The sequence below is a fragment of the Hypanus sabinus genome, chromosome 5 (assembly GCF_030144855.1).
Source record: "Hypanus sabinus isolate sHypSab1 chromosome 5, sHypSab1.hap1, whole genome shotgun sequence".
Classification (NCBI taxonomy): domain Eukaryota; kingdom Metazoa; phylum Chordata; class Chondrichthyes; order Myliobatiformes; family Dasyatidae; genus Hypanus; species Hypanus sabinus.
This window is the reverse complement of record NC_082710.1, coordinates 181440680-181512768: the sequence shown is the minus strand read 5'-3', so window position 1 is coordinate 181512768 and position 72089 is coordinate 181440680. Positions and strand designations below refer to the sequence as shown.

The 72089-nt window shown below is 46.6% G+C and overlaps 1 protein-coding gene across 1 annotated transcript; it reads left to right on the top strand.

Moving 5' to 3' along the window:
* The first annotated feature begins 21103 nt into the window (after positions 1-21103).
* Positions 21104-50228, top strand: LOC132393845 (proline-rich transmembrane protein 1-like). Its single transcript, XM_059969236.1, has 5 exons — positions 21104-21241; positions 32262-32557; positions 39759-39932; positions 47124-47801; positions 50011-50228. The coding sequence occupies exons 1-4, from the start codon at positions 21223-21225 to the stop codon at positions 47298-47300; spliced, it is 666 nt and encodes a 221-aa protein (XP_059825219.1). The 5' UTR covers positions 21104-21222; the 3' UTR covers positions 47301-47801; positions 50011-50228.
* The last annotated feature ends 21861 nt before the right edge of the window (positions 50229-72089 follow it).

Sequence of the window (72089 nt, the reverse complement as noted above, 5' to 3'; positions counted from 1 at the left end):
CTTCCGCCACCCGGGATTTCACTACGTTCCCCCCACCCCCATCACCGATCACATCACCTTCCGCCACCCGGGATTTAACTGCGTTCCCCCCACCCCGATCACCGATCACATCACCCTCCACCACCCGGGATTTCACTGCGTTCACCCCACCCCCATCACAGATCACATCACCTTCCACCACCCAGGATTTCACTGCATTCCCCCCACCCACATCACCGAACACATCACCTTCCACCACCCGAGATTTCACTGCGTTCCCCCCACCCCCATCACCGATCACATCACCTTCCACCACCCGGGATTTCACTGCTTTCCCCCCACCCCCATCACCGATCACATCACCTTCCACCACCCGAGATTTCACTGCGTTCCCCCCACCCCCATCACTGATCACATCACCTTCCACCACCCGGGATTTCACTGCGTTCCCCACACCCACATCACCAATCACATCACATTCCACCACCCGGGATTTCACTGCGCTCCCCCCACCCCCATCACAGATCACATCACCTTCCACCACCCGGGATTTCACTGCGTTCCCCCCACCCCCATCACCGATCACATCACCTTCCACAACCCGGGATTTCACTGCATTCCCCCCACACCCATCACCGACCACATCACCTTCCCCCACCCGGGATTTCACTGCGTTCCCCCCACCCCCATCACCGATCACATCACCTTCCACCACCCGGGATTTCACTGCATTCCCCCCACCCACATCACCGATCACATCACCTTCCAGCACCCGGGATTTCACTGCATTCCCCCCAACCCGTTCACCGATCACATCACCTTCCAGCACCCGGGATTTCACTGCGTTCCCCCCACCCTCCTTACCGATGACACCACCTTCCACCACCCGGGATTTCACTGCATTCCCCCCACCCACATCACCGATGACACCAGCTTCCACCACCCGGGATTTCACTGCATTCCCCCCATCCCCATCACTGATCACATCACCTTCCACCACCCGGGATTTCACTGTGTTCCCCCCACCCCCATCACCGATCACATCACCTTCCAGCACCCGAGATTTCACTGCGTTCCCCCCACCCCCATCACCAATCACATCACCTTCCACCACCCGGGATTTCACTGCATTCCCCCCACCCCGTTCAACGATCACATCACCTTCCACCACCCGGGATTTCACTGCATTCCCCCCACCACCATCACTGATCACATCACCTTCCACCACCCGGGATTTCACTGCATTCCCCCCATCCCCATCACAGATCACATCACCTTCCACCACCAGGGATTTCACTGCATTCCCCCCATCCCCATCACAGATCACATCACCTTCCACCACCCGGGATTTCACTGGATTCCCCCCACCCACATCACCAATCACATCACCTTCCACCACCCGGGATTTCACTGCGTTCCCCCCACCCCCATCACCGATCACATCACCTTCCCCCACCCGGGATTTCTCTGCGTTCCCCCCACCCCCATCACCGATCACATCACCTTCCACCACCCGGGATTTCACTGGATTCCCCCCACCCCCATCACCGATCACATCACCTTCCACTACCCGGGATTCTACTGCATTCCCCCCACGCCCATCACCGATCACATCACCTTCCCCCACCCGGGATTTCACTGCATTCCCCCCACCCCCATCACCGATCACATCACCTTCCACCACCCGGGATTTCACTGCGTTCCCCCCACCCCCATCACCGATCACATCACCTTCCACCACCCGGGATTTCACTGCGTTCCCCCCACCCCCATCACCGATCACATCACCTTCCACCACCCGGGATTTCACTGCGTTCCCCCCACCCCCATCACCGATCACATCACCTTCCACCACCCGGGTTTTCACTGCATTCCCGCCATCCCCATCACAGATCACATCACCTTACACCACCAGGGATTTCACTGCATTCCCCCCATCCCCATCACAGATCACATCACCTTCCACCACCCGGGATTTCACTGGATTCCCCCCACCCCCATCACCAATCACATCACCTTCCACCACCCGGGATTTCACTGCGTTCCCCCCACCCCCATCACCGATCACATCACCTTCCCCCACCCGGGATTTCACTGCGTTCCCCCCACCCCCATCACCGATCACATCACCTTCCACCACCCGGGATTTCACTGGATTCCCCCCACCCCCATCACTGATCACATCACCTTCCACTACCCGGGATTCCACTGCATTCCCCCCACGCCCATCACCGATCACATCACCTTCCCCCACCCGGGATTTCACTGCGTTCCCCCCACCCCCATCACCGATCACATCACCTTCCACCACCCGGGATTTCACTGCATTCCCCCCACCCACATCACCGATCACATCACCTTCCACCACCCGGGATTTCACTGCATTCCCCCCACCCCGTTCACCGATCACATCACCTTCCAGCACCCGGGATTTCACTGCGTTCCCCCCACCCTCCTTACCGATGACACCACCTTCCACCACCCGGGATTTCACTGCATTCCCCCCACCCACATCACCGATGACACCACCTTCCACCACCCGGGATTTCACTGCATTCCCCCCATCCCCATCACTGATCACATCACCTTCCACCACCCGGGATTTCACTGCATTCCCCCCACCCACATCACCGATGACACCACCTTCCAACACCCGGGATTTCACTGCATTCCCCCCACCACCATCACTGATCACATCACCTTCCACCACCCGGGATTTCACTGCGTTCCCCCCACCCCCATCACCGATCACATCACCTTCCACCACCCGGGATTTCATGCGTTCCCCCCACCCCCATCACCGATTACATCACCTTCCACCACCCGGGATTTCACTGGATTCCCCCCACCCCCATCACTGATCACATCACCTTCCCCCACCCGGGATTTCACTGCGTTCCCCCCACCCCCATCACCGATCACATCACCTTCCACCACCCGGGATTTCACTGCGTTCCCCCCACCCCCATCACCGATCACATCACCTTCCACCACCCGGGATTTCACTGCGTTCCCCCCACCCCCATCAACGATCACATCACCTTCCACCATCCGGGATTTCACTGGATTCCCCCCACCCCCATCAACGATCACATCACCTTCCACCACCCGGGATTTCACTGGATTCCCCCCACCCCCATCACCGATCACATCACCTTCCACCTCCCGGGATTTCACTGCGTTCCCCCCACCCCCATCACCGATCACATCACCTTCCACCACCCGGGATTTCACTGCATTCCCCCCACCCCCATCAACGATCACATCACCTTCCACCACCCGGGATTTCACTGCGTTCCCCCCACCCCCATCACCGATCACATCACCTTCCACCACCCGGGATTTCACTGCGTTCCCCCCACCCCCATCACCGATCACATCACCTTCCACCACCCGGGATTTCACTGCATTCCCCCCACCCCCATTAACAATCACATCACCTTCCACCACCCGGGATTTCACTGCATTCCCCCCACCCCCATCACCGATCACATCACCTTCCACCACCCGGGATTTCACTGCGTTCCCCCCACCCCCATCACCGATCACATCACCTTCCACCACCCGGGATTTCACTGCATTCCCCCCACCCCCATTAACAATCACATCACCTTCCACCACCCGGGATTTCACTGCGTTCCCCCACCCCCATCAACGATCACATCACCTTCCACCACCCGGGATTTCACTGCGTTCCCCACATCCCCATCACCGATCACATCACCTTCCACCACCCGGGATTTCACTGCGTTCCCCCCACCCCCATCACCGATCACATCACCTTCCACCACCCGGGATTTCACTGCGTTCCCCCCACCCCCATCAACGATCACATCACCTTCCACCACCCGGGATTTCACTGGATTCCCCCCACCCCCATCAACGATCACATCACCTTCCACCACCCGGGATTTCACTGGATTCCCCCCACCCCCATCACCGATCACATCACCTTCCACCTCCCGGGATTTCACTGCGTTCCCCCCACCCCCATCACCGATCACATCACCTTCCACCACCCGGGATTTCACTGCATTCCCCCCACCCCCATCAACGATCACATCACCTTCCACCACCCGGGATTTCACTGCGTTCCCCCCACCCCCATCACCGATCACATCACCTTCCACCACCCGGGATTTCACTGCGTTCCCCCCACCCCCATCACCGATCACATCACCTTCCACCACCCGGGATTTCACTGCATTCCCCCCACCCCCATTAACAATCACATCACCTTCCACCACCCGGGATTTCACTGCATTCCCCCCACCCCCATCACCGATCACATCACCTTCCACCACCCGGGATTTCACTGCGTTCCCCCCACCCCCATCACCGATCACATCACCTTCCACCACCCGGGATTTCACTGCATTCCCCCCACCCCCATTAACAATCACATCACCTTCCACCACCCGGGATTTCACTGCGTTCCCCCACCCCCATCAACGATCACATCACCTTCCACCACCCGGGATTTCACTGCGTTCCCCACATCCCCATCACCGATCACATCACCTTCCACCACCCGGGATTTCACTGCGTTCCCCCCACCCCCATCACCAATCACATCACCTTCCACCACCCGGGATTTCACTGGATTCCCCCCACCCCCATCACCAATCACATCACCTTCCACCACCCGGGATTTCACTGCGTTCCCCCCACCCCCATCACCAATCAGATCACCTTCCACCACCCTGTCTGCATTGCCCACCAGTTAAAAGATGGCCACCGGTGAGAGCTGATGAGGTATTGTGGAGCCAAAGTCAACCAGCTGGAAGGCCTGAATGTGCCAAGCAGCAGCTGTGTTGCTTCAGATTTGTGGGTGAAAGTCTGCACTGGAACATCACAGGACAGCCCGTAGCAAGCTGCCAACGTTCATGATGAACGGGCAACAGCTAATGACATAGTACGCAAAGGAAACTGTTAGTGATCCGTGGAGAGAATGGGGATGTGTTAATAATCTGCTATTGTCAGGGAGCACCTGCTAACTACAGAATAGTGTGAGGAGATAATAGAATAGATGACGAGGTAATAGATTTAACTGTTGACCTCTATTGATGGTTAACTGTTGAATGTGCAATTATGATAGGGATGAATCATTCATGATACAATGGAGCCTTAATCTTTTGATATCATAGATCATTTTCATTAGACAAAGCTGAATTAGTCAATTCGGCCCATTGCGTCTGCTGCACCATTCCATCATGACTGATTTATTATCTCTCTCAATCCCATCCTCCTGCCTTCCTTCCATAATCTTTGACGCCTTGACTAATTAAGAACCTATCAACTTCCCCTTTAAATATACCTAATGACCTGGCCACCACTGCAGACTATCGGACCATAAGGCAGCAGATTGGAACTGAGAGGATAATTGAATCAGCCTTGATGAAATGGCGGAGCAGACTCAATGGGTTCCTATATCATATGGTCTTATAGTCGTAAAACTGTAAGAGCTAGGAGAAAAATTAGTCCATTCAACCCATTGCATTTGCTCTACCATTTACTCATGATTGATTTACTTGTGTAAATTGATTTACCCCCATCTCAAAAACTTATCAACCTCCACTTTAAATATACCAAATGATGAAGCCTTCATAGCCTTCTGCAGCAATGAAGCCCTCTCTCATCTCTACTCTAAAGGTGACCCGTCCGTCATGGGTAAAGTCCATTCCACCATTGAGCTCATCAACATGGAGCACTGCTGGAGGAAATCAGCATCCATCATCAAGGACTCCCACCACCCAGAGCGTGCTCTCTTCTCACTGCTGCCATCAGGACGGTGGTACAGGAGCCTCAGGTCCCACACCACCAGGTTCTGCAGCATTTATTATCCCTCAACCATCAGGCTTTTGAATCAATGGGGTAACCTCACTCAGTCTCACTCACTCCACCACTAAAATTTCTCACTTTCAAGGACTCTTCATCTTTTTTAGTACTGTATTTGCACAGTCTGTTGCCTTTTGCACATGGATTGCTTGTCTGTCCCATTGGGAACAGTCTTTCATTGATTCTATTGTGTTTTTTGGATTTACAGAGTTTGTCCGCAAGAAAATGAATCTCAGGTTCTATATATTTGTACTTTGGATTTTGAGCATTTACAGTAGAACAAGTAAAGATAATAGAACCAATGGAAAACTGTACACAAATAAATACTGACAAAGAACCAAACTGCAAAAGATGACAAACTGTGCAAATACATAAATAATAATAAAAAATAAGTAAATAAATAAATAAATCTGATCAGTGAGTTGTTCTGTTCTTGAAAGTGAGTCTGTAGGTTATGGAGCCAGTTCAGTGTTGAGGTGAGTGAAGTTCTGCATGCTGGTTCAGGAATCTGAATGTTGAAAGGTACTGACTGTCCCCGAATCTGGCGGTGTGGGTCCTGAGGATCCTGTACCTCAATCCTGATGGCAGCAGTGAGAAGAGAGCATGGCCTGGATGGTGGGGTGTTTTGAGAGACAGCAGTGGGAGAGCTACCCACCCAAGCTTTCCCTTGCTGGATTTCAGCCCTTGATCTTCTGACTCAGAGCTACGAGCTACCCACTGAGCCACAGCTGACACTACCGACGGACGTGTACCACGGGCAATCAGCTTCTTCATCTCTCTCTCACACACAGACAACTAGACATATACCCAGAGACATGTGTGCTCATAGACATGCGTGCACACACAGACAGACATACACACACACATACACACACAGACACACACAGACATATACCCACAGACACGTGTGCTGATAGACACGCGTGCACACACACAGACTTAGACATACACACTCACATCCAGACACACATATACAAACACACAGACAGATAATCAAACACACACACACACACACACACACACACACACACACACACACACACACACACAGACTTAGACATACACACTCACAACCAGACAGACAACCAGACATATACACACAGAGATGCACACACACAGATAGGGACACACACACACACACTCACAACCAGATGCACACACAGACAACCAGACACACACATACACACACACACACACACACACACACACACACACACACACACACACACACACGCATACTCACTCACACTCACAAACATACAGACAGACAGACACAAACACGCACACGTGCTCATCAGATACAAATGACTGAAGCCCATGTTATAATTAAAATCTGAAGAGCGACAGGGGTTTTTGCAGCCACCTGTCTGTGCTGAATGCCTCTCAAAAGAGATGGAGCTCATGGTGAGGCTGGAACACAAATGATACGCTGGCCCCTTCTGTGAGAGGAGAGGAGGGCAGGCATGAACATATCTTGCTGCGTACCTGCAGCATCACAGGGAGACCCCACCTGCAGTGTTGTACATGGTTTTATTTAGCCCGTTTATTTATTTCGGGATACCAGCAGCAACAGCTCCTCCTGACCTAACAACCCCACACCACCCAATTACACCATGTGACCAATTAATCTACTGAGGGCAGCCCATGAGTGTCACCTCTTCCAGTGCTCACAACTAACCAGTGTATCCGTGTAACTTGAGAGGGAATCCCTCCGTCCCAGGGAGAACATATAAAATCCTTACTGAAAGTAGCAGGAATTGACCCCAGCTCACTGGCACTGTAATAGCGTAATGCTAACCACCATGCTACTGTGCCACCCGTTTTGCTGCTAAGTTTAAAGGTTTACTGCCATTGGCAGAGTGCAACTAAGAGCTGCTTGTGTAGCTATTGTTTTTTTGTTATCAAAAAGGTTGCTTTGAGATATAGAAACCCAAGATCCATTACTGGTATTTCACTGAAGATATTCATTGAGTGTAGAGTGTAGAGGGGATCTACAAGGATACTGCCTGGATTGGGGAGCATCCCTAATGAGAATAGGTTGTGTGCATTTGGCCTTTTCTTCTTGGAGCGACAGAGGATGAGAGGTAACCTGATTAGCGATGTATAAGCTGATGAGAGGCATTGATTGTGTGGATAGTCAGAGGCTTTATCCCAGGGCTGAAATGGCTAACACGAGTGGGCACAGTTTTAAGGTGCTTGAAAGTAGGTACAAGGGGGATGTCAGGGGTAAGTTTTTCACACAGAGACTGGTGGGGCGTGGAATGCACTGCCCGTGACAGTGGTGGAGGTGGATTTTCAGAGACACTTAGATAGGTGCATGGAGCTTAGAAAAGTGGAGAGCTATGCGATAGGGAAATTCTAGGCAGCTTCTGGAGTAGGTTACATGGTCAGCACAACATTGTGGGCTGAAGGGCCTGTAATATGATGTAGATTTCTATGTTTCTGTGACAGTCCAGGCCTGCTTTCTTGAGAGCTTATAGAGAGACAACCTATATAATTATAGAGTCAAACAGGCCCCTTTGGTCCCATCTGCCCACTCTTGGCCACAAGATAAAGGAGCAGAATTAGGAAATTTGGCTCATTGAGAAAGCTCCATCAGGTCTGATTTACTTTCCTTCTCAAACCCACTGTCCTGGCTTCTCTCTGTAACCCTTGACGCCCTTACTAATTAAGTGCCTATCAACCTCCGCTTTAAATATACTCCTGTGGCAATGAATTCCACAGATTTGTCTCCCTCTGCCTAGATAAATTCCTCCTCATCTCTGTTCTCAGTGATGTCCTTCTCATCTGAAACTGTGCCCTTGGGTCCCAGACTCCCCCAGTATAGAAAACATCCTCCCCACATCCAGGCCTTTCAATATTCAATAGGTAGCAATGAGATCCTCTCTCATTCTAAACTTCAGTGAGTACAGCCCCAGAGAATTCAGAACCACTTCTATCGACGTTACTTATCCAGAGGGCATTCGAGTGTCACTAACGTGCCCGGCTCAACCACTGTTTCTGACAGCTCATTCTAAATATGCACCAGCTCTTGTGTGAAGAAGCTGCCCCTGATCTCCCTTTAACCTCTCACCTCTGTTCTTAACCCTATTGCTTCCCTGGGGAAAAGACCATGTGCTTTCACCCTGTTCATTGTATACCTCTTCAGGATTTATGAGCACTTGGAGAGACATAATCTGATTCAGAATGGTCAGCATGGCTTCGTCAAGGGCCTGCAATCTCCTGCCTCCCAGGAATTCCAGGGTCTATAAAACCTCTCCTTGTAATTCAGGCCCTCAAGTCCTGGCAACATCCTGGTATGTCCTCCTAAAGATTCAGAGGATTCCAAAGTTCAAAGTACATTTATTATCAAAGTATGTGTGAAGTAAACAACCCTGAGATTTGTCTTCCCACTGACAGCCACGAAACAAAGAAATTCCATGGAATCCACTCAAAGAAAAATACCAAACATCCGACACACAAGATAAAAGAACAAATCAGGCACAATGCTGGAGGACCTCAGCAGGTCGGACAGCGTCTATGGAAAAGAGGACAGTCAACACCTTGGGCCGAGACCCTTCATCAGGACCCTGTATAATGTTCATGAAGATCAGATCAGGTGGTGGTGCTAGTGTCCGCCGATGTCAGGATACCAGTGCAGGGACAAGCGCCTGGACAAGTGGTATGGACAAGCGCCACAAACAGGGGTTGCTCTTGGTTGCAGTGGGCGACCATGCCGCGTTCTGTGCCCTTCACTCTCCATGAAGTGCTGCAGTATGCCGTCCTGGCCATTGGATCTCGCTGTCGATATCATCTGCCCAGTCCACTGGAGCTGACTTCGCATGCTGGGACAGGAACGTTCCTACCTCACCAGGGTATCAGCCCACTGGCTACCCTCCTGTCGAAGCAGTGTACCGGGGTGTGGCCGCTGTCACATGCAAGCAGCTACTTGGAGCCACAGATGAGAGCTGCCCAGAATGGACATGACAAGCCCCTCACCATAGATGCTACCCCTCATGGACACCCCATTCACCCTGTATTGGGGTAGAACAGCTACGTAGAATCTGCCGTGCAAGTAAACAATAAGGTAGAAGATCAAAGCAAGGCAGACTATGAGATCAGGATCACAGCTTATTGTACTAGGGAACCATTCGATAGTCTTATAACTGTGGGTCAGAAGTTATTCCTGTGACTGCTGGTATTTGCTTTCAGGCATTTGTACCAGGGAATCAGAGGTGCCAGTGTCTGCAGCTATAAATTCCTCAGTATTCTCAGTTCAGAGGACCTGTCCTGAGACCAGCATGTAAGTGTCATTACGAAGAAAGCTTATCAGTGTCTTAGCAGGATTTATGAGCGTTTGGAGAGACTTAATCTCATTCAGGAGAGTCAGCATGGCTTTGTCAAGGGCAGGCAGTGCCTTATGAACCTGATGTAACAGAACACATCCATGAAAGTGGAGCAGTGGATGTAGCGTATATGGATTTCAGTAAGGATTTTGAAAGGTTCCCCATGCAAGCTCATTCAGAAAGTAAGGAGGCATGGGATCCTAGGAGATCTTGCTTTGTGGATCCAGAATTGGCTTGCCCACAGAAGGCAAGGGGTGGTTGTAAATGGTTCATATTCTACATGGAGGTCAGTGACCAGTGGTGTTCCACAGGGGTCTATTCTGGAATCCTTCCTCCTTGTGATCTTTATAAATGATCTGGATAAAGAAGTAGAAGGGTGGTTAGTAAGTTTGCTGAAGATCCAAAAGTTGGGGGTGTTGTGGATAGTCTGGAGGTTTGTCAGTTTACAGCACAACATTGATAGGATGCAGAACTGAGCTGAGAAATGGCAGATGGAGTTCAGCCCAAATAGGCGTGAAGTGATTCATTTTGGAAGGTCAAATTTGAAGACAGAATATAGTATTAATGGTAAGTCTCTTGACAGTGTGGAAGATCAGAAATACCATGTCCATTGAACACTCAAAGCTGCTGCGCAGGTGGACAGTGTTGTTAAGAAGGCGTATGGTGTGTTGGCCTTCATCAACTTTGGGACTGAGTTCAAGAGCTGTGAGGTAATGCTACAGCTACATAAAACCTTGGTCAGATCCCACATGGAGTACTGTGTTCAGCTCTGGTCGCCTCACTACAGGAAGGATGTGGATGCTATAGAGCGAGGGAAGAGGAGATTTACAAGGATATTGCCTGGATTAGAGAGCATGTCTTATGAGAATAGTTTGAATGAACTTAGCCTTTTCTCCTTGGAGTGATGGAGAGAGCAGTTTCTTGAATAAGTTTCATGGTCAGTTCAACATTGTGACTGAAGGGCCTGTAATGTGCTGTACATTTCTAAGTTCTATGTTCCATGTCTCCACTTCCTTAGAAGTTTGTGAAGGTTTAGCATGACATGTAAAACTTTGACAGGCAGTTTGAATGGGGCACGACTGCGCAAGCACAATAAGTTCGGCCTGTGAGAACAGCGGGAAAGTTTAAAAAGCGAGCAGATTAACGGAGTGGGCGACACAGTAGTGGGAGACAGAGTAGGAAGGCTTTGGCTCGAGAGGCTTCAGCGAGCAGAGGCTGAGGATGAGCTTTCTCCCAGTGAGGTAAGGCCGGGTAAGCTCCTTTAGTAACTCTAATTAGCTGAGGAGTAGGTAATGGAGGCAGCAGTCAGGGCAGTCGAGTGCTCCATTTGCAGTATGTGGGAAGTCAGGGCGAGCACAGCTGTCCCTGATGACTACACCTGCAAAAGGTGCATCCAGCTGCAGCTCCTGACAAACCGCGTTAGGGGACTGGAGCTGGATCTGGATGAACTTCGGATCATTCGGGAGGCAGAGGCAGAAATAGACAGGAGTTTCAGGGAGACAGTCACCCCTAGGAGTCAGGAGACAGGTAGCTGGGTGACTGTCAGGAGAGGGAAGGGGAATAGACAGGAAGAGCAGAGCACCCCTGTGGCCGTTCCCATCAACAATAAGTATACCGTTTTGGATACTGTTGGTGGGGATGACCTACCAGGGACAAGTTGTAGTGGTCGCGTCTCTGGCACCGAGACTGGACCCTCAGCTCAGAAGGGAAGGAGGGAAAAGAGGAGAGCAGTAGTGATAGGGGATTCAATAGTTAGGGGGACAGATAAGAGGTTCTGTGGGAGAGATTGAGAATCCCGGATGGTCTGTTGCCTCCCTGGTGCCAGGGTCTGTGATATCTCGGAATGAGCTCTCGGTATTCTCAGGATGGAGGGTGAGCAGCCGGATGTCGTGGTCCATGTGGGGACCAATGACATGAATAGGAAGGAGGAGGAGGTCCTGCCTCCTCCTGCCTTGGGGAGTTAGGTGCAAAGTTGAAGGACAGGACCTCCAAGGTTGCAATCTCAAGATTGCTACCCGTGCCACGTGCTAGTGAGGCTAGAAATAGGAAGATAATGCAGCTGTAACAAAACCCAATTTCCCTCAGGATCAATAAAGTATGTCTGTCTGTCTGAAATACATGGCTAAGGAGATGGTGCAGGAGGGAGGGCTTCATGTTTCTGGACAATTGGGCCTTGCTCCAGGGAAGGTGGGACCTGTTCCAACAGGATGGGTTGCACCGGAACTGGAGGGGGACTAACATCCTTGTGGGAAGGTTTGCTAGTGCTGCTCTGGGGAGGTGGGGGTGGTTAAACTAGATTTGCAGGGGGAGGGGAACCAGAGTGTTAGAGCAGATAGTGAGGTGGAGGAGGATAAAGGCCATGTGAGAACTGCAAGTATAGTGCATGGAGTAAAGCCAGATCTAACATATAGAGAGGCTTTGAGGAAAGAGAAGCAGAATAAAGGGTGTAAAGCTAGTAAGGTCGAAGGGCTAAAGTGCGTGTACTTCAATGCAAGAAGCATCAGGAACAAAGGTGATGAACTGAGAGCTTGGATACATACATGGAATTATGATGTAGTGGCCATTACAGAGACTTGGCTGGCACCAGGGCAGGAATGGATTCTCAATATTCCTGGATTTCAGTGCTTTAAAAGGGATAGAGAGGGGGGAACAGGGGAGGAGGGGTGGCATTACTGGTCAGGGATACTATTACAGCTGCAGAAAGGGTGGGTAACGTAGCAGGATCCTCTTTTGAGTCAGTATGGGGGGAAATCAGGAACAGGAAGGGAGCAGTTACTCTATTGGGAGTATTCTGTAGCAGAAGAGATATCAAGCAGCAGATTGGGAGGCAGATTTTGGAAAGGTACAAAAATAACAGGGTTGTTATCATGGTGACTTTAACTTCCCTAATATTTATTGGCACCTGATTATTTCCAATGGTTTAGACGGGGCAGAGTTTGTTAAGTGTGTCCAGGATGGATTCCTGTCACAGTATGTTGACAGGCCGACTGGGGGAATGCCATACTAGATCTAGTATTAGGTAACGAACCAGGTCAGGTCACAGATCTCTCAGTGGGTGAGCATCTGGGGGACAGTGATCACCGCTCCCTGACCTTTAGCATTATCAGTGAAAAGGATAGAATCAGAGAAGACAGGAAAAGTTTTAATTGGGGAAGGGCAAATTATGAGGCTATAAGGCTAGAAGTTGTGGGTGTGAATTGTGATGCACCATCAATAACTCTCAGAGACGTGAGGCGAGATATAGGCTTTTATTGGCTGGAAGAAAGAACAAGCAGCAGCAAGTGACCACTACACAACATCCTGGAGACTGAGGACGGGGCTGTGCCTCCAATCGCCTTTATACCACGGTCTGCGGGAGGAGCCACAGGAGCAGTCAGCGTGGGGGGGGGGGGGCATGTCCAGACAGGTATATGTAGTTCACCACGAATTGGGATGATGTTTTTTGCAGGGAATGTACTATGAAGTTTAGGTCTCTCTTGCAGGATGTTAGGGATAAATTTGTCCTGGAGAGGAAGATAAAGAATAGTAGGATGAAGGAACCAGGTGGAAGAAGGCAGCATACATGAGGTTTAGGAAGCAAGGATCAGATGGGTCTATTGAGGAATATAGGGTAGCAAGAAAGGAGCTTAAGAAGGGGCTGAGGAGAGCAAGAAGGGGACATGAGAAGGCCTTGGCGAGTAGGGTAAAGGAAAACTTCAATTATGTGAAGAACAAAAGGATGACAGGAGTGAAGATCGGACCGATTAGAGATAAAGGTGGGAAGATGTGCCTGGGGGCTGTGGAAGTGAGTGAGGAACTCAATGAATACAGTTTGTTGTCCATCCTGTTGGGTTCAGTCTTCAGCTGATTCTATTCTGTTTCTTCGATTTACTGAGTTTGCCGATATGAAAATGAACCTCAGGGTCGTATATGGTTAATATATTTGATAATTGATAATAAATAAATAAATAATAAATTTGCTTTGAACTCTGAACTTCTGCCAGATGAAAGGTGGGGGATGGGGGGGGGGTCAAGAGAGAATGCCTGTGGTGTGTGGGGTCTATGGTTATGCTGGCTATTTTACTGAAGCAATGAGAAATATAGACATAATCCGTGGCTGGTTTCTGTGATGCGCCCACAACTCTGCAATTTCCTGCAGTCACGGGCAGTGCAGTTGTTCTACCAAGCTGTTATTTATTTCAGTTCATGGTGTAGACAATGTCAGTAGGTTGACAGAAATAAAAATAATGTAGTCTGCAGATGATACTCTGGAGAGCAACCAACCATGAAAGTGAAAGGACTTGTTATATGTTTCATTCTGATGCACCCGTTGCCATAGATGCCAGCGTCTGACTGTTAACATGGTCACATGTCTGGAAGGGTTAATGTTGTCTCCTGACAACGAGCCAGAAAGAGCAAATAGAATTTAATGCATGGGTGGGTTGTCAACATCAGGCACTTGCTAAGGAAGCATTTATGATTATTGTGACATGGATTTAAAAACGGTTTGTATTTAAAAATTCCTTTGCTTGTTTGGAGCAATATTTAACTGAACTCCTCAGTCTGGCAATGTATTCACATTCCCAGCCTGTCCCTCTAGCCATCTGCCACCCTCACAGTTCATTGAGGGTTCTGTACTCCATGAATCTTGCGTTCGTACACGGTCTGGTGTGTCATCATTGCTCAGCAGGAAGCCTATTTGTAAGATGATTAGACTTTCCACTCTGGAATGCTAATCTTAACCCTTGCCATCCATTTCTATCTGTATCCCTGCTTTCAAAGTGTGACTTCATTGTCAGTCTAATGCCCTAATCTTCCTCTCAGTGTCAGTCCTTTCCACTGGGTAATGGGTTCAAGGTCCAATGGTGAGGATGATTGACAGTGCACCCACAGGCATTTGAAGTTCAGTGATACTGGCATGGGATGAAGGAATTCTGCAGCTCTGCACTGGAACGTCAGTGACATAGATGGGTGATGAAGAACATCTGCTCGAAGGCCTTAAGAGCAGGAGGCACAAGGTCTGGTCAGTTGGTGTGCCCAGTGTTTAAACCTGGAGTTTGGGGTCTCGTCATCAGCTAGTCTGCAGGTCAATGCGACAGATGAATGTTTCGATGTACATGTGATTAATAATTAAACCTAAATCTGGACTCAAATTTGAATATTGATGTCCTGGCAATGATATCCACTCTTAATTGTTCTTCAATTTCATACTTTTCAACGCTGAATGTAGAACAGTAGAACAAAGTGTTGACCCTTTAACCCACAACGTTCTGCTAACCTGGTGGATGAATCAGTCATTGTAAATTATCCTGTGATTAGATTAGGATTAAATCAGGGCATTGTTGGCCAGCATCGTTCGAAGGGGTGGAAGGGCTTATTCCGTGCTGTAACTCAATTAATAAAATAAATACAAACCTTCCTCATGCTTAATCTATCCCTTCCCTCTTTTCTTTTATCTATGTGCTTCTCTGAGGGTCTCTTCTATGTATTTAGTTGTTTACTTGTTTACATACTGAGATAGAACTTGGAACAGGCCCTTCTGGCTGTTCAAGCAGCACCACCCAGCAACTCTCCCCCCCCCCCCCCCCCCCCGGTTTAATCCTAGGCTAATCACAGGATCACTTACAGTGACCAATTCATCTACCAAATGGTATGTGAGCACCCGGAGGAGACCCACGTGGTGATGGGGAGAACATACAAACTCCTTACAGGCAGTGGTGTGAATTGAACCTGGGTCACAACAACTGTAAAGTGTTGTGCTAACCACTACACTACCATGCTACCCGAGATATATTAAATGCCCCTACCATCTCCCAACCAGGCACTTACCACTCTGTGTAAAAGTCCTACCTCTGACGTCCTTCCTAAAGTTGACTCCATTCACAGTAAGTGATGTCCTCTGTGTTGCCATTGCCACTCTGGGAGGACGGCGCTGGCTGTCCGCTCTACCGATGGCTCTACGTTGACTTTTATCCAAAGAGAAAAGCCTGAGCTCACTCAACCTTTCCACATAACACACGCTCACCGATAGAGTCAGAGAAAAGTACAGCACAGGAACAGGCCCTACAACCCAGCTAGTCCATGCTGAAACTTTTAAACCACCTGCTCCCATCAACCTGCATCGGAACCCTAGCTCTCCATATCCCTACCATCCATGTACCTAGCCAAACTTCTCTTAAACATTGAAATCAAGTTTGCATGCCTCACTTGTGCTGGCAGCTCATTCCACACGCTCACGACCCTCTGATTGAAGAGGTTTCCCTTCATGTTCCCCTTAAACTTTTCAACTTTCATCCTTAAGCTGTGACGTCTGGTTGTAATCCCACCCAACCTCAGTGGAAAAAGCCTGCTTCCATTTACCCTGTCTATTCCCCTCATAATTTTGTATCCAATGTTACAAGGAATAAAGTCCTAAACTATTCAATCTTTCCTTATAACTTAGTTATACCTTGTCAACATCCTTGTCAATTTTCTCTGTAATCTTTTAACCTTGTTTAGATGTTTAGATGTAATACTCTAAATTAGGCCTCACCAGTGACTTGTACAACTTCAACATAACAGCCCATCTCCTGTACTCAGTACTATGATTTATGAAGGCCAATGAGTCAAAACATTGAGAGGAATAGACAGAGTGGACAGCCAGCGCCTCTTCCCCAGGGCACCACTGCTCAGTACAAGAGGAGATGGCTTTAAGGTAAGGGGAGGGAAGTTCAAGGGGGATATTAGAGGAGGGTTTTTCACTCAGAGAGTGGTTGGTGCGTGGAATGCGCTGCCTGAGTCAGTAGTGGAGGCAGATACACTAGTGAAGTTTAAGAGACTACTAGACAGGTATATGGAGGAATTTAAGGTGGAGGGTTATATGGGAGGCAGGGTTTGAGGGTCAGCACAACATTGTGGGCCGAAGGACCTGTAATGTGCTGTACTATTCTACGTCCTATGTTCTAAAACCTTTCTTTATGACGCTATCTACCTGTGACACCACTTTCAATGAATTATGGACCAGTATTCCCAGATCCCTTTGAACTTCCACACTCCTCAGTGCCCTACAGTTCACTGTGTAAAACCTACCCTGGTTAATCGTACCAAAGTGCAACACGTCACACTTATCTACATTAAATTCCATCTGCCAATATTCAGCCCATTGTTCCAGCTGGTCGAGATCCAGCGGGATGTGTTGGATTTTGTGTTGGGTCATTTTCAGATGTGTTGGATTTTGTGTTGGGTCATTTCAGAGGATCATTTGCACTCCAGAGTATTGATAGGTCTGAAGGCAATTGATTGAGGAACATTACTAAAGAGGGTGAACCCTCACAAGGTGGAAGACCCCAATGGATTACCTGGTAAGGCTCTGAAAACGTGAGCCAACCAGGTAGCGAGAGTATTCAAGGACATTTTCAACCTCTCACAGCTGCGGGTGGAAGTTCCCACTCACTTCAAAAAGGCAACAATTATACCAGTGCCTAAGAAGAACAATGTGAGCTGCCTTAATGACTGTCACCCCGTAGCACTCACATCAACAGTGATGAAATGCTTTGAGAGGTTGGTCATGACTAGACTGAACTCCTGCCTCAGCAAGGACCTGGACCCATTGCAATTTGCCTATCGCCACAATAGGCCAACGGCAGACGCAATCTCAATGGCTCTCCACACAGCTTTAGACTACCTGGACAACACCTACGTTAGGATGCTGTTCATCAACTATAGCTCAGCATTTAATACCATCATTCCCACAATTCCGATTGAGAAGTTGCAGCACTTGGGCCTCTGTACCTCCCTCTGCAATTGGATCCTCAACTTCCTAACTGGAAGACTATAATCTGTGCAGATTGGTGATAATATCACCTCCTTGCTGACCATTAACACTGGTGCTCCTTAGGGGTGTGTGCTTAGCCCACTGCTCTACTCTCTCTATACCATGACTGCGTGGCAAGGCATAGCTCAAATACCATCTATAAATTTGCTGATGGTACAACCATTGTTGGTAGAATTTCAGACAGAGAAGAAAGAATGTACAGGAGTGAGATATACCAGCTAGTGGGGTGGTGTCACAGCAACAACCTTGCACTCAACGTCAGTAAGATGAAAGAGCTGATCGTGGACTTCAAGAAGGATAAGATGAAGGAACACATATCAATCCTCATAGAGGGATCAGAAGATTTACAAGGATGCTGCCTCGAGGAGATTTACAAGCATGTTGCCTGGATTGGGGAGCATGCCTTATGAAAACAGGTTGAGTGAACTCGGCCTTTTCTCCTTGGAGCGACGGAGGAGGAGAGGTGACCTGACAGAGGTGTATAAGATGATGAGAGGCATTGATTTTGTGGATAGTCAGAGGCTTTTTCCCAGGGCTGGAATGGCTAGCAAGACAGGGCACAGGTTTAAGGTGCTTGGGAGCAGGTACAGAGGAGATGTCAGGGGTAAGTTTTTTAACACAGAGAGTGGTGAGTGTGTGGAATGGGCTGCCGATGACAGTGGTGGAGGCAGATATGATAGTGTCTTTTAAGAGACTCCTGGATGGGTACAGGGAGCTCAGAAAAACAGAGGGCTATGGGTAACCCAAGGTAATTTCTAAGGGAAAGCCATGCTTGGAACAGCTTTGTGGGTCGAAGGGCCTGTATTGTGCTGTAAAAAACATAGAAACATAGAAGACCTACAGGTTTCTATCTAGGTTTCCTATGTTCTCTGTTCTCTAGAAGTGGAGAGAGTGAGCAGTTTCAAATTCCTGGGTGTCAAGATCTCTGAGGACCTAATCTGGAACCGATATATCAATGCAGTTATAAAGAAGGCAAGACAGCATCTATTAGGAGTTTGAAGAGATTTGTACTGCGGAGAGCATTCCGACAGGCTGCATCAGTGTCTGGTATGGGAGATGGGGTCTACTGCACAGAACTGAAAGAAGCCGAGGGTCATAAATTTAGTCAGCTCCATCTTAGGTACGAGCCTACAAAGTACCCAGGACACCGTCAAGGAGCGGTGTCTCAGAAAGGCAGCATCCATTATTAAGGACCTCCAGCACCCAGGGCATGCCCTTTTCTCATTGTTCCCATCAGGGAGGAGGTACAGAAGACTGAAGACACACACTCAGTGATTCAGGAACAGCTTCAGATTCCAAAATGTACATTGAACCCATGAACACTAGCTCACTTTTTAAATATATATCATTCCTGGTTTTCTGCATGATTTTTAATCTATTCAATATACTGTAATTGATTATTTTTTTACTTATTTATTTATTTTTTCTTCTTCTGTTAGGCATTGAATTGCTGCTGCTAAGTTAGCAAATTTCTCGACACGTGCCAGTGATAATAAACCTGATTCTGATTCTGATTCTAAATCAGCTGAGGAATAGACAAATTGGCTATTCCTAACTTAATTAATTGAGATGAACATTATTTAATTAGTCTTGTTTCAGTGGAATTGGTCAACAGTTTAAGACAAAGTATGGAGTTTTATTTTATTTTAATTTTATTTAGAGATTCCATGCAGTAACAGGCCCTGCCAGCCTAACAAGCCAATGCTGCACGATTACAGCAATGTGATCAATTAACCCACTAACTTGTCTGTCTTTGGAATAAGGGAGCACCCTGAGGAAACCACACGGCCAACGATTAGCTTAAGGAGATGCTCCCATTTTATCCCACATTCTAAAGGTGTGTGGTTAGGGTTAAGGTCATTGAGTTATGAGCCCATGATGTTCTTTTGGAATTGTGAATAAACTCCTGTTGTCACCAAAGTCTGTCTTTCCTCCACACCTGGGTCCTGATATTGCCAGCACACAGTAGACTTGATGGGTCAAACCATAAACACAAAAGATCCTGTAGATACTGGTGAGGCAGCATCTATGGAAAGGAATAAACAGTCAACGTTTGCACCTGAGACTCAGTAGTGGAAAGGAAGGGGACAGAAATCAGAACAAGGATGGGAGGGGAATGAGTACAAGTTGACAGCCAATAGCTGAAGCCAGGTGAGCAGGAAGGTAGGTAGATGGGGAGGAGGGATGAAGTACAAAGCTGGGAGGTGATAGGTGGAAGAGGTAAAGGGCTGAAGACGAGGAATCCAATAAGAGAGTGCGGACCATGGGTGAAAAGGAAGATTATTTTCCCTTTTGACAAGTGATTAAGTAAGGAGCATATTTAAATTGTAGAACCAATGGGTAGTTGAGTAGAAGGGAAACCAGAATGGAAAATGGAAAAAGACGGAAGGAAGGAAGGAGAGAACTTACTAGAATTTTGAGAAGTCAATGTTCATGCCATCAGGTTGGAGGCTACCCAGATGGAATATGAGTTCTTACTTCTTCACGGTGTGAGTGGCCTCATCATGCAGTAGAGGAGGTTATGGATGGACATGTCTGAATGAGACTAATGGCCTCTGCTCATGCCATAGGGAAAATAAAGATCAGGGATGAGAATTATTTGCCAGATCATCAACAGTAATTTGCTGTTTGCTTTGGCAGGACATGCAATGAAATGCAACAACATTCTACAATGATTAATAAAAATTGGATAAATTATAAAGAATGAATAATATAGGATTATAATGAATTTTTAAACGATCATGAAACCAAACCATCTGTCATCAAGAGCATTTGGCATCTGGTTAGCCTCCAACTTGTGAACTCTACATGTGAAAATTCGAGGATGGGGGCAGAAACGTCGGATGAATTATGATTACAGGCCGTAATCTCTTTGCACATTAAAACAAGCAAGGGGTGCAAGTGGAGGAGAAATGAAGAGATAGCCTCCTTTCTTTTGTTCCAGTGGTCCTTTGCCCTATGTCTCTCTGTACGCCTGGCATCTCTGCAGGCCAGCCAAAGGGTTAACCGAGGCTCTGGCGGCGGCAGAGCGGATAAGTGTGTGATTGACGTGGCGATGGAGCAATCAAAACGGCTACTCGCAAACGAGGGCGGGCTCCTGCGCTTTGAGCGCCACTGAACGGTGAGGTTGAGGGTGCAACCATGAACAGTTTTTACTATTGACGATTTAGGCAGGCAGAGGGATTACTGCAATTTATTTTATCTGTTTATCGATCTTTCCCTCCTTTAATCTCAACAAACGTGAGGCTTCTGTTTTTTTTTTGAAAATCCCATTTTAACACAGCGACCATGTCAACTGAAAAAACAGGTAAATAGATGTTCCCTTCTGACTTTGATGTTTGTCAACCCAAAGAGATTCTGGATCGGATTGCTGCTGAGTTGAGAGGGCTGGGAGAGTTCTGTTTGGATCTTTTAAAGGAACAGTCCCGATGATGTGACAAGTTCACCCAATTGCGCGTCATTCCTAAAACAATATGTTTATCGCAACAATACTGCATTAATGACTGCAACCACTGTATTAATATCGCAGTGTGTTAACTGCGTTAAAATAGCAATATAATAATGTTAATTTTGCAAATGCAATATAGTATTAATATTGCTACACTTTATTGATCGTAGTAATATTCCAACATAGTAATGACCGTATTAAGTTCGATACAATTAAGTCAATAATTGTTGATCTTTATTGATACAATGCAGTGTAGTAAAACTGTACCATTATCTGCACTAATGTTGCGATATAATAGCCGTCGTATTATTGAAAATATATTGTAGCAACCCGCAATAATGTTAGTAAATGATGCATTAATAGGCTCATTATATGTGGTTAACCTCTTGATAAGTTTAACTCAATTAATAGAATGAGGTTATTAACCTCTTTGGAAGGAAATATTAACCATATTAATATTGCATCAAATTAAGCCTATTAATAAAAATGCTCATTTTGTTTGTTGTATAGATAGTGTAACATTAGTTTAATTATTATTAATATTTAAATATATTATTAATTGTTTTCATTCCATGCGTGTTAGCGATTGAATGATGTTATTAAATTTAGAAATTTCGCAACACACTGAACAATTGTAAGTGTTACTTTTTAATATCGCAGCACTGTAGTAGTTCAAATGACCACAGTGTACATTTTGACCAGAGCCTGCAGCCGGTGTACTGGGAACCCTTGCGAAGGGATTGATTTAGTGCTAGTGTGTAACATAAGAACAGAATTAGCTCACTTGGGCCATCATGGCTGATTTATTATCCCTCTCAACCCCATTCTCCTGCCTTCTCTCTATAACCTTTGATGGCCTCACTAATCAAAAACATTTAAGTATACCAATTAACATAGTCTCCACAGCTGTCTATGACAATGAATTCCACAGATTCACCTCCCTCTTTCTAAAGAACTTTCCTGTCTCTTTCCCTGTCTCTGTTCTATTCCGAGGCAGTGTCTTCTGGCTCTAGACCTCCCCACTAATGTGACATCCTTCCCACATCCACTCTATCCATGTCTTTCAATATTTGATAGGTTTAACTGAGATCCCCTCCCCATTCTTCTAAACTCCAGCGACTACAGGCCCAGAGCCATCAAATGCTCCTCATACATTAACCCTTTCATTCCTGGGATCATTCTTGTGGACCTCTTCTGGTATATTGAAGGTGAATGGGGGTGGTTGGGGGAGGGTGATGAAGTAAGAAGCTGGGAGGGGATAGGTGGAAAAGGTAAAGGGCTGAAGAAGAAGGAATCTGATTGGAGAGGACTATGGAAGAAAGGGACACCAGCTTAAGAATCAGAATCAGACTTAATACAGTACTGGCAAACAATTCTGTGCAAATATGTATAGCTAGGGTGTCTAAGAATCTTGCTCAGGATTGTACTTTTCAATGTGGAGAGTGAGTTTGTAAGTCTACTAGGAGCAAATGATGTTGGGAATGGTGAGAGAGGAGACTCCAGGAGGGGTGTGGGACAGGTGGCAGAGAAAGAGTCTGGCTTAGTGATCATTACAGAATGTCTCTCTGCTGCTTCCCACTCCCTCCCCCTCCGTTTCCCCTTTTCCCAACCACAATTCCCCTCTCCCTGTCCCATTCATTCTCTCAGTCCACAATTCCATATCAGAATCTGGTTTATCATCACTCACATATGTCATGAGATTTTGGTTTATTTTGCAGCAGTACAGTGCAATACATAAAATTACCACAGTGCTAGGCAAAAGGTGTGCCTAAAGATTTTGCATAGTACTTTATGTCATGAAATATGTTGAAGGGGATGATGGGGGGCAAGCAGGAGAGAAGGGGTAAGAGGGGAGTCAGAATTGGGAATGGAAAAAGTGAGAAGGAGGAGAATTTACTGGAAGTTAGAACAATCAATGTTCTTGGCCATGTACCTCTATGGCCACATGAGGCCATGGTAATTTATTTATGAGGATAAAGTTTATTCTGTTACATAAAAATAGATTTCACACAGAGCCGCTAGTCATTACTGAAACATGCTGCAAACATCCTTTATCAACCCAGAATGTCTGGGGCAATGAAATTGAAGTTATGGGAACGTCCAGCACTAGTGTTGCTCTCGATATAAGACAGCAGCAGAGATCTGCATGTTGACGTGGGGATGGTGACGCAGAGAAAAACCAGCGCAGCGTGAGTCTGTTTATGTGAGAAACTGCCCTTCTCCGAGAGAGTGAGCCAGATACCTGAGAGACCTGCAAACAGGGACAGGAGTGGCGCAGATAGTTCAGACGCAGGGCGTGGAATCAGAATCTTCAGTACAGACCCACTTTCCGGGGTTCTGCAGCTCATGTTCTCAGTATTATACTTTATCTGCACAAATTGTCTTCTTTTGCACCTTGGTTGTTCATCAGTCTTTATTTTTGAATAGTCCTTCTTTCAAAAATTCTATTATACTGTATATCTTTATTTTTCTGAAAATGCCTGAAAGAGTGGATCTCAAGATAGTGACATATAAGTATTTAGATAAAACGTGTACTTTGATTTGACTTTATTGTCACTGACATACCTTGTGAGGCTTGTTTTGCAGCGGCAGTAGAGAGTAGTAGAGAGAAAAGAGAGGGGGAGAGAGAGGTTTTGCAATCAGAGACAGACAGAGAGAGAGGTAGAGAATAGGTGAAGGAGGGGAGGAGGAGAGAGAAGGAGTGGGTGGGGGAGAGAGAAGGAGATGGGGAGAGAAAGTGAACAAGGAGAGAGAAGAAGGGAGAAAGAGAAGGAGAGAGTGTGAGAGAAGGAGATAGAGAGCAAGAAGAAGAGGGAGTGGGAAAGAGGAGAGAGTAGAAGGCAAAGAGGAGAGAGAAAGAGAGATAGAGAAGGAGAGAGAGAGAAAAAGAGAGAGCGCGAGGGAGAAGAGAGAGAAAGGGAGGGAAACAGATAGATGCATTGCAGAGAGAGAGAGAATAATGCTGCAGAGAGAGAGAGTGGGGGATGGACATACTGCAGAGGGACTTTATATATAGCAAGAATTAAAGGGAGATACTGCAAAGAAAGGCACTGTAGAGTGTCAGAGAGTCTGGGGAACCAGGGCAATGAGAGATGGATAGAAGTATACTGTGCAAGGAGGAGGGGACAGTGGGATAGGTAAATTTAGTTAAAGTTCTGTCAGAGAGGCAGATGCCAGATTTGTTTATCATGTGTACATGGAAAATTTGTCGCTATGTAGCTTAGTGGTTAGCGTGATGCTATTACAGATTGGAGCGTCTCTCCTTCCAGATAATCCTGCAACTGCTGGGCCTAAACACCTCCCACTGCAACTGGTTCCTAGACTTCCTGACTGGGAGACCTCAGTCAGTCCGGATCGGGAGCAGCATCTCCAACACCATCACACTGAGCACGGGGGCTCCCCAGGGCTGTGTGCTCAGTCCACTGCTGTTCACTCTGCTGACCCACGACTGTGCTGCAACACACAGCTCGAACCACATCATCAAGTTCGCCGATGACACGACCGTGGTGGGTCTCGTCAGCAAGCAGGGAAGATTGTCATGACCTCCCATGACAAGCTGGTTCTGGATTGGAAATCTAACACGGTGGATCCTGAGTCTTCAGCAGCCTTTCCTTTCTGGGAGAATCTGAAACCAGTCTTCTCCTCCTTCAGTTGCCCTTCTTCTGCCAGACAAATTTCAGAAAGAGCAGCTAGGTCAATGTGGCATAAGACAGGAGCAGAATTAGGCCATTTGGCCCATCGAGTCTGCTCCAACAGTTCATCATGCCTGATCAAGTTTCCCTCTCAGCCCCATTCTCCTGCCTTCTCCCCATATCCCTTCATGCCCTGACCAATTGACAATCTATCAACCTCTGCCAATGACTTGGACTCCACAGCTGCCTGTGGGAATGAATTTCACAGGTTCACCACTCTCTGGCTCAGGAAATTCCTCCTCATACTCATTCTAAAAGGACTCCCCTTTATTCTGAGGCTGTGTCCTCTGATTCCCCCACCATAGGAAACATCCCCTCCTCATCCACTCTGTCGAGGCCTTTCAACATTTGATAGGTTTCAATGAGGTCATCCCCTTATTCTTCTGAATTCCAGTGAGTACAGGCCCAGAGTTGTCAGACACTCTTCAAATGACAAGCATCTCATCAGTTCTCTGGCAATGATCGAGGGTTTCCTCTCTGCTCAAGCACTGGTTGCACTATCTATCAGAGTGCGCAGTTTCCAGGCCCTAAAGGTCATGTTTCTTTGTTCTTTGACCGTGGGTGGTGATCGGTCTGGACGCTGTAATCCAATTGGGAGCTTTGGAATCGGGTTATTCTTAAGGCACCATTTCCAGCCCCTTCCCTGAGAGGGCTGAGCAGAGCAGATCCTAAATAAGACTGCCTGGTAGTGGGTACAGCTGCTGAGGCCTCTTCCTATCTCAGTCCAAGAGTGCAGGGACTGAATCAATCACCCAGTGCCCAGGGTAACAGCTCATGTCTAGGTGCTTCTAGAACAGTCGATGTTTCCCATTCTGACATGTTGGTACTTGACCTCTGCTGTTGCCATGACGTGGTATCTGGGAAGCCTCCCTGAGCCCAGAACGTGAGCACCGCTATGAAGAAAGCATGGCAGTGCCTCTAATTTCTGAGAAGTTTATAAAGATTTTTGTAGATATGTGGCGGAGAGTATATTGACTGGTATGGAAATAGCAATGCTCTACAAAATGTAGAGAATATGGCCCAGTCCATTATGGGTAAAGCTCTCCCCACCACAGGGTACATCCACACAGATTGTAGGTGTACAAGATAAGGAGAGGCATTGATCGTGTGGATAGTCAGAGGCTTTTCCCCAGGGCTGAAATGGCTAGCACGAGAGGGCACAGTTTTAAGGTGCTTGGAAGCAGATAGAGATGAGATGTCAGGGGTAGGTTTTTTACGCAGAGAGTGGTGAGTGCGTGGAATGGGCTGCCGACGGCAGTGGTGGAGGCAGAAACAATAGGGTATTTTAAGAGACTCCCGGATGACTACATGGAGCTTAGAAAAATAGAGGACTATGGGTAAGCTTAGGTAGTTCTAAAGTAGGGACATGTTCGGCACCGCTTTGTGGGCCGAAGGGCCTGCGTTGCACTGTAGGTTTTCCATGTTTCTATGAAAGCAGCATCGATCATCAGGGACCCCAATTACAGTTCATTCAGTTCTCGCTGCTGCCATCAAGAGCTTCCGGACTCACACCACCAGGTTCAGGAGGAGTTATTGCCCCTCAACCCATTGAATTAGAGGAGATAACTTCACTTAACTTCACTTGCCTACAAGCTCACTCTCAATGTCTCTTCATCTCATGTTCTCAATATTTATTGCTTATATATTTATTATTATTTCTTCAGTGCAGTGTATTTGCACAGTATGTTGCCTTTTGTACGTTGATCTTTTGCCTGTTATTTTGGGGTGGGGCAGTCCTTACTGGATTCTATTTCGTTTCTTTCATTTACTGTGAATGTCTTCAAGAAAGTGAATCTCCTGGTTGCATACAGTGAAGTCTATGTACCTTGATAAAAAATTTACTTTGAATTTTGAACTTTAAAACAAGAACATTAATTCCTCCAGTTTCAGTAATTTCTACTCCCAGCCCTTCCCCCTTTCTCCAGTCCCCATTCTTGTTCTCCTCTCACCCCTTCTCTTCTCTTCACCTGCCCAACGACCCCTTTCCCCCTTCCCTTTGTCCCATGCTCCACTCTCATCTCTTATTAGAATCCTTCTCCTTCAGCCCATTTCTTTTTCTTCTTTCTTCCACCTTCCTTTCCAGTCTTGATGAAGGGTCTCAGTTCCAAACGCCAACTGTTTATTCCTCTGCTGACATGCTGAGATCCCACTGCATTGTGTGTGTGTGTGGCTCTGGATCTCCAGCATCTGCTGAATCTCTTTGCCCTTCAGTCGTGGTGTGAGCAGTGCCTGATGTGATTGGAGTCTTGCCAACAAGGTGATAATTGATTGAAGGATGTTCCCCTTGGAGATGGACAGAGAAACCAGCTGGCTAAGCCATTATCTATTTACCTCTTTGTTGGATTCTCAGATACATAATCAATGAACCAGGAAATTCTGAGTGTAGAGCGATCTTTTAAAACGCTAACTCTAACTGATCGTTCAACAGAAACCTATGTTGATTTTTTTCTCTCTCTATTTGAAATCAGCCTAAGATAAAATAAAGATTGGCTTTATTTGTCACACGTATATTGAAACAAACAGTGAAATGTTCAAGACGTACAACATGCTGGAAGAACTCAGCAGGTTGGGCAGCATCCGTGGAAACGAGCAGACAACGTTTCAGGCTGAGACCCTTCGTCAGGAAATGTGCTTTGTGCAACAATGGCCATCACAGTCCAAGGGTGTGCTTGGGGGTAGCCCATAAATGTCACTGCACATCTGGCGCCAACATAGAATGCCCACACTTACTAAGCCTAACCCAAGCATTTTTCGAATTTGGAGGAAACCCATGAAGTCATGGGGAGAATGACTTACAGTTATCATTACTCCTTTACTTATCATTCAACCATATGTGACCATCTCACCATGGCTCATAAAAAAATTAGGCTTGTTAGCTATCCTTGGTTAAAAGCCAAGTGACTCAGGGAAACTTGGGTACGGTGAGATAGACATCTCCAATGAACAACACATGTCTAGGGTCGGTATGAGTCGGGTTCAAACAAATAAAGTTATGGTGAATGCTGTATAAATACTGCACAGTGCAGTTACTTTTTCACCAGGAATTAGTGGAACTTACACCAGCATAAATATAAAGTGGAAGTATATTTACAGATATTAATAAACAATTTACTGAAAAAGGGCCCATTACAGTTCAACCAATCTGTAATGTGCACATTAACATCAGAGTTCATTGCTAGTAGTTGGGTGCCTTGCTTTAATTACTCACAGCGCTGAACACGCATTCTGCGTAAAAGCCACCAGCCACAGTTCAAGTCTGTTATGAATGAACTGGCTGACTCAGAAGCATTGCCACTTCCTCCATGGAACCATTCGTCTGCAGCAAGCACTTCTTCAGATGGCGTCTCTCCTCCAGGCAGGGTTCCGCGAGTGCCTTCCATTTTCTCTGCTCCGCACCCCACTTCTCCCCCAACTCCCGCAAAAAGATCTCTACCCAAAGCCCACGTTCTCCTAGAAGCTGGATGTCACCAATCTCTCGCCAGTGTTCCATGGCAACCTGCTGGACAGGATGTTATCAAAGCAAACCTGATTGACTGACACAACATTCTTAAGCTGATTAAATGACTTCTTAGACAATAGTACAGCACATTACAGGCCCTTCAGCCCACGATGCTGTGCTGACCCTCAAACTCTGCCTCCCATATAACCCCCCCCCCACCTTAAAGTCCTCCATATACCTGTCCAGTAGTCTCTTAAACTTCACTAGTGTATCTGCCTCCACCACTGACTCAGGCAGTGCATTCCATGCACCAACCACTCTCTGAGTGAAAAACCCTCCTCTAATATCCCCCTTGAACTTCCCTCCCCTTACCTTAAAGCCATGTCTTCTTGTACTGAGCAGTGGTGCCCTGGGGAAGAGGCGCTGGCTGTCCACTCTGTCTATTCCTCTTATCTTAACAGAAACCAAATTGCTGGCAGTAACACACTGCGTTTTACAGAAAAGTTGTAAAAAATAAAGTACCCAACAGCCTGATTCTGATTCTGAGCATAGCTGTAGCCATACAATAAGACATCATCTTAACCAGGCAATTACTCATACATGAATACACCCAAACAAAACAGCATTCCTCCAGGACCAAGGTGCAGAACACATTACCAACAGCATGCAACACACTGCACAGAGCACAAATAGCACATATGGTTACTATTTCAGAAAAACACAAAGAAAAAAAAAATATAGCTCAGATCACTGAAGAATTGCTGCTAAGTTATCCTGGTCCAGCTTGATCTACTACTGAACATGCACAGGATGGCCAGTCCCCAATACCGGTACAGATTCCAGTGCATCCCACTGAGGCTACTCTACACCAACTCGACATCTCCTCCTCTGGTCCGCTCTAGCAGGCGGTTCCCTGGTCTTGACCTATTCCTTGCCACAACCGAGGCAACGCAGCTTTCCCATCGTTTGTCTTGCCAATGAACCAGTGAGCAGAACTTGCAGTACTTTATGTTACCAATGTCCAACAGAGTGTTGGGAGCACAATAGAAATGTGCAAGGCAGTCACTCACACCGAGCACTATCTCGGCACAACAGCACACGATAGGTCCAGGTGGCAACACAACAACGTCCAGCTCCATCACTATCAAACAGCTTGAGGAACTGCCTTTTGAAGATGACCTTGATGGTGGGCAGGGTTAGGAACCAATCAGTTGTGCTGCTTTCTTCTGTCGTCCCTGCTGTGTCGTTCACCCTGACCCTCCGTTCGGGAATGGCTACATTCCTTGCTGACTCAACCATGGAGCAAAAAAAAAATACAAGCCCTTCCATGGGTTGCTAACTTGTGGCTGATGATGGGAGCCTGAGATGGTTTGCTCAGTGAGGAGGACGTCACTGATAGAATGGCTGCTCAGGACTGCAGTTCAAGTTTAGTTGTCATTCCACCATACGTGAGTACCCAGAGTACAGCCAAACAAAACGGTGTTACTCCAGGGACAAGGTGCAAAACACAGTACCAACAGTCAAACACAGCACAAGGCACATATCGCACATATAAGATCACAGTCAGATACAGCCACACAGAAGAAGTCCAAGTCCCAGAAACGCTGACTGTTGCAGCAGTCTGCAATCAAACACAATGGAGCTTGTCTTCTGCCAGTGAACAGTGTGAGGCAGCACCGACTCCAGTGTCGCTGCCGTGCCACACTGCGCCAGCACTCCAGTGGAGCACACTGACTCCGACACCTCTCGGCAGAACAGCTGACAACAGGCCTCGTCCTCTATGACTGACACCGTGCAGCTCCCCTGCCGTCGCCGATAAATCAGAGAATCAGACTGGCAGCATTCTACATCACCAAGAGAAACAACTAAGGCAATCACTTGCCGATAGACTGCACACCACCTTCGCATGCCAACTCCTCCGATGCCTCTCCGTCGCAGAGAGCAGCACGATCCTCACGAAGTCCAACCCCTTGAGTTTCTCTGCCCATTGTATTTACAAACAAGAGCAGGCAGCTCAGCTCCTCGACCCTACTCCCACACGGATGACCCACATCCCACCTGCTCACATTAACTGCATTCTCTCCCTGAACAAGCAGAATGAGAGTAGTGTTCATTCTCACTGACATACGTCATGAAATTTGTTGTTTTAAAACAGTGGTCAGTGCAATGCCTAAAATGACTATAAGTTACAATTACTATAAGAATATATAATACATTTATATTGAATCATCATCATTATGTGCTATGCCATATGACGTGGGCAATCATGTTCATCCTTGGCAAATGTTTTTCGCGTTGCCTTCTTCTGGGCAGTGTCTTTACAAGTCAGGTGATCCCAGCCATTATCGATACTCTTCGGATTGTCTGCCTGGTGTCAGCGGCCGCATAACCAGGGTTTGTGATATGGACCGGCTGCTCACACGACCCTCCACCACCTGCTCCCATGGCTTCACGTGACCCTGATTGGGGGGAGGAGAGGGGCTAACCAGCTGATGCCACTCTGACTTGCAGGTTAGGGGAGAGAGGGAGCACCTTACACCTCCTTTGCTAGAGATGTATCTGCACCCTGTCTCCCAATAAAAATCAATAAATAGTAAAAAAGAGAGAAAATAGTGATCCGAAACACAATATTCTGCTACTGTTGTTAATTTTGAGCAGCAAATACAAAATGCTGGAAGAACTCAGCAGATCAGGGAGCACCTACGGAGTGGAATGTTTTTTACAGCGGGGATCCCCACCCTGGGATCTCTGGACCCCTCGGTTAACGTATTGGTCCAGGGCATGAAAAGTTTGTGAATCCCAGCTTTAGTGCGATAGGGTCAAAAGCAGACAAATAGAACTCTGCCAGTAGATAACTTGCTCGGCAATGATGGACTGAGTGAGGGGGCCTGTGTAGCTCTATGACTCCGTATCTCTTTATCAAAGTTCAAAGTAAGTTGACTGTCAAACGTTCGATGTGCAAAAGAGGACAAATCATGCAAACAATAAAAAGGTAAACAAATTGGACATAGAACCTGAACTGTAGGATCCCTGTAAGCGAGTCCGCTGGCTTCTGAGTCAGTTCAGCACTGCGAGTAAAGCCAGTCCAGGAGCCTGAGGGCTGTAGGGTAACAATTGCCCCTGTACCTGTCATCATGAGACCCAAGATTCATGCACCTCCCGCCCAATGGTGGTAGAGAGAATAGAGGGAGATGGGTCAAATGCAGGCTGTTGGGCCAGGCTCAGTGAAATGTCCTCTTTATTACCTACTCTCCTAAAGAACTCTGTATCATCACCAAATTTACCAAGATTACCTTCAGTGCATTTATCAGGTAATTTATTGGAGTTGTAGAAAGTACTGATCAGAATCAGAATCAGGTTTACTATCACTGATGTAAGTCTTGAAATTTGCTGTTCTGTAGCAGCAGTACCATGTAATACATGAAAATAATGATAAATAGCACAAAAGAATATTCAAGAAAACTAAATAAGTAGTGCAGAAAGAGAGCAATTTAGTGAGGCGGAGTTCATTATTCTTTCAGAAATTTGATGGTGACTGGGAAGAAGCTGTTTCTAAAACATTGAGTGTGTGTTTCCAGGTTCCTGTACCTCCTCCCTGATGATAGTAATGAGACAAGAGCATATCCTGGATGGTGAAGGCCCTCCATGCTGGATGCTGCCTTCCTGAGGCATTTCCTCTTGAAGATGTTGAAGATACTGAAAATGGTCAGGACATGAATAATCGTTACCCTTTCTCCATACTTTGTAGGTCCTTCAGATGCACCAGTTCCGACATCTTCACCTCCCCCCTACAGCCAGGTGATCGAGCCACGACTCCATGCCCTGTCCATGACTTACTCCGTGCAGACACAGATACCCGCTCCTCCTGTTGACGTGCGGGGACACATGCAGGAGACAGCTTTCCACAGCGGAGCCCCAGGGTTTACCACCTTGTTGCCATGTGGAGCTGTGGGCCGCTCCTCCTACACTGCACAACCACCCCCTGGCTATGCCATCCAGCTGCAGCCCTACACAACCCTTATACCTGTCTATCCCATCGGGAATGTAAGTACCGTTTCATTGTGCAGTCCTGACTGGGCGTGTAATGTTCGTTTAACTATTATTTTTGATTGCCATCCTAACCTTAACCAATGCGGGGAATCAGGAAGATTAAAGAAGTAGCTTTATTTGTCACACACACATCAAAACATTTTGTGAAATGCGTCATTTGTATCAATGACCAACACAGTCCAAGGATGTGCTGGGACAGACCAGGTTCCAATGTAGCATTTCCAAAAATGATGGCAGTATAATTTTTCAAGATGGCGGCGCGACGCAGCTTGCAGCGGCCACTCCGGAGCCGATCATCTGTTATTTGTGAAGTGGGGTGCCGTGCGCAATCATAATCCATTGAAAACGGACGTGGAAGCACGGAGGAACATTGGGAAATTCCAGGAAGACCTTCTTTGTTGCTGCTGCTGCTGCTGCTGCTGTGAGGTCAGGGACTCTGCTGGGAAGAACAGGCCCCCAGTCCTCGGGGTCGTGTTGCCGATGGCCGTTGGTGGGGCCGTCTTAATACGCTCGGCAGAGGATGGTGCTCGGAGAAGCTGTGCCGGAGGGGATGGTTGGAGGCTTGGAGGTTCGACGGATTCGGAGTCTGCTGTGGTCAGGTGGCTTTCATAGTGTGCTGTGTCTGCGAGGCTGAGTCGGGCGACGCCGTGGAAGTCCATAGCGGGGGTATTCCCTTCTGCCGCTGGTGTGGGATGGCGAGTCTGTTGGGACCCTGGGGACTTGTGGAAACTTTGTGGTGATTTCTTTTGAACTTATAGTCCTTTAACATCTTTGGACTATTTTTAATGTGCCCATAGTCTGTTATTTTTAATCAAATATGCTATTGCTTGTGCTGTTGTAACTATATGTTGTAACTATGTGGTTTTGTGCAGGTCTTGTAGCTTTAGTTTTTGGTCTTGTTTGTCTGGTGGTTTTGGAGCTCCTTTCCGGGGAACACGCTAGACGGTATATGCAGCAGACTTTCTGGACTCTGGATTGGGGATTGCCAAACATTACGTGGATTTTCTGGTGTAGTCTGTTTTGTCATATGCTTTTGTGATATCGTTCTGGAGGAACGTTGTCTCATTTTTTAACTGCATTGCATCTGTGGTTTCTAAATGACATTAAACTGAATCTGAATCTGAGGATGATGGTGACTTTTGCACGCAGCTCCAATAGAAATCATCAGATATTCCCATTAGGGACATGACAGCTGTAATCCAGTCACAGCCATAGGTAAGCAACATTGTTTTAAGATATTTTTTTTAAAAAAACCTAACGACACACAAAATCAAAGGACCTCAGACAGCATACTCAGGTCCAGAGTGCATTTCCCCTTTAAGAAAACAGAAGCAGGGATGCCACGCTGGTCTTAGACTTTCACTCTCAACTACCCTGCTGGCAAATGCAAAATCAAACTGGAGACCTTGGAGGAAGATTGATGTACCAAAGGGACATCAGGGACTGCTGAGTACTCTGCTTCATGGAAGCATGGCTATCCCCTGCCATTTCAAACACAGTGTTGCAGCTCAATAGCTTCACCATTCTCTGCAAAGGCAGGACTGTTGGGTTGTTTAAAGGTAGAAGAGGCGGAGTGGTGCACAAATGTTGTGGTTCTGTCTCAGTCCTGGTTACCTGACCTGGAACATCTAGCAGTCATAGTTTGTCCATTTTATCTGCCGAGGGAGTTTTCCACCATCAGGCAGGCACTGGAGGAGCTGAGCAATGTAATCAGCAGACATGAAACAAGACTCCCTTCGCTACCATTGTGGGAGATTTCAACCAGACCAGCTGGAAGAACTCTCTAAACAACTACCATCAACATATCACCTGTGGCACCAGCACACTTGACCACGGTTATGCAGCGCTTGCTGTGCCATCCCACGCCCTCATTTTGAAAAGTTCAATCACCTGTCTGTACTTCTACTCCCAGTCTATAGGTAAAAACTAAAGACAGCAGCACCGGTGGTGAGGACCAAGAGAGGTCAAGGAAGGCAGAGGAATGCTGACAGAACTGCTTTGAGTCGCAGGACTGGACAATGTTGACTGGAGTGAGGGCTTCGAGCTTCAGCTCTTGATAGGTCACCCAAGCCAAGCAGGTCAAAAAGTAGAGTGGTCGATCGTTCCTTGGGTTCAGGGGTTCAGTTCAGCGCCAACAACTCTGACTGGGCAAACAAAACTGTTATGGAAATAGCAATGAAAAACCCTTCTACATCTGAGTGGCCAAGGACAGAGAGATGTAGGACTGCCATTGCTGCCGTAAACACCAGCACAGTGTTGGGCAGCAATGACAGTCCTCCATCTCTCTGTCCTCGGCAACTCAGATGTAGAAGGGTTTTTCAAAGGGCAGCAGAATCCCTTCCCTGCAACCAGCAGCAAGTCTTATTTAACTCAAAACTAAACACGCGACAAGTTACAGTGACAAATAAACCTATCCAGTAAGTGTTTGGACTGCAGAAGGAAATGGAAGGACCTGGAGAAAGCCCCTGCATTCCAAAGGGAGGACGGACAGACACTCCTTACAGAATGGCTGTGGAATTGAGCTCCGAGCTTTGGGATACCCCAAACTGCAGTAGCAGCAAGCCAACTGTCGTGATTCCATCATTTAACCACATCACGTACCCATCACCATCACCAGTACCTCCTCCAACTGTGATAAGCTGTCAGGTTATCTGACCACTATAAATGAACATTCAGTGTGGTTTTGTGTGTGAAAAGAGAGTTGATGGGAAAAAGTTTCAGGAAAACATGGAGAGGGTTATGGGGTCTGACAGGATTACTCTGTTGCGGGCTAGCATGCACCCAGTCAGGCAAATAATATCCTCCTCTGCAGTGGCTTCTCCATGGTGTACATCTCCATCACTCGAGGTGTCGAGGGACCATGGGGTAGTGATGCAAAAACAAGTTTGAATCCCATTTTAGCAGCTGGGATTTTAATGAATGTAATTGAATGAATTCTGAAATCACAGAGCTATTATCAGTAATTGGATTGCAGTGAAAAACACATCTGGTTCATTAATTCTCATTCAGGGAAGGGATTCTGCTGCCCTTTGAAGAGCAGGGGTGTATTGAGACCCGTGACAATGTGGAATATTCTTAACGGGTGGCACAGTACCCTAGCTTTTAGCAGAATCTCTTTATAGCCTCAGCGATCATGGATTGGGGTACAATTCTCTAAGGCATTTGTACGTTCCTCCAATGACTGTGTGGGTTTCCTCTTGGTGCACTGGTTTCTCCCTTCATTCCAAGGATGTGTGGTCAGGGGTAGTGCGTTGTGGCCTTGCTATGTCACCACTAGGAGCGTGGCGACATTTGCAGGCTGACCCAAGAACATCCTTGGACTGAGTTGACTGTTGATGCAAAATACGTATTACACTGCATTTCAAATCTTCTCCTATGTTTTATGGTCTAAAGATTAGTGATTTTTTTTAAAAAGCTTAGCATTATTTGGCACATGTACATCAAAACATACAGTAACCTTCCTCATAAGTTGGTGCCAATAACTAAACGAAGTGATCCCCCAATTATTTTCCAAAAATTATTGTAGGTAAGTATAGACAAAATCTACTGGGATGTTGCCAGGACTGGAGGACCTGAGTTATAAGGAAAGATTGAATATGTTAGGGCTTTATTCCTTGGAATGTAGAAGATTGAGAAGAGATTTGAGAGAGGTATACAGAATTATGCGGGGTATAGGTAGGCAGGCTTTTTCCACATTTAAGAGAAGTTTGGGTGGAAGGCAGGGGTATGGAGGGTACAATTTGATGCAACTAGGCTGTCTAAATGGTTTGGCACAGACTAGAAGGGCCAAACGGCCTGTTCCTGTGCTGTCTATTTCAGGAATAACCTCAATGCTGTAACGTGGGAAGTTCAGCAGACAATTTGTGCATAGTTATCGACCACAGTCTCCAAAAGGACCACAACCTCATCGTGGTTGGGAGGCTTGCGTGCCTCAATGACCCAAGGAGCTATGCTGGCCGGGGTCAGGGCTTAATGCATTGACCCTTAATTGGGTCACCCATGCCAAACAGGTCAAAGAGTAGGTGCATCAGTCTAAGTGTGGAACATTGGTTCTCCAGATTCGCAGGTTCAGCTCAGAGCTAACAATCCCAACTGATCAAACAAAACTGTTACAGAAACAGCAATAAGGAATCATTCTACATTTGAGAATCTCACCAAGAGCGAGATAAATCTGGTTTTTGGAATGTACAACACTGGCAAGCTGGTACATTTAACCACAGAAATGCATTGTTACAGCCTATATATCATATACTGGCTGTCAGTGAAAGCAGATAAACAGTTCGGTACTCAGGAAGGAAAGGTGTTCAACGTCATGATGGCGTAGCTGTCATTTTGAAGAAAGACATGGAGAAGTGCTTGTAGGAGTGCAAACCTATTAACAATAGCCTGTAACATATGGGGAATCAACAATTACAATGTCCATACCAAGGTGAAGCTGTTCCACAGCTGTGTTCTGTCCACACCTTTGTATGGGTCAGAATGTTGGCATGTGACAGAGACCAACCTTGTCAATCTGTTGACATTTCACACCATGAGTCTCCAGGAGATCCTCCACACCTTCTGGCCAAGAATGAGCTCCAGCACTGCCCTACTTCAGTGCCTTAAGAGGACGTGGCCACAGTTACCATGAAGAAGCATTAGAGATGGAGAGATCCTCCACACCTTCTGTCCAAGAGGACATGGCCACAGTTACCAATGAAGAAGCATTAGAGATGGAGAGATCCTCCACACCTTCTGTCCAAGAGGACATGGCCACAGTTACCATGAAGATGCATTAGAGATGGAGAGATCCTCCACACCTTCTGTCCAAGAGGACGTGGCCACAGTTACCAATGAAGAAGCATTAGAGATGGAGAGATCCTCCACACCTTCTGTCCAAGAGGACATGGCCACAGTTACCAATGAAGAAGCATTAGAGATGGAGAGATCCTCCACACCTTCTGTCCAAGAGGACATGGCCACAGTTACCATGAAGAAGCATTAGAGATGGAGAGATCCTCCACACCTTCTGTCCAAGAGGACGTGGCCACAGTTACCAATGAAGAAGCATTAGAGATGGAGAGATCCTCCACACCTTCTGTCCAAGAGGACATGGCCACAGTTACCATGAAGAAGCATTAGAGATGGAGAGATCTTCCACACCTTCTGTCCAAGAGGACGTGGCCACAGTTACCAATGAAGAAGCATTAGAGATGGAGAGATCCTCCACACCTTCTGTCCAAGAGGACATGGCCACGGTTATCATAAAGAAGCATTAGAGATGGACTGGGCACATGAGAAGAGAGGCTAACTCCATCATCAAAGCGGCACTTGTCTTTTCCCCTGCAGAGCAGAAGAAACACAGGAGACCAAAGGCACCTTGGGGCCACACTGATGAGGTGGAATTGAGGGCCCCGAATCAACAATAGAGAAGATGGCCAAGGACAGTCGGAGATGGAGCACCTCCATTGCTGCCCTGAATGTCAATGTTGTAATGAGCAGGAAGTGAGTAGCTTCCCAAAGTGACTGGTTGTCATGGAAACCAGTGGTGTGTGGGATGCTGCTGATTTCCTTCATCATCAATCCAATTTGGTGCGGAGGCTGAGAGGGTTGAGAGCTTCAGGTTCCTAGATGTAAACATCACCAAGAACTTGAGTAGCACACACATAGAGAGTCAGGCAGCATCTATGGAGTCAAGACCCTTCATCAGGATTGAAAAGGAATTGAGCAGAAGCCAGAAAAAAAAGTTGGGTGGAAGGGAAGGAGCTCAGCATTGACCTAGAGGAGTAAGTGTTGATTCCGGGACAGTGACGAGACTCCTCTGCTTCTTATAGAAATGGTAGCCATGACATCAGATTCAAAGTCAGGTTTATTATCAATGTGTGTTGTGAAATTTGTTGCTTTGTGGCAGCAGTATAATTATATTACAATGGGAAGGTAAAAATAGATAGTGCGAAAAGAGAGCAAAAAGTGAGGTAGTGTTCATGGACCATTCAGAAATCTGATGGTAAAGGGGATGAATCAGTTCCTAGAGCATTGAGTGTGTGTCTTCAGACTCCTGTACCTCCTCCCTAGTGGTAATAATGAGAAGAGGACATGTCCTGGAAGGTGAGGGTCCTTAATGGTGATGCCGCTTTCTTGAGATGTTACCTATTGAAATTGTGGAAGCCAGTGTCCATAACCTTCCTGGCTGTGTTTACAACCCTCGACAGCTTTATCTGGTCCTGTGCATTGGCCCCTCCATAGCAGACATAGCAGAATGTTGTCCGTACTACATTTGACGAAATTTGGTAGAGCCATTGGTAACAAATCTCCTCAGGTTTCTAATGAAATATAGTCATTGTCATGCCCTCTTCGTAATTGCATTAATGTGTTCAGCCGAGGACAGACCTTCAGAGATGTTGACACCCAAGAACCTGAAGCTGCTCACCCTTTACACTGTGGATATGAACAGGAAGTTATCCAGAGTGGACAGGAGACAGGAAGTAACAGGAAATTCAACATCTCAGTGGAAGGAAGGCACCTCCAACAGTGTGCTGCTTTCTTCGGGTGATCCCAACCGGGATAATTGCACCCTAGCATCTGCTATATGTCACCAATGTCACTCACAAATTTATTCAGGTGTAGGGTAGTGAGTATTCTACCTGGTTGCTTCCTCATCTGGTATGGAGGTGTCACTCTTCAGGTGTAGGGTGGGGAGTACTCTACCTGGTTGCTTCCTCATCTGGTATGGAGGTGTCACTCTTCAGGATTGGAAGAAGCTGCAGAAAGGTGCAAACTGCAGAAAGGTAGTAGCCTCCCCAGCATCAAGGCCGACCTCAAAAGGTGATGCCTCAAAGAGGCGGCATCTATCACTAATGGCCCACACCAACTCGGACATGCCCTCTTCTCATTACTACCAACAAGCATGAGGTACAGGAGCCTGAAGGCACACCCTCAGTGTTTCAGGGACAGTTTCTCCCTCTCCACCATCAGATTTCTTAAATGGACATTGAACCCCTGAATTTTTCCTCAGTATTTTTTCCTCTCTTTTTGCACTATTTATTTATTTTTTTTAATACAGATTTAATTGTAAGTCATAGCTTTTATTATTCTACCACAAAACAACAAATTTCACTGCATATGCGGGTGCTATTAAAGCTGATTCTGTAGGGCCGCTGGCTCAAGAGGTGACGGGAAGCAGAGTTTAACATGGCATTTTGCTACTTGGTTACAGCCTCGTCAGCCGTACCTGCCTGGATATCTGGGCATTGCTCCAAATGGCACACAGTCCCGGATCAGAATCCTGAACCCCCAGAGATCACCGCATGACTACCTCCCCATTGCCGTGCTGACCACCATCTGCTGCTTTTGGCCAACGGGGATCTTCGCCATTATCAAAGCACTGGAGGTAAATGAAGCCACCCTCACTCATCTCACTTCCCATGGATTAAACATCAGTGCAGCATTTGGTCATAGTGCCATAGAGCATGACAGCACAGAAACAAGCCCTTTGGCCCATCTAATCCATGCTGATTTGTTGTTCTGTCTAGTCCCATCGACTTGCCAGTTGGACTTGATCCACCTTGACAGATATAGAATCAGAATCAGGTTCATAGTCATTGGCATTAGAAAATAGAACATAGAACAGTACAGCAACACACAGGCCCTTCAGCCCACTATGCTGTGATGACCTTTTAACCCACCGCAAGTTCAATCTAACTCTTCTTTGTCGCATAGTCCTCGATTTTTACTTCAACAATGTGTTTATTTAAAAGCCTCTTAAATGTCAGTAATACATCTGCCTCCACCAGCACCTCTGGCAGGATGTTCCACACACCCACGACTCTCTGTTCAAATAAAAGCTGCCTGTAGTTTTTCAAACATAAAGTAAATTTATTATCAGATTCCATATATGTTCCTATGAACTACCTTGAAATTCATTGTCATACAGGCTTTTGCAGGAAAATAAAAACGACTATAGAATTTATGAAAAACGATACAAATAATAAAAACTGACAACCAACCAATGTGCAAAAGAAGACAAATAGTGCATCTAACAAAATAAATACCAAAACACCTATACCTTCTTCCAGTCAGCTTAAAATTGTGCTCCCTCTTATTATCCATTTCTGACCTGTGAAAAAGTGGCTGGCTATCCACTCTGCCTATGCCTCTCTTCATCTTGTACACCTCTACCAAGTCCCCCCTCGTCCTCCTTCACTCCAAAGAGAAAAGCTCCAGCACTCTCAATCTATCCTCTTAAGACGTGCTCTCTAATCCAGGAAGCATCCTGGTAAATCTCCTCCGCACCCTCTCTAAAACTTCCACATTCTTCCCACAATGAGATGACCGGAACTGAACAGAATACTCCAAGTGTGTCCTAACCAGGGTTAGTTGATGGTCATAAAGTTTGATTGTGGCAACAGTAGAGTGCATAACAAGTTACTGTCAATCTCAGCAGGTAAGTAAATAGATTGATGGGTAGATTGACAGGTAGGCAAGTAGTCGGTAGAGAGAATAGAGAGAGTCATAGAGTCCATAAGACCATAAGACATAGGAGCAGAATTAGGCCATTCAGACCATTGATTTTGCTCTGCTGTTCCATCATGGCTGATCCCGGATCCCACTCAACCCCGTACTCATGTTTTCTTACCATATCCTTTGATGCCTTGACCGATCAGGAAACATCAACTTCCACCTTATATATACCCACGGACTTGGCCTTCACCGCAGTCTGTGGCAGAGCATTGAACACATTCACTACTCTAAAAAAATTCCTCCTCACCTCTGTTCCAAAAGGTCGCCCCTCAACTTTCAGTCTGTGCCCTCTCTTTCTGGATAGATCCTGCCTCTCCACATTCACCCTGCCTTGTCTTTTTAACATTCGGTAGGTTTCAATGATATCCCCATGCGTTCTTCTAAATTCCAGTGATTACAAGCCCAAAGCTGCCAAATGCTCCAAACATGTTAACCCCTTCATCCCCAGAATCATCCCTGTGAACATCCTTTGGACTCTCTCCAATGATAACGCATCTTTTCTGAGGCCCAAAACTGTTGGCAATATTCCAAGTGTAGCCTGACTAGGGTCTAATAGAGGAACAGTATTATTTCCCTGCTTTTGTATTCTATTCCCCTTGAAATAAATGCCAACATTGCATTTGTCTTCTTTACCACAGACTTAACCTTCTGAGAGCCTTGCAAAAGAACTCCTAAGTCCCTTTGCACCTTGGACGTTTGAACCTTCCTCCCATTTAGATAATAGTCCACACTATTGTTTCTTTTACCAAAATACGTTATTGTACATTTTCCAACATTTTATTCCATCTGCCACTTTTTTGTCCATTCTTCCAATTTAGAAATATAGAAACATCGGAAACCTACAGCACAATACAGGCCCTTCGGCCCACAAAGCTGTGCCGAACACTCTCACCACTCTCTGTGTAAAAAAACTTACCCCTGACATCTCCTTGGTACCTACTTCCAAGCACCTTAAAACTGTGCCCTCTCGTGCTAGCCATTTCAGCCCTGGGGAAAAGCCTCTGACTATCCACATGATCAATGCCTCTCATCATCTTATACACATTTGTCCAACTCCTGCTGTAATCACATTGCTTCCTCAGCACTAGTTGACCCTCCACCTATCTTTGTATCATTCGGAAACTTTGCCACAAAGCCATCAATTCCTTTATCCAAATCATTGACAAACAATGTGAAGTAGAGTCCCAATACTGACCCCTAAGGAACAGCACTAGTCACGGCAGCCTACTAGAAAAGGCCCCTTTATCCCCACTCGCTGCCTCCTGCCTGTCAGCCATTCCTCTATCCAACCCAGTATCTTTCCTGTAACGCCATAGGATTTTATCTTGTCAAGCAACCTCATGTGTGGCACCTTATCAAATACCTTCTGAAAATCCAAATAAATGACAACCCTGCTTGCTACTTCCTCAAAGAACTCTAATTTGTCAGGCAAGTTTTCCCTTGACAGAAACCATGCTGACTTTGACTTATCTTAACATTTGTCTCCAAGTACCCCGAACCTTCATCCTTAATAGTACACTCCAACACTTTGCCAACCACTGAGGTTATGCTAACTGGCCTTTAATTTCCTTTCTTTTGCTATCCTCCCTTCTTAGAGTGGAGTGGCATTTACAATCTCCCAGACCTTCGGGACCATGCAAGAATCAATGATTCTTGCAAGATCATGACCAATGCATCCATTATCTCTTCAGCAACCTCTCTCAGGACTCTGGGATGTCGTCCATCTGGTCCAGATGACTTATCCATCTTAAGACCTTTGAGTTTGCCTAGAACTTTTTCCATTGTAATACTCCTGCTCCCTGACACTCACAAACCCCTGGCACACTGCTGGTGTCTTCCACAGTGAAGACAGATGCAAAATCCCATTAAGTTCATCTGCCATTTCTTCATCCCCCATTACTATCTCACCAGCATCATTTTCCCATGGTCCAATATGCTCTCACCTCCCTATTACTCTTTATCTAACTGTAAAAGCTTTTAGTATCCTGCTTTGTATTATTGGCTAGTTTGCCCTTTATTTCATTTTTTCTCTTCTTATAGCTTTTTTAATTGCTTTTTGTTGGATTTTAAAAGCTTCCCAATCATCCAACTTCCCACTCACTTTTGCTACACTGTGTACCCTTTCCATGGCTTTTATGCAGTCCTAACATTCCTTGTCGGCCACAATTGCCTACCACTGCCATATCAAACTTTTTCTTCTGTGGGACATATCTATCCTTTGCCTTGTGAACAACTCCCAGGAACTTCAGCCATCTCTGCTGTGCCGTCACCCCCTCCAGTATCCTCCTCCAACCACCTGGGCAAACTCCTCTCTCGTGCCTCTGTAATTCTCTTTATTCCATTGCAATACTGATAGATGTGACTTGTGCTTCTCCTTTTCAAACTGCAGTATAAATTCAATTATCTTATGATCACTGCCTCATAACGTTTCCTTTACATTAAGCTCCCTATTAAGATTTGGGTTATTACACAACCCCCAGTCTAAGATAACCTTTCCCTGAGTAGGCTCAGGCACAAACTGCTCTAAAAAGCCATCTCATAGGCATTCAACAAAATCCCTCTGTTGCGATCCATAGAGCCAAAGAGTCATAGAAAACTACAGGACGAAAACAGCCCATCTAGTCCACGCTGAAGCAATTAAACTGCCTAGTCCCATCGATTTGCACATGGACCATAGCTCTCCAAACCCCTGCCATTCATGTACCTGTCCAACCTTCTCCGAAATGTTAAAATTGAAATTGCATCCACCACTTGTGCTGTCTGCTCATTCCACAGATCGATAAATAACGGTCAACCCTCACACAGTCTTATTCACAACTATAGCTTGTTTTTCTTCATCACAGACTGCCTTTTCACTAATGTTTCTCTTCGTGTTGCTTCGTGTTTGTGTCTAATCTGGCAAATGAAGCAGGATTGGTGACAGGGTCAATCACTTCACATTAGCTGGCCGCTCATACACAAACATGAATAGAAACTCCCAGCTGAGTGCATTTCCCGTGACCTACTTTGTCACAGGTCAGTGGTGGATGTAATTACAGCTCAGTAATATCACTGTTTCCACTGAGGGGACTCACCGAAGGCCAAAGTATCTTCCTGATGCTGACAGCTCTGACAACAATAACATGCAGCTCTTCCCAGTGAACCTGACCTGAGAATTGCCAAAATTGTCATAAAAATATTTTAAAATTTGTTCTTTCTTCTTTCCTGATCCAGCAGTGAAGTATCTGATAAAGCAAAGGAGATATTGCACCTTTTACAAACATTTTAAGAAATCATTTTCTTGAATTGAATTGACTTTATTTCTTATATCCTTCACTTACATGAGGAGTAAAAATCTTTATGTTACTGTATGTCTCCATCTGAATGTGCCATGTGCAAATTATAGTAATTTGTAATAAATAGTACATACAGTAAGATGAACAGCGGAACAGTCAGTATAGCTTAGAAATACAATTGTGTCAGTGTGAATTAATGAATAATATACAGAAAGAAAGAAAAATGGTTAATATTTATCAATTAATCCCTAAGCCACTCCACAAAGTATATACTGCCGGAGGGAACTGCAATTGTCCAACAGGTTTTTTTTCCCCCTCACCCCCCCCTCCTCTCTCCTTTCCTCTCTCACTCCCCTTCTCTCTTCCTTCCTCCTTCCCTCCTTCCCTCCTTCCCTCTCCCCCCAATCTCTTCCTCTCATTCCCCCCTCCTGATTTTCTTCTCTATCTCCACCTCTTAGCACTTATTGTAACCCAGCCAAAGAGAAGAATCCCCCTCACACAAAGAAATTGCAGCTTTTAGTACCTTCAAGTCCATTTACCTTAATACTTTTCCAGACAAACACATTTTTCACCACGATCTACTCTCAAGGCTGTAGCCTGATGCTCACACTAAGTTCTCAGAACATTGCTGAGAACATTCCCACATTACGGACTAACACCATTTTGTCTTGCAAACTTCCATCTTGTGCTAAACAATGGAACATTTACCAAGAAGGAATTAAATTTACAGCTCAAAAGATTGTACGATGTTGGAAATCGTGATGAAGGGTCTTGGCCTGAAGCCTTGACTGTATATTCCCCTCTCTAGACACTACGTAACCTGCTCAGTTCCTGCAGCATTATGTAGCAATCAAATTTAACTCTTTCCTTACACCACTGCAGTTGGGATCAGTCCCCTCATGTAGGTAGATTGTACTGTGGTAGCACTAACCTAGTCATACAGTCGTCGAGTGCTACAGCAACGATAAAGGCCCTATGTTCATCCAGTGCTGAACTCTTAGTCTGCCTAGTCCAATCAACGCACACCGGCACCATAGCCATCCATACCCCCCATCCATATACTTAACTAAACCTCTCTTCAACGTGACAACTGAACCGACATCCACCACTTCCACTGGCAGCTCGTTCTTCACTCTGAGCAAATCAGATCCTCTTCAGGTTTCTCCTGAATATTTCACCTTTCACCCTTAACCTTCTAGTTTTTGGCATAGCCAACCTTGGTGGAAAAATCCTGCTTGCATTTACGCCACCTATAGAGCAGGGTGGAGGAGGAACCTCCTCAGTCAGGGAGTGGTGAATCTGTGGAATTCTTTGCCACAGGAGGCTGTGGAGGCCAAGTCATTGGATATATTTAAAAAGGGGGTTGATACATTCTTGATTAGTAAAGGTGTCAAATGTTATTAAGTGGGAAAATGGGATTAAGAAGAAAAATAAAACAGTCATGAATGGTCAGAACAGATAGAATGGTGGAACAGATTTGATGGGCTGAATGGTCTAATACTGGTCCTTTTACTTCTGGACTTGCGGACCCACATGGGACTATGAAACAGTCTGTTATAGCAAAATCAGTATTCCAGTGTTCTTGGGGATGGCAGCGACACACTTTCTCTGGGGAAATGATATTAAATGAATACCGAGTTTATCAATGAGACATCTGTAAAAAGCATCAGGGAGTTGGACACAATTTCTAATTAATTCCACTAAGGAAAAAGTCATAGTCTGTAAACAGACTCCGCCACTTTATTTGTGATTAATTGTATTTTGCTGATTGCAAACATAAGACATGTTTGGAATAAACAGTCGAAGTTATGAATTGAGATCCTTCTTCAGGACCAGTGGTTCTTGACCTGCAATGTTGAATGTTTATTCATTTCCATAGCTGCTGCTTGATCTACTGGGTCCCTCCAGTATTGCTCTGGATTTCCAGCACCTGCAGAATCTTGGTGCTTCTTCCCTTCCTCCATCAGATTTCTGATGGTCCGTGAACCCACCAACATAAAGATCCTCTTCTTCCTCCCTGATGGAAGTAGTGAGTGACCTTCCTCATAGATGGACATCAGTGATTAGGGGATGGAGGTTTAGGGTGAGGGGGAAGAGGTTTAATGGGGATCTGAAGAAGAATGTTTTCCCAAGGCGGGGAACTTCACTCACCTCATTCCTGAACTACAGCCTCCTTTCCAAGGACTCCATGACTCATGTTCTCAGTATTATTTATTTACTTTTTTCCTTTTTACAATCTGCCTTCTTTTGCACATTGGTTGTTTGTCAGTCTTTGCTTATGTACAGTTTTTCTTCAATTCTATTGTATTTCCTTATTTGCCAATAAATGCCTAGAAGGAAATGAATCTCAAGGTAGTTTTGGGGCTCTATCTGTACGGAGTTTGTGAGTGCGTGTGTTTTCTCTGGATGTCTGGTAATCTAACACCCCAGGCACCCGAGGCATTCTCTCTTCTTCACTCTCTCATCGGACAGAAGGTACAAAAGCCTGGAAGTGTGTGCCAGCAGGCTCAAGGACAGCTTCTATCTTACTGCTTTAAGACTGAAATAGTAGGATAGATGCTTGACCTCAGAATCTACTTCACTTTCTCTGTAACTGTAACATCCTGTGATTGTTTTTTCTTGTGCTGCCTCAGTGCACTGATGTGATGAAATGGGATGTAGGGATGTAGGGATAGGGATGGGGATGCAAAGCAAAATAATCCATTGTGCCTTGGTATATGTGATAATAAAGAAACCCCATTTTCCACTTCACTCAATAAAACTAACATACCTTTTTGCCTCTGCAGACTCGGGCAGCGGTGTCACGGGGAGACTACCTCTCAGCACAGATCTCCTCCCGCCAGGCCCGTAACTACTCATTCATCAGCCTGGCTGTGGGCATCTCTGCCATGGTCCTCTGTGCCATCTTGGCAATCGTCGTGGCGATTGAGGGCAAGCACCGCGACACTGAATGGGACCCCTAACCCCACAGGGAGCGGGTCTGACAGATGTGGCTCAATCAAACCCCAGGAATTACAGAGCTCTCTGTCGGACAGGGGAACAAGGAGATTTAAACTGAGACGTTCAAGAATAATTATCCTCTTTCATTTTATTTGAATGCATTTATTGTTACAAACACTGGAGATCAGTGTTATTCAGATGCAGACATGAATTGCCATGGCTACATGAGAAAGATTCTCCAGGTATGTCCTGTCAAAGATGGCGATCTGAAGGCCTTAGCGAAGAAGGAAGTGGAGACTGATCTCAGAACCATTGGAGACCTGATTCTCTCCTCACGCCAGACAAACTCTCCCACATGGAGATTCAGATTGATTCACATATTTATCACATATATATCAAGGCATATAGTAAGATTTGTTAACAGCCCACACAACCTAACAACCCGCCCCAGGCCTCTGCTCCATCCTCGGTCCAGCAAAGTGAACGTGTGATGACGGACATCCGCGGATGTCGGACTGTTGCAGGTCAGAGGCTTCTGCCAGCAGGAAGCACGAGTTGGTACGATCAGAGTTCAAGGCCTGGACTTCAGGGTCCCATTATTAGTTAGTCCAGAAGTTGAAGAGAAAAGTCTGAGGGTCAATGGAATTCCAGAATTCCTGATGGCTGAATCCTGGAGTTGGAGGACTGTCCGCGTGTGTGTGTGTGTGTGTGTGTGTGTGTGAGAGAGAGAGAGAGAGTGTGTGTGAATGTGATTTTGTGTGTGTGTGTGTGTGTGTGTGTGTGTGTGTGTGAGGGAGAGAGAGAGTGTGAGAATGTGATTTTGTGTGTGTGTCTGTGCGTGTTTGAGTTTGTGTGTGTGTGTGAGGGAGAGAGAGAGTGTGTATGTATGTGATTTTGTGTGTGTGTCTGTGCGTGTTTGAGTTTGTGTGTGTGTGTGAGGGAGAGAGAGACTGGGTATGAATGTGATTTTGTGTGTGTGTCTGTGCGTGTTTGAGTTTGTGTGTGTGTGTGAGGGAGAGAGAGACTGGGTATGAGTGTGATTTTGTGTGTGTGTCTGTGCGTGTCTGAGTTTGTGTGTGTGTGAGGGAGAGAGAGAGTGTGTGTGAATGTGATTTTGTGTGTGTGTCTGTGCGTGTTTGAGTTTGTGTGTGTGTGTGAGGGAGAGAGAGACTGGGTATGAGTGTGATTTTGTGTGTGTGTCTGTGCGTGTCTGAGTTTGTGTGTGTGTGAGGGAGAGAGAGAGTGTGTATGAATGTGATTTTGTGTGTGTGTCTGTGCGTGTTTGAGTTTGTGTGTGTGTGAGGGAGAGAGAGAGTGTGTGTGAATGTGATTTTGTGTGTGTGTCTGTGCGTGTTTGAGTTTGTGTGGGTGTGTGGGAGTGAGGAAAGGGGCTTGTCTTTGTTGCTTTTGTCTTGTTACTTGTTGTGCTCTGTGTTATCCAGATGTCTCCAGATGTCAAATCCTTAAAGAGTGAAAAATAAATAGCTGGTTTCTAAAATGCAAATAGTTGATTCAGTACTAAACTGTCTATCAAACATAAATTTACAGCAGTAAGAGCCAGGAGTGAAGGAAGGGAGGTAGGTGGGGAAGGGCAGATGAAGTAAGAAACTGGACAGTGATAGGTGGTAAAAAGCTGAAGAAGAAGGAATCTGACAGGAGAGGAGAGTGGACCATGGGAGAGAGGGGGAGGAGGGGGTTTTGATAGGCAGGTGAGAAGGGGTGAGAGAGGGAACTAGAATGGGAATGGAAAAAGGGAGGAGGGAGGGAGGGAGGGAAATTACCTGAAGTTAGAAAAATCAATGTTCATGTAATGTATAAGTGTACTCACCATAGATGTCACTCCCCATCGGTATCGGTTTATTATCGTCACAAGTACCGAAATGCCTCGCAGACTGTTCATCCAGAGTAGTTCATTACACAGTGCATTGAGGTATAACAAGATAAAGTAAGAGTCGAGAATAAAGTGGAACAGCTGCAGAGAGGAAGTCGTGGTCCTCCGCCGGTCAAGGTTGCACGTCCCAGCTACATGTGTGCTTGACAAGACCAAAGTGAGAGTGGCAGTCTCTGTTGCAAGAGACTCATCTATAAGCTGGAATGCAGTGTCCCTTTCTCTGGGCCAGACTGTCCTCTGGCGCTTTCAGGATGTTTCCCTCACCTGACTCAAAGTGTTGTTTCAGGGTGCCTCTGCGTATTGAGTCCTCCCAGATATGCAGAGCCTTCATGTCCTGCTTGCAGACATCCTTGGGACAGCTGTGGGCGGCCAGCAGTTCTCTTGACTGAAGCCGGCTCTGTGTAGAGGATGTCACTTGGGGTGCGGCCATCCTGCATGCAGGAGACATAAGAAGGGTCTAAATGCTAGGGAGACTGGTACGAAAGTGAAGCTCGGTATTGGGTACTCTGTCCCTCCAGGAGATGCCCAAGATGCAATGCAGGCGTCTTAAATGGAGGGGCCTGTTGTGCAGGTTTCACTGCTGTACAGCGGTGTGCTGGGGACACAAGTGCTGTATGCTGTCACCTTTGTGTTGACTGAGAGCCGCCAGCCTCGTGTGGTGAAGCAGGCAAGTGTTGTTCAGCCTTCCCCATACACTTGTTGGTTTCTGCCTCCAAGGAGAGGTTGCCACTGGTGACGGCCCCCATGTACATGAAATGATGAACAACATCCAGTTTGTAATTATTAATGTTAATGACGGGTGGAGCCTCCACAGCTTGTCACAAGATGTTTGTCTTTTTCAGGCTGATAGTCAGACCAAATTCCTGCAGGCCTGGGAGAAACAATCTAACTTGCTCCGGAGGTGCATCAGCGTGTGGATTGTGACTGCAAACAGTATGTCTTTGATCATAGCCTCGCTCACTTTCGAGTTGTCCTTTCAGTGGGTGAGGTTAAAAAACCTCTCATTTGATCTGTTGTGGTTAGATCCCCTCTGTTGCAATGCCAATCCATGCCACAGGAGAAGGGCAAAGAGTATTTTTTTTTATTAAACTAAATATACTTTATTCCAAAATAAAATTATATACAATAACCATTCAAAGACTTTCAGTTCTTTACAGTTGGTACCATTACTGTCTTTACATTTTCACAGTTCTAATGTTTTGCCACCCATGTGGCACTTTATTCTTTCATATTTACATTCAGGGGGTATACCCCCAACTCTCCTACCCCTCAACTCCCACAGGAGAAGGACCCTAGACTGTGGTCCTTCCCCACCGGGCCCTTGCGGTGGCTGCACCGAGTTTGAGTGCGTCCCTCAGCACGGACTCCTGCAGCCGAGAATGTGCCAGTCGGCAGCATTCCCCCACGGACATCTCCGTGTGCTGGTAGACCATCAAGTTTCGGGTCGACCAAAGAGCGTCTTTGACCGAGTTGATGATCTGCCAGCAGCACCGGGTGTTGGTCTCGGTGTCGCCCCCGGGAACAGCCCATAGATCAGAGAGTCCTCTGTAACGCAGCTGCAGGGGATGAACCTCGGCACCGTCCCTTCCATCCTCCTCCACACCTTCTCCGCGAACCCACAGTCTGCAAAGAGGTGGGTCACCGACTCATCTCTCTCTGCAGTCCTCCCATGGGCAGAGGGGTGTGGAGACGACGTTACGGACGTACAGGAGGGATCGGACTGGGAGGGCCCCTCTCACCGCCAGCCAGGCGAGGTCCTGGTGTCTGTTGGTGAGGTCTGGCGATGAAGCATTTTGCCAGATGAACTGGACGGTCTGCTCAGGAGAAGGGCAAAGAGTTTTGGGTTGAGAACACAGCCTTGCTAAACGCCACTGCTTAGGACAAAAGGCCCTGAAGAGACGATTCTGGACTGCATAGCCCTTTTACGTTGTTGTGGAAGGATCTGATCACGCTCTGCGGTCCACCTTACAGAGAATGTGAAAGAGCCTGTCCCCGCCGATCAGGTCAAATGCCCTGGTGAGGGCAATAACATGATGTCGAGGGGTTCTTTTGTTTTCTGCAGTTGGCAGAGAGAGAAAATCATGACCACCTTCCAACATGGAAACCACTCTTTGGCTCTGGGTTGACACGCTCAACCAGCCTCTGTAGGAGGACCAAGGAAAGTCAGGCAAAGGCTTTGCCAACAATGTGGAAGAGTGTGGCTGTTACATTCACTTTTCTCACCTATGTGCTGGTAGAGGGTAATGATCTCCATATCCTGCGGTACAACTCCCATCTGCTAGCACTGACAGAGAGCAATCAAACGGTGCTTGATCAGGTCTGGGGCAGTCCCATTATTGCTTTCCCTGATGCCTTCCCTCAGACCAAGCTGAGTTCCTCTGGGGTCTGCCGTGCACCCAGTTCTTCCATTGTCGGCAAGCATTCGGTGGCTGAAGTGGAGACAATGTTCACTCCAGGGTGGAGGTCAGAGTAATGTTCCAACCATCTCTCTATCTGTCTGCCCCTGTCTGTGAATACTTCCTCGTTAATGGATTTGAGGGGAGCCACCTTGGTCTGAGAGGGGCTGAGGGCTTTCATGCTGCCGTCGTACTGCCTGTCGGTGCTGTGGTCTGGACGTCTTCACTGAGCGGCGTCCAGTACTTGTTAGCACAGCGCCTGGAAAGCTGCTGAACTTTACTTCAAGTCAAGTCAAGCCACATTTTATTGTCATTTCGACCATAACTGCTGGTACAGTGCATAGTAAAAATGAGACGTTTTCCAGGACCATGGTGTTACATGACGCAGTACAAAAACTACACTGAACTATGTAAAACAACACAGAAAACAAACTACACTAGACTACAGACCTACTCAGGACTGCATAAAGTGCACAAAACAGTGCAGGCATTACAATAAATAATAATCAAGACAATAGGCACAGTAGAGGGCAGTAAGTTGGTGTCAGTCCAGGCTCTGGGTATTGAGGAGTCTGATAGTTTGGGGGAAGAAACTGTTATGTAGTCTGGTCGTGAGAGCCCGAATGCTTCGGTGCCTTTTCCCAGATGACAGGAGGGAGAAGAGTTTGTATGAGGGGTGCTGTTTGCTTTGTGGATGCAGCGTGTATTGTAAATGTCTGTAATGGCGGGAAGAGAGACCCCGATGATCTTCTCAGCTGACCTCACTATCTGCTGCAGGGTCTTGTGATCCGAGATGGTGCAGTTTCCAAACGAGGCAGTGATGCAGCTGCTCAGGATTCTGTCAATACAACCCCTGTAGAATGTGATGAGGATGGGGGTTGGGAAATGGATTTTCCTCACCTTTGCACAAAGCAGAGAATTTTCTGGGCTTTCTTTGCTATGGAGCTGGTGTTGAGGGACCAGGTGAGATTCTCCGCCAGGTGAACACCAAGAAATTTGGTGCTCTTAACGATCTCATGCCATCGATGTTCAGTGGGGAGTGGTCGCTCCATGCCCTCCTGAAGTCAACAACCATCTCTTTTGTTTTGTTGACATTCAGAGACAGGTTGTTGGCTCTGCACCAGTCCGTTAGCCGCTGCACCTCCTCTCTGTAAGGTGGCTCGTTGTTCTTGCTGATGAGACCCACCACGGTCGTGTCATCAGTGAATATGATGATATGGTTCGAGCTGTGTGTTGCAGCATAGTGGTGGGTCAGCAGAGTGAACAGCAGTGGACTGAGCACACAGCCCTGGGGGGCCCCCGTGCTCAGTGTGATGGTGTCGGAGATGCTGCTCCTGATCCGGACTGACTGAGGTCTCCCAGTCAGGAAGTCTAGGATCCAGTTGCAGGGGGAGGTGTCCAGACCCAGCAGGCTCAGCTTTCCAATCAGTTTCTGAGGGATGATTGTGTTGAATGCTGAACTGAAGTCTATGAACAGCATCCGGACGTACGTGTCTTTTTTGTCCAGGTGGATTAGGGCCAGGTGGAGGGTGGTGGCAATGGCGTCATCTGTTGAACGGTTGGGACAGTACGCAAACTGCAGGGGGTTCAGTGAGGGGGTCAGCAGGGTCTTGATATGCCTCATGACGAGCCTCTCGAAACACTTCGTGATGATGGATGTAAGTGCAACTTAGTCATTTAGGCAGGACACTGAAGACTTCTTCGGCACGGGTTGATGGTGGCGGCCTTGAAGTGTGTTGGAACGGTGGCGCTGCTCAGGGAGATGTTGAAAATGTCAGTGAGAACATCTGCTAGCTGGTCTGCACATCCTCTGAGCACTCTACCAGGGATATTGTCTGGTCCAGCAGCCTTCCATGGGTTGACCCTGCACAGGGTTCTTCTCACATCGGCCATGGTGAGACACAGCACCTGGTCATTTGTAGTAGGGGTGGACTTCCTCGCTGCCACATCATTTTCAAAACGAGTGTAGCAGTCTAGCAGCCCTGAGCACCTGTAACGTCCTTGCATTTTGCAAATGCTTATACTCAGCTTGACAGCTTGTCCAATGGCTGCAGACGTCTCATTGGATTTGGCTTGGAGCCAGTCTTTTGCTTTTGTGGTCCTCGTCCCAGAGGTAGCGAGGCTGTCCTGTAGTTGATATCTCGCAGGGGTTCCCATTTCTCTGTGACACTGGGCACTCAGTTCTTTCTCGAAGAACTTAGCAAACCACTCCAGCAGGTCTGGGTAAAATGTTTTTCTGACATCAGTACAAGGGTTCCAACCTTGTTTAGCATGATGGAATTTCTTTGATGGCAGCCTGATATTGCAACATGTCTGTCTCGCAGTCTGCAGAGTGGTAGGAATGCATGAGAAGCATGCTGCAGAAGAAGGAGTGGCTGACCAAGATCAAGTCCAGCGCAGGGTAGGCAAGATCATCGCAAGGTAGATTGTGAGGCCAAGAAACCATCTTATCGTACAAGAGAGCCAATCAAGGGCCTGAAAACAGTGAAGAAGAAGCTGTCTTGGAGCCTGGAGGTACGTGCTTTCCGAGTTGTGTACCTTCTACCTGATGGGAGAAGAGAGAACTTATGCTCAGAGTGAGGGGGATTCCGGTGGCTTAGTAAACCACGTGGGCACGAGTCTAACTACAGGTTATAGTCTGAGGGCCATGACCAGAGTACACTGCAGAATGGGGAGATGAGGCCCAGAGGGATTGCATTAAAAGTAAACTTTACATGGGAATCTTTGAAGAAGAGGAGCAAGGATGTTTTAAGTCCTTTCTTGTGGAAGATCCTATGTGGAAATTCTGTCCCTGTTCCTCTCACTCGATGGAAGGAGATACATTAAGGGAACAGTCACGATGACCCCTCGGTTTCTTTGAAAGTAAGGCCGGCGGGTTCTCATCACAAAGCAAACCCGAAGCCCTCTGCCAAGCTGGTCAGACATTGGGCACTCTCACTTGCACTCTCCTGCAGCTGAGGTCAATTTCTTTCTAACTCACCATCACAATAAACGTGTATTGGATTTCAACCTCTGCATTGTAAATATGTGCGGGTCGTCTATCGGGAATCTGATGCCTGATTGAATCCCATGGTGCTTCATCGGGATTCTGTGCCGTGTCCTGGGATTTCCTGGCAGCTATCCTTCTGCCTGTTCCAATGGTGCACAGTGTGTTCAATCGGAATCAGGAACAGGCTTATTTGTATGTCACGCGTTGTGTTGTTTTTCAGCAGCAGGACACTGCAATCCATAGAAATTACTATAAGGATATATTTTAAAAAGAGAACAAAATAGTGAGGTCATATTCCTGGGTTCATGGCCCATTCGGAGATCTGATGGTGGAGGGGAAGAAGCTGTTCGTAAAACACTGAGTGTGTGTCTTCAGACTGATGGTGGTAATGGCATGTCCTGGGTGGTGAGGGTCCTTAATGGTGGATGCCACCTTTCTGAGGCATTGCCTTTTGAAGATATTCTCGACGGTGGAGAGGCCTGTGTCAGGGCTGAGTCAACAACCCTCTGCAGCCTTTTCCGATCCTATGCATTGGTGACAGCGATGCAGCCAGTCAGAAAGCATTAACATGTTGATCATGCAAACAATTATGGATTTGAGCCAGAAACTAGAGGGAGTGTTGCTGTGAATGCACCATATAAGGTGTTGAAGAGCTGTTCTATACTTTTGAGGAGCAGACTCAATGGGGTGAATGGCCCAGTTCTGCTCCTATACATTATGGTATTACCAAGTAAGCAGTTAGAATGCTCTACATGGTACACCGGTAGAAATTTGTTAGAGTCATTGGTGACGTAGCATATCTCCTCAAACTCCAGAGAGGTGATGTGCCTTCTTTGTGATTGTATCAATGTGTTCAGCCCAGAATAGATCCTCGGAGATGTTGGGCCCACGATAGATCCTCTGAGATGTTGGGCCCAGGATAGATCCTCTGAGATGTTGAGCCCAGGTTAGATCCTCTGAGATGTTGGGCCCAGGATAGATCCTGTGAGACGTTGAGCCCAGGATAGATCCTCTGAGACGTTGGGCCCAGGTTAGATCCTCTGAGACGTTGGGCCCAGGTTAGATCCTCTGAGACGTTGGGCCCAGGTTAGATCCTCTGAGATGTTGGGCCCCGGATAGATCCTCTGAGATGTTGGGCCCAGGATAGATCCTCTGAGATGTTGGGCCTAGGATAGATCCTCTGAGATGTTGGGCCCAGGATAGATCATCTGAGATGTTGGGCCCAGGATAGATCATCTGAGATGTTGGGCCCAGGATAGATCCTCTGAGACGTTCGGCCCAGGATAGATCCTCTGAGATGTTGGGCCCAGGATAGATCTTCTGAGATGTCGGGCCTAGGATAGATCCTCTGAGACGTTGGGCCCAGGATAGATCATCTGAGATGTTGAGCCCAGGATAGATCCTCTGAGATGTTGGGCCCAGGATAGATCCTCTGAGATGTTGGGCCCAGGATAGATCTTCTGAGATGTTGGGCCCAGGATAGATCTTCTGAGATGTCGGGCCCGGGATAGATCATCTGAGATGTTGGGCCCAGGATAGATCCTCTGAGATGTTGGGCCCAGGATAGATCATCTGAGATGTTGGGCCCAGGATAGATCCTCTGAGATGTTGGGCCCAGGATAGATCATCTGAGATGTTGGGCCCAGGATAGATCATCTGAGATGTTGGGCCCAGGATAGATACTCTGAGATGTTGAGCCCAGGTTAGATCCTCTGAGATGTTGGGCCCAGGATAGATCTTGTGAGGTGTTGAGCCCAGGATAGATCCTCTGAGACGTTGGGCCCAGGTTAGATCCTCTGAGATGTCGGGCCCAGGATAGATCCTCTGAGACGTTGGGCCCAGGATAGATCCTCTGAGATGTTGGGCCCAGGATAGATCATCTGAGATGTTGGGCCCAGGATAGATCATCTGAGATTTTGGGTCCAGGATAGATACTCTGAGATGTTGAGCCCAGGTTAGATCCTCTGAGATGTTGAGCCCAGGATAGATCCTCTGAGACGTTGGGCCCAGGTTAGATCCTCTGAGATGTTGGGCCCAGGTTAGATCCTCTGAGACCTTGGGCCCAGGTTAGATCCTCTGAGATGTTGGGCCCAGGATAGATCCTCTGAGATGTTGGGCCCCGGATAGATCCTCTGAGATGTTGGGCCCAGGATAGATCTTCTGAGACGTTGGGCCCAGGATAGATCTTCTGAGACGTTGGGCCCAGGATAGATCTTCTGAGATGTTGGGCCCAGGATAGATTCTCTGAGATGTTGGGCCCAGGATAGATCCTCTGAGATGTTGGTCCCAGGATAGATCCTTTGAGATGTTGGGCCCAGGATTGAACCTCTGAGATGTTGGGCCCAGGATAGATCCTCTGAGATGTTGGGCCCAGGATAGATCCTCTGAGATGTTGGTCCCAGGATAGATCCTTTGAGACGTTGGGCCCAGGATTGAACCTCTGAGATGTTGGGCCCAGGATAGATCCTCTGAGATGTTGGGCCCAGGATAGATCCTTTGAGACGTTGAGCCCAGGATTGAACCTCTGAGATGTTGGGCCCAGGATAGATCCTCTGAGATGTTGGGCCCAGGATTGAACCTCTGAGATGTTGGGCCCAGGATAGATCCTCTGAGATGTTGGGCCCAGGATTGAACCTCTGAGATGTTGGGCCCAGGATAGATCCTCTGAAGGTCAGGTATACCGGTGCTGCTGCACCACCAGACAAGGACTCGCCAGTGGCCACATAACGGGAGGGTGTGCCTGAAAGATTGGGAGATGAGGTAGGTTTTAAGATATCTGGGAAGAAGTTGGTTAGGGATGAAGAGAAGGTGGAGAGTTTTGGAGAGGATCAACATGTCAATGACAATTCTACAGGAACCTGGAGACATTGCTGCCAATGGCAAAGTGATTGTCATCAGGAAACTGCATGAAGCCAGAACTCAAGGTAGTTGTGCCTTTGGAGAATTACTGGGCAGAGGAGGATACTGGGTTGATGAGCAGTAATTAAAAATAAAATCTCCCACATGGGTTGCATCTTTTATGCCTTTTTAAAATTCATAGTTGCTCGCAGCCGAGTGTGTCACTTTTGTAACACAGGCTCCCCTCCAAGTCACACTAAATCTGGGTTTGGAAATGTATCGCTGTTCCTACATCATTGCTCCCTATTGCTTTATTATGGGATATCGTGGATCAGATCAAACATGGAAAGTCAACTTCACTAACAAATCTCTTTCCTCGCTGGATAAATCAGTCCTTCTCCACGTTACAGAGTCACAGAGAATTATAGCACAGAAAAAGGCCCTTTGACCATCTAGTTCTGCCTTGTCCCATCAACCTGAATCTGGACCATTGATCTTCATACCCCTCCCATCCATTTACTTATCCAAACTTCTCTTAAATGCTGTATTCGAACCTGCGTCCACCCTGGCAGCTCATACCACACTCTCTCTACCCTGTGAGTGAAGAAATTCCCCCTCAGGTTCTCCTTAAATATATCACCTTTCACACTTAACCTATACCCTCTGTCTCAAGTGGAAATAAAATGCTGTATTTAACCTATCTATGTTGCTCATAATTTTTCATCAAATCTCCCCTCATTCTTCTGCCTTCCAGGAAATAAAGTTCTAACCTGTTCAACCTTTCCCTGCAACTCAGGTTCTCAAGTCCTGGCAACATCTTTGTAAACTTTCTCTGCACTTCTTTAATCTTATTGATATTGCTCCTGTAGGTCGGTGACCAGAACTGAGTAAAATACTTCAAATTTGCAGATGCTGAAAATCTGAAGTAATAGAAAAACAATTTAGTGTTTCTGGTTGAGGACCCTCATTCTTTTGTTTGCTTGTGGAGCCATAAAGCCATACAGTTAAACTCTTGGTCCATAGAGCAATTGTCCTTCCTATATTACTGTACAGAACTGAATCATGGACCACCTACAGCAGATAACTGAAAACCTTGGAATTATACCACCAAAGATCCTTATGAAAGATGTTGAAGATCATCTGGAAGGAGAGAGGCACTAACACCGGCAGAGTAGAGAAGGCCAACATGAACATCATCTCCACCATGATAATGCAACACCAACTTCAACGGATAGGTCATGTCATCTGGATGTCTAACTGGATGTCCTTGTCCTTTTTTTACTCCCAGACGAACAAGGTCAGCGAGTCACTTGTGGGCAAAGAAACGCTTCAAAGATAACATCAGGATCAGCTGGAAGAAACTCAACATTACATCTAAAAACTGGGAAGACAATGCGCTAAGTAGATACACCTGGAGGAAATTTGTTCAAGAGGGAGCTGTGCGAAAGGAGAACAATCTCCATTGTGCCACAGAGAACATGTGGCAGCTGCAAAAGGAGAGACTGAACAACCAAAAGACAGAAACACTAACCACAGTCACCACTTTCTCCTACTCACACCGCACCAGAATATGTGGATCCCAGATCGGCCACTGAAGCCATATGAGGACCCATCAACAGGCAACCCCTTTGGATATCATCATACTCAACTCGAGTGATCACACCTTTGCTAGAGTCATACAGTATGGAATAGGGCCTTTGGCCCATCTCATCCATGCTGCCCACCAAGCAGGTCCCATTTGCCCACATTTGTCCATATCCTTCTACCCACGCTCTTATCCAAAATAGTTTGGAACGCTGTTATTATAATTGTACCCCGGGACATATTTACCTTCCCTCAAGCTTTCGGCTTCCTGTTTTGACACAAGGTTCTTGGTTGCCAGAGTGGATTTCACCGCTGATAGCACACGGACACCTCTGGGGGGTTATCGGATTTCACCGCTGATTGCACACAGACACCTCTGGGGGGTTATCGGATTTCACCGCTGATAGCACACGGACATCTCTGGGGGGTTTTCGGATTTCACCGCTGATTGCACACGGACACCTCTGGGGGGTTATCGGATTTCACCGCTGATAGCACACGGACATCTCTGGGGGGTTTTCGGATTTCACCGCTGATTGCACACGGACACCTCTGGGGGGTTATCGGATTTCACCGCTGATAGCACACGGACACCTCTGGGGGGTTATCGGATTTCACCGCTGATTGCACACGGACACCTCTGGGGGGTTATCGGATTTCACCGCTGATTGCACACGGACACCTCTGGGGGGTTATCGGATTTCACTGCTGATTGCACACGGACACCTCTGGGGGGTTATCGGATTTCACCGCTGATTGCACACGGACAGCTCTGGGGGGTTATCGGATTTCACCGCTGATTGCACATGAACACCTCTGGGGGGTTATCGGATTTCACTGCTGATTGCACACGGACAGCTCTGGGGGGTTATCGGATTTCACCGCTGATAGCACACGGACACCTCTGGGGGGTTATCGGATTTCACCGCTGATAGCACACGGACACCTCTGGGGGGTTATCGGATTTCACCGCTGATTGCACACGGACACCTCTGGGGGGTTATCGGATTTCACCGCTGATTGCACACGGACACCTCTGGGGGGTTATCGGATTTCACCGCTGATTGCACACGGACACCTCTGGGGGGTTATCGGATTTCACCGCTGATAGCACACGGACAGCTCTGGGGGGTTATCGGATTTCACCGCTGATAGCACACGGACAGCTCTGGGGGGTTATCGGATTTCACCGCTGATAGCACACGGACAGCTCTGGGGGGTTATCGGATTTCACCGCTGATTGCACACGGACACCTCTGGGGGGTTATCGGATTTCACCGCTGATTGCACACGGACACCTCTGGGGGGTTATCGGATTTCACCGCTGATTGCACATGAACACCTCTGGGGGGTTATCGGATTTCACTGCTGATTGCACACGGACACCTCTGGGGGGTTATCGGATTTCACCGCTGATAGCACACGGACAGCTCTGGGGGGTTATCGGATTTCACCGCTGATTGCACATGAACACCTCTGGGGGGTTATCGGATTTCACTGCTGATTGCACACGGACAGCTCTGGGGGGTTATCGGATTTCACCGCTGATTGCACACGGACACCTCTGGGGGGTTATCAGATTTCACTGCTGATAGCACACGGACAGCTCTGGGGGGTTATCGGATTTCACCGCTGATTGCACACGGACACCTCTGGGGGGGGGGGTGTTATCGGATTTCACCGCTGATAGCACACGGACACCTCTGGGGGATTATCAGATTTCACCGCTGATTGCACACGGACAGCTCTGGGGGGTTATCAGATTTCACCGCTGATTGCACACGGACAGCTCTGGGGGGTTATCGGATTTCACCGCTGATAGCACACGGACACCTCTGGGGGGTTATCGGATTTCACCGCTGATTGTACACGGACACCTCTGGGGGGTTATCAGATTTCACCGCTGATTGCACACGGACAGCTCTGGGGGGTTATTGGATTTCACCGCTGATTGCACACGGACACCTCTGGGGGGGGGGGGGTTATCGGATTTCACCGCTGATTGCACACGGACACCTCTGGGGGGGGGGTTATCGGATTTCACCGCTGATTGCACACGGACATCTCTGGGGGGGGGGTGGGGTTATCGGATTTCACCGCTGATTGCACACGGACACCTCTGGGGGGTTATCGCTTGCGGACTGTAGTGAAGTCTGAGTAATGCACATTCCTCACCTGGGGGAGAGAGTGACGGAGCTGGGGGAAGGGGGGGACGGAACACGTGACTTAAGGTCTTGTTGTAAACGTGCATCAACTGTTGTAAATTCCAACAGTTCCTCTATAAGAGAAGGAATTACAAAGGTAAAAATAATCTGCAGATTAGAACATTTCAAGGGATTCTGCAGATGCTGGAAATCTTGAGCAACACACCTAAAATGCTGGTGGAACTCAGCAGGTTAGGCAGCAAATATGAAGGGCCAGATGAAGGTCTTCAGCCCAAAACTTCTGCTGTTAAGACCATAACAGCATAAGACATAGGAGCAGAATTAGGCCATTCAGCCCATTGAGTCCACTCCACCATTTCATCATGGCTGGACCCTGATCCCATTCAACCCCACTGCCCTCTCACGATGTCCCAACCAATCAGAAATCTATCAATTACCCACGGCCCATGGCCTTGGCCTCCACCGCAGTCAGTGGCAAACATTCCACAGATTGACCACTCTTCAGGTAAAAAAATCCCTCCTTACTTCTGTTCTGAAAGGTTGCCCCTCAATTTTGAGCCTGTGCCCTCTAGTTCTGGGTATCCTCACCGGAGGAACCATCCTTTCCACATCCACTTTATCTAGTCCTTTCAACATCCGGTGGTTTTCAGTGAGATCCCCCTGCATTCTTCTATGTTCCAGTGAGCACAGACCCAAAGGTGCCAAATGCTCCTGTTCATTTCGCTCCATATATGCTGCCTGAGCTGCAGTTTCTCCAGCATTTTGTATGTATTATGGTATATTTAAAAACAATCATTTACTGCAGTAAACAGAAGGTCAGAGAGCACTCCAACATAACGACGAACACCCTGTCCTAGAAAAAAAATCTCTCTCTCCAATGTAATAACACCTCATTCAGCAAAAAGAAGGAAAATATCCAAAATCAACTGTCTAGGCTCAAAGTCAGGCACGAAGTTGTTCAGATAATTAGAACTTAGAGCAGTACAGCAGAGGAACAGGTCTTCAGCCCACAATGTCGGTGCTGAACATGATGCCAAATTATATTAAATCTCTTCTGTCTGACTCATCTTTCTCCATTCTCTGCACTCTCCTTCTTAAATGCCGTGATTGTATCTGATTAGAAACCCATTGTAGGCACCTACCACTGTCTGTATACAAAATTATGTAATCAAGGGTAAGTTTCTACATCAGAGGTAAAATTATTACATAGAGTGGTGGGTGTGTGGAATGTACTGCCAAGGGTGGTGGTAAAGGGAAACTTAAGAGACTCTTGGATAGGAACAAGGATGATAGAAAAATGGAGGATCATGTGAAAAGGGTTGGTTTGATCTCAGAGTGGGTTAAAATCAGCAGAACACTGCGGGCCGAAGGGCCTGAACAGTCTATGTCCTACACCTCTACGTGAGGGGTACAGATAGGGTAAATGCAAACAGGCTTTTTCCACTGAGCGACAGATACAAATTGCTGGAGGAACTCAGCAGGTTAGGCAGCAAATATGGAGAGGAATAAACAACAGACATTTCGAGCTGAGACCCTTCATCTGGACTCCACTGCATTTGAATGAGACTGCAACTAGAGGTCCTAGGTTAAGGATGAAAGGTAAAATATTTAAGAAACAGCTCTTCATTCAGAGGGTGGAGCAGTTCAGAACGAGCTGCCAGAGGAACTGTTGGATGCAGGTTTGATTTCAACATTTAAGAAACGTGTTTATAAATACATGGATGGGAGGGGTATGAAGGGCTGTGGTCCAGGTGTTGGTTGATGGCACTGAGCAGGATATATTAGGGGCTTTTAAGACCCTAAGACCATAAGATTTATGAGGAGAAGTAGGCCATTCAACCCATCGAGTCTGTTCTGCCATTCAATCATGGGCTGATCCACTTTATCCCTATTTCATCCCCACTCCCCTGCTTTCACCCCATACCCTTTGATGCCTGGCTAATCAAGAACCTATCTATCTCTGCCTTAAATACACCCAATGACTTGACCTCCACAGCCACTCATGGCAGCAAATCCCACAGATTTACCACCCTCTGACTAAAGTAAATTCTCTGCACCTCAGTTATAAAAGGACATCCTTCAAACCTGAAGTCGTGCCCTCTTGTCCTAGAATACCCTAACATGGGAAGTAACTTTGCCATGTCTAATCTGTTCAGGTCTTTTAACATTTGGAATGTTTCTATGAGATCCCCCCTCATTCTCCTGAATTCCAGGGAATACAGCCCAAGAGCTGCCAGACTTTCCTCATACGATAACCCTCTCATTCTTGGAATCGTTCTCATGAAACTTCTCTGAACCCTCTGCAATGTCAGTATATCCTTTCCAAAATAAGGAGCCCAAAACTGCACACAACAGTCCAAGTGTGGTCTCATGAGTGCCTTATAGAGCCTCAACATCACATCCTTGCTCTTATATTCTATACCTCTAGAAATGAATGCCAACATTGCATTCACCTTCTTCACAACCGACTCAACATGGAGGTTAACCGTTAGGGTATCTTGCACAAGGACTCCTAAGTCTCTTTGCATCTCTGCATTTTGAATTCTCTTCCCATCTCAATAATAGCCTGCTCGTTTATATCTTCCACCAAAGTGCATGACCATACACTTTCCAACGTTGTCTTTCATTTGCGACTTCTTTGCCCATTCCCCTGAACTATCTAAGTCACTCTGCAGGCTCTCTGTTTCCTCAACACTACTCACTCCTCCACTTACCATTATATTGTCAGCAAATTTAGCTTTCAAATCCATTAATACCATAGTCCAAATCATTGACATACATCGTAAAATCAGCTGTCCCAACACCGACCGCAGTGGAACTCCACTGGTGACTGGCAACCAGCCAGAATAGGATCCCTTTATTCCCACTCTCTGTTTTCTGCCGACTAACCAGTGTTCCACCCATGCGAGTAACTTGCTAAGCAGCCTCATGTGCGGCACCGTGTCAAAGGCCTTCTGAAAATCCAAGTGCACCATGTCTACTGCATCTCCTTTGTCCACCCTGCTTGTAATTTCCTCAAAGAATTGCAGTAGGTTTGTCAGGTAGGATTTTCCTTTCAGGAAACCATGCTGGCTTTGGCCTATCTTGTCATGTCCCTCCAGGTACTCCGTAATCTCATCCCTAACAATCAATTCCAACAACTTCCCAACCACTGATGTCAGGCTAACAGGTCTATAGTTTCCCTTCTGCTGCCTCCCACCCTACTTAAATAGCAGAGTAACATTTGCAATTTTGCAGTCATCCAGTACAATGTCAGAATCTATTGATTCTTGAAAGATCATCGTTAATGCCTCCACAATCTCTCCAGCTACTTCCTTCAGAACCCGAGGGTGCATTCCATCAGGTCCAGGAGATTTATCCACCCTCAGACCATTAAGCTTCCTGAGCACCTTCTCAGTCTTAATTTTCACCGCACAAACCTCACCTCCCTGACATTCTTGAATGTCTGGTATACTGCAGACATCTTCCACTGTGAAGACTGATGTAAAATACACATTCAGTTCCTCTGCCATCTCTGCATCTCTCATTACAATATCTCCAGTGTTGTTTAGTATCGGTGCTATATCTGCCCTCGACTCTCTTTTACCCTTTATATACTTTAAAAAGCTTTTAGTATCTTTTAAGAAACTCAGATAGATTCAAGATTGTTTAATGTCACTTCCAGTATGCAAGTGTAAAATAGACAGAATAATTGGTACTCCAGATCCAATGAAGCACAAAATACACAATAAGATAAAGAACACAATAATGATAATAATAAATGCAATAACTATAAATATATAAGATAGCCTATATACAGAGACTGGTTGGATGTCCGTAAAGCAAAGCCAGGAACTGGAGTGTCTGCACGTAAGGTGACGGACAGGGAATGATAAAGTAGCGGTGGTGGTGGTGTAGAGGGCCGGAGCCCTCCTGTTTGAGGAAAGAAAATGTTTCTGAGTCTGGTGGTCCTGGTGTGGATGCTACGTAGCCTCCTCCCTGAGGGGAATGGGACAAGCAGTCCATGAGCAGGGTGGGTGGGATTCTCTATGATGCGGCTGGCCTTTCCCCGGCACCCTTCTGCCCTCACCTGGAGAATTGTGAACAGTTTGGGGTCTCTTATCTTGGAAAGGATTTGCTGAAACTCAGGAGGGTTCGAAGGAGGTTTGAATGGCTTGTCATATGAAGAGTGTTTGATGGCTCTGGGTCTGTATTCACTTGAATTCAGAGGAATAAGGGGTGAACTCATTGAAACTTACTGAATGGTGAAAGGCCTTGATAGAGTGAACGTGGAGAGGATGTTTCCTAAGGTGGGACCAGAGGTCACACCCTCAGAATAGAGGGGCATCTTTTTAGAACAGAGATGAAGAGGAATTTCTTTAGTCAGAGAATGTTGTATCTATAGAATTCTTTGCCACAGGCAGCTGTAGAGGTCAAGGCTATATGTATATTAAAGGCAGAGACTGACAGATTGTTGATTGATCAGGACATGAAGGGATATGGGGAGAAGGCAGGAGAATGGAGCGATGATGAAATAGTGGAGCAGACTCGATGGGCCAAATAGCCTAATTCTACCCCTGGGCCTTATGGTCTTATGGTGCTATTTGTTCCTGATGTGGGCGGGCGCCTTTGATGCATTGGGCAGTTTTGACTACCCATTTTGTAGCCTTCCTGTCTGCCGCAACGCAGGTTCGGTACCAAGCAGGGACGCAGCTTGTCAGGATGCTCTCTACTGTGCACCTGTACAATGACAATGGGCAAAGTTCCGCTTTCCTCAGTCTCCTCAGTAAGTAGATGAACTTTCCTAATTGTGTAGAATGTGTTGAGGGACCATGATGATGGAATAAATGGAGACCTATGTAGGAGGGAAGGGTTAGATTGGTGGCAGAGTAGGTTAAAAGGTCGGTACAACATCTTGGGCTGAATGGTCTGAACTGCGCTGTGATATTCCATTTCCCTAATATGTCTGATCTACCGCTACCATCCTCCCTGGCAGGACCTTCCGCGCACCTCGCGTTAGCCATTTCTGACCAGTCTCTGAGGGGTCGACTTGTTCTACCCCTCCTATCAATAGGCTCGATTTTCCCAGGGGCTGTCGTTAGGGAGCCGGACGTGGTGAATAATCTCCGCGAACAGGTGCAGCAGCCTGGGAAGCGCCTGCGGATCGTCGCCAGCTCCCCGGCGCAGCCGATGATAACGCCGGGAGCCTCCGACCCCGCGATCCTGCGAACCGGGCCGGCACTGGATGGACTCGTGCGGTGCTTAGCGCTGCAGCCTGTGGTCACCAGGGAAGAATGGGATCATTAGCCTGAACACGCCTGTTCCGCTCCCAAATTAAGCGGAGGCAAGGGTGTGCAAGCTTGTGTTTATTTCTGAAAGCAAGCCCTTCCGGTGAAATAATGACTGGAGAGCATTCCCATCTCAGCTCCGCGCACACCATCCAACTAGACTATTGCCAATAACTGTGATTTTCTTCTCAAAGCCACAGAGCACCGCAGCGTGTCCTGCGGCCCATCGAAGCCGTGCCCAACTATTATTCTGACATTTGTCGTCGACCCTCGCTCAGACTGTAGCGCTCCATCCCCGTCCCATCCGTGTGCTTATCCACATATAGAGATTGTATTACAGTGCAGAGTTAACGATAAAAAGTGAATATAATATATAATTATTAAAGACATTCTCTGTGTATACGATATAGCAGCAGAACTAGGCTCATCCAGTCTGGTCCACCTTTTCATCATGGCTGATCCAGTTGTTTTCAATCTCCTGCCTTCTCCCCATATCCCTTCATTCCCTGACAAATCAAAAATCTATTAACCTCTACTTCAATATACATAAAGGCTTGGCTTCCACAGTTACCTATGGCAAATAACTTCACAGATTCAGCACTCTCTAGCTAAAGAAATTCCTCCTCATCTCCATTCTGAAAGGACACCCCTCTACTCGGAGTCAGTGTCCTTTGGTCTTAGACTGCTGTCATAGGATCATCCTCTCCACAGCCACTCTGTCAAGGCCTTCCACCATTCCATGGGTTTCAATTAGGTCTTCTGTTATTCTTCTGATTCTGGTGAATCCAGGCCCAGATCTGTCAAACACTTATGTGACAAGTTATTCAACCCTGAAATCATTTTCGTGAGCCTCATTTGAACCCTCTCCAGATTCAGCACATCCGTTCTTAGATAAGAGGCCCAAAACTGCACAGAAAACTCCAAGTGCAGTCTCACCAGTACTTTATAAAATCTCAACATGATATAATTGCTTTTATATTCCAGTCCTCTTGAAATTAGTGCTATCATTGCATTTACTTTCCTCACCACAAACTCAATCTGCAAATTAACCTGTGCAGAATCCTGCACAAGGACTCCCAAGTCCCTTAGCCCCTCAGTTTTTTTTGGTATTTTCACTTCATTTAGAAAATAGTCTGCGTTTTCATTTCTTCTACCAAAGTGCATGATCATACACTCCTCAACACTGTGTTCTGTCTGCCACTTCTTTCCCCATTCTCTTAATCTGCCCATGTCCTCCCATAACCTCTCTACTTCCTCAAAACAACCTGCGCCTCCAACTACCTTCGTATCATCTGCAAACTTTGCAACAAAGCCATCAATTCTGTCATCTAAATCATTGACATACAATGTAAAAGGAAACAGTCTCACCACAGCCTCCTGTGGAACACCACTGGGCATCAACAGCCAACTAGAAAAGGATCCCTTTATTCCCACACTTTGCGTCCTGCCAATCAGCCACTACTTTATCCAAGATAGAATCTTTCCTGTAATACCACGGGCTCATAACTTGTTAAGAAGCCTCATGTAAGGCACCTTGTCAATGGCTTTCTGAAAATCCAAATACAATCCTCCTTTGTCAATCCTGCTTGTTATTTCTTCAAAGACTTCCAGCAGATTTATCATGTGCCTACAAGTACCCTGAAACCACATCCTTAAGAATCGACTCCAAAATCCGCTGAGGTCAGACTAACTGGCCTATCATTTATTGCCTTCTGCCTCTCTTCCTTCTTGAAGTGGGCAGTGACCTTTGCAATTATCCAGTCTTCCAGAACAGTTCCAGGTTCGAGTGATTCTTGAAGGATCGTTACCAATTCCTCTACAATTTCATCAGCCACCTCATCATTCAGAACCTTGAGCTGTACACTATCTGGCCTAGGTGACTTATCTATAGACCTTTCTGTTTCCCAAGAATCTTCACACATTTCACAACCTCTGACACTGAGAACTTCCACCATACTGCTGTGCCTTCCACAGTGAAGAATGATGCAAGATACTTATTCAGTTCATGCACCATATCCTCACCCCCTTACCTCTCCAGCATTGTTTTCAGTAATCTGCTATCCGCTCCTGCCCCTCTGTCTTCTTAATGGCTTTTTAGTTGCCTTCTGTTGGTTTTGAAATGCTTCCCAATTCTCTGATTTCCCATTAACTTCAGTTCTATTATATGCCCCTTCTTTGGCTTTTACATTGGCCTTGATTTCTCTTGCTAGCAACAATTGTGTCATCTTTACTTGGAATACCTTTCCCTCTTTGGAATGTATATACCTGGTGATTTCTGAATTGCTTCCAGAAATCCCAGCTTTTGCTGCTCTGCTAGTGTTCTTTTCCAATCATTCTGGCCAACTCCTCACTGATGCCTCTGTAATCCCCTTTACTCCACTGTAACGCTGATACATCTGACAGCTTTTCCTTCTCAAATTTTGGGGTGGATTTGATCATATTATGATCACTTGCTCCTGAAGTTTCTTTTACCTTAAATTCTCTAATCTATTCCAGTTCATTGCACAACACCCAATCCGGAAAACTGATCCCACCCAATCCGGAAAACTGATCATGGGTTCAACCATGATCTGCCCTAAAAAGCCATTTCGTAGGCTTTGTAGAAATTCCCCCTCTTAGGATCCATCACCAACCTGATTTTCCAATCTACCTGCATATTGAAATTCCCCAATGACTATTGTAACAATGTCCTTCTGGCATGCATTTTCAATCTTCCATTGTCGTCTGTAGACCACATCCTCACTACTTTTTGGGGTCTGTGTACAACTCCCCTCATGGTCCTTTTCACCCTTGCAGCTCTATCCACAACGATTCAACACTTCCTGAACCTAAGTCACCTCCTTCTGATGATTTCAATTCAATTTTTTACCAACAGAGTCACACCGCCCCCTCTGCCTTCCTGCCTGTCCTTTTGATACAAAACATTAACATAAAGCTCCCAGCTTTCACCTTCTTTCAGCCATGATTCAGTGATGCCTACAACATCATGCCTGCCAATCTGTAACTTTACTACAAGTTCATCAATCTTATTCCGTATACTGTGCACATTGAAATGTAACACCTTCAGTCCTGTATTCACCCTTTTTGATTTTGCCCACATTTACATTGCAACTCGTCTTGTTGACTACAATTTTCCCCTTTCAGCAGCTACTCCTTGCTAGGAGTCTGTCTTTGCATTGCCTTTGTTTGTAATCCAACTACCTCATCCTCAACACATTCACTCTGGTTCCCATCCCCCTGCCAAATTAGCTTAAACACCACTGAACAATTCTCGCCATCCTGCCTGCAAGGATATTGGGTCAGGTGTAACCCATCCCCTTTGTACAGATAGTACGTTCCTCAGAAGAGATTCCAATGATCCATAATTCTGAACCCCTGCCCCCTGCACCAGTTTCTCAGCCACACATTGACCTGCCAAATCATCCTATTCTTACCCACGCTGCCCAGGAAGCAATCCACAGATCACTACCCCGGAGCTCCTGCTTCTCAGCTTTCTACCTGGCTCCCTAAAATCTCTCTCCAGGACCTCCTCACCTTGACTACCCATGTCATTGGTGCTAATATGTACCAACACTTCTGGCTGCTCACCCTTGCCCTTGAGAAAATCACGGACATGTATCTTATGTATTTATATTTATTGTTTTTTAGTTTTGTGTTCTTTATCTTATTGTGTTTTTTGTGTGGCATTGGATGTGGGGTAACTATTTCTTTTTTCTTCTCCACAATGTAAACTGGAAATGTCATTTAAAATCTTGAATCTTGAAATCTATCTGTCACACAGATGTCGAAACATACAATAAAATGTATTGTTTGGATCGATGCAAGGATGTGGGGGCAGCTCGCTAGTGTCCGCAAGCTTCTGCCACCAACATAGCATGCGCATGGCTTACTAACCCTAACACCTACCAATGGGATGTGGGAGGAAACTGGAGCACCCAGAGGAAACCCATGAAGTCAAGGGGAAAACGTACAAACACTTTGCAGATGGCGGCAAGAACCGAACCCCTTTTGCTGATCAGCAGTGCCATAAAACAATTGCGCTAACTGCTATGCTACCATGCCATCTCCTTGGAACATCACCAATGAAAAGTAATGACCTAACAAATTTCTTAAGGAGTAAGACCTCCGCTCATGTCTACTGTCTTGTTGTAATTTATAGGCCATGTCCTTATACTGTTTAAGGGTGCAGAATATGACCTGTCTACAATCACTCTTTGCCTTCTGTGAGCAAACCAATTCTGGATCCACAAAGCAGTGACCCCTTGGATCCCATGCCTCCTTACTTTCTCAATAAGCCTTGCATGGGGTACCTTGTCAAATGCCTTGAGGAAATCCATATACACTACATCTACTGCTCTTCCTTCATCAATGTGTTTAGTCATATCCTGTTGACTGCAAGTTTGTCCTATCATCAGCCTCTCCTTGCTCGGAATCTCACAACACATTACCTCTATAAACCAACTACCTCCTCTTCAGCATGATCACTCTGCTTAACGTCACCTAAAAATTTCCTGCTCAGAGCAATGATTGGCCTGTGCGGCTGTAAAATATTCGCTGTAGTGCTATTATAACAAAGAGCCCTCCACCTTAAAAGTTTCTTGCCCCAGACAGTTAACCTGATCAACCATTATATTTACCCATTAACTCTATCCATTACTCCCATCACTGCGCTGTATTGTAAACACTTTTTGTAATGCTGCTTACATTGTAAATGCATACTGGTATTTATGTATTTATCCACATTTCATTCCATATCTGTACTTCTAACTTTATATTTATATTATTATTGAATGTTGTTTTTTATGTCATGTCAACAGCCCAGAACAAATTCCTAAAACATGTAATTATATATGGCAAATGAAGTTAGTGCTTGAGATGCCAATTGACTTCTTGGCTATTTCCAATATCCTCTGTCATTCCTGATTTCCAGCTTTTCCAACTGGTTAAAGGGTCACTGAGCAGAATCATGCACCCGCTTTCTCTGTCTCCACAGATGCTGTATCATTATGTATCCTTGGCATCTCGGACTCCTATTCCAGATTTCCAATATTTATAGTTTGGTGTTGCATTTGTTGTCATTTATCATGGATCATTGAAATATTTGTCATGTACAACAGTTCCAAAATGCTCGAGAAATTCAGCATGACAGGCAGCATGTATAGATAGGAATGGTTCCTCTGCTCCTTCCCATTTTTCCATTGTCCACTGCCCTTTCCTGTCAGATTCCTTCTTTCACTGTCTTTCACCAATCCCTTCCCAGGGTCTGACATCATCAACCCCTCCCCCACCCACCCACCCACCTTCCTCCTCACCTCGTCGTGCCTATCACCTGCCCACTTGTATTCCTTCTCCTCACCCTACCATCATTCTGACTTCTGCTCCTTGCCTATCCAGTTCTGATGGAGGGTCTCGGCAGGAAACTGTTCATTTCCCTCCAAAGATGCTGCCAAACTTGCTGAGTCCCTTTTGTCTTCATTTTAATGTGTTGCTCAAGATTTTCAGCATCTGCAGAATCTCTTGTGTTTATCCAAATGTTTACACAGTCTTGTCAGAAGTCCTGTCAGGGCATTTGGTAATTCTAAATTTGAGAAAGATAAGAGGTTTGGAAATATGGTGAATGACAGGAAGGTAGAGGAAATGGCACTGGAATTGGTTTGTGATTGTCACATGTACCAAGATACA

Bases quoted from the DNA above. Each gene is read 5' to 3' on its own strand.
- LOC132393845 (XM_059969236.1), top strand. The intron at 32,558-39,758 runs GTAAGTACCGTT...ACTTGGTTACAG, and splicing joins CTGTCTATCCCATCGGGAAT to CCTCGTCAGCCGTACCTGCC. The intron at 39,933-47,123 runs GTAAATGAAGCC...TTGCCTCTGCAG, and splicing joins CCATTATCAAAGCACTGGAG to ACTCGGGCAGCGGTGTCACG.